This window comes from Juglans microcarpa x Juglans regia, chromosome 5S (genome assembly GCF_004785595.1).
Source record: "Juglans microcarpa x Juglans regia isolate MS1-56 chromosome 5S, Jm3101_v1.0, whole genome shotgun sequence".
Taxonomy (NCBI): Eukaryota; Viridiplantae; Streptophyta; class Magnoliopsida; order Fagales; family Juglandaceae; genus Juglans; species Juglans microcarpa x Juglans regia.
In genome coordinates this window covers 30,700,913-30,772,329 of record NC_054603.1, presented here as the reverse complement: position 1 = coordinate 30,772,329, position 71,417 = coordinate 30,700,913, and the positions used below count along the sequence as shown (strand labels likewise).

The following is a 71,417-nucleotide window of genomic DNA, read 5'->3' as shown; positions in this document are numbered from 1 at the left end:
AATGAAAAAGATTTGTGACGCCTCCAGATTATGCTTGCAATTAGAAGGAGACTGAAGTTTCAAGACATACAAGTTAAGGTCACATACCCCTCGCTCGTGACAATTAACATCCAATGTATCCAGCATGTTTTTAACAATATGCAATAATCGCAGCGAAAAAGTTTATAGCTAAACAAAGTTTGAGTAATTTTAATATGGTACCAAAATAAAACATCTATTAATCCCAAAAATATTTGTTCCAAAAGATCTCTGAATACAAAATAAGGGTTTTAAACCACAAACTCTATTCCAAAAGTACCATAAAAAAGTGTCATAACATAATAAGGGCTCTAAACCCAAAATATCCAAAACTTATTGTTCTTTAACATGCATCCAGAAGACATCCTAATAGCCCTTATTCTTATCTAAGAGCTTCTGGAGGTCTTCAAAGAGTTTTAGTACTTCGTTGATAAAATTCTCAACGGACTCGAGTCGCTCCACAAATTATGGTTCCACAGAGCACTCGAAGCTCTTTGGGACTTCCTTAATTTTTAGGGATTCCTTGCGCTTGTGTTTCCCCACAGCTATCTGCTAGCCCTATCACAACTTCTACTATTCTGAGATAAAATGGTAGTGGAAACTACCACAGTGAGATTTCAAGAAATTTCAACAAGTTAAACATAAAACATATACAAAAATAATATAAGCATGTATAAGGTAAACCATGAGTATGAATGCATGAGCATGGACATGTACTTTGACCAAAAACACACTTTTTGTCCCATATACATTCTTTCTTTTCAAAAACACTGAGCTTATAACCATGTATCAAAGTAAAATAACCATATAACAAAATATCACATTTCTGTTTCTTATAAAAACTTTTAACAAACTAGTTCCATATAATAATGTGGGTGAACACCTCGCGACTGCCTCTAGGAACCGTGGGCTCCCTACTAGTTACCGCTTCACATTGCCGACCCTCTTGACCAGGTATGAGTATGTCAAAGTTCATATGATACGACAGTTCACAATTTGCTTTCACCGAATTTTACAATGTGTTGCACCCACTAGCGTTAGGTGCGACTATTTTGCTCTAAAATCCTTTAAAAAGAACTCATTTGAAGTTTGTTAACTATATTTCATTAACTCAGGAGTTACCGCTCCAATTTAAGCACTCCAGAGTGGACATAAGAGTTCCTCCAGGATATTTCTCCATCCTAGTATTAGGGTCATGACAAAACAATTTTCTTTTAATGCACACCTGAAAACATGTGACGTGACTTGAGACAATTCCATGTAACTTTCATACTACAATATCATGTACTTATGGTATATACAAAAAACGCATCATGTGTATAGCTTGAAAGAATTAGAACATGTCGAAACATATATATGAATATAACATATGAAAGCTCAACAAAGCATATTCCATTTCTCAAAAACTCTGAACATGTCATTTGAACCAACAATTTTAGCAAGCATCATTTGAGCATACCATACACATATAAGGGATGAAGCATAGCATGTAACAAGTAGCAATTCAATAATCAAATTTAAGCAACCAAAATGCAGAGTTTACATGTAAACATAAGTACATTATCCAAGAGTAAATTAGAGACTAACTTACAAATGTTTTGACGTAAAAGAAAATACCAACAATCAAGCAAGCTGAAAGTGTACATTCTAATAGTTAGAGTCCTGAAGAGAAAGATCTAACTTTAGGCATTCCTAACTCGGTTAATAAAACCTAACTCGATTTTAGAAAACATTCACTTTCCTTATCCTTTTTTATACAAGGTTTTGCTTATCCATACAAGAAAAATCCCAAGTAGGCCAAATGACAATTGGGTTGTCATTGAGCTATACCCTTTTGGAAATAAAGCCTTAAGAACTAAATCCATTGAGTTGCAATAACCCTTCTAATCAGAACTCCATGCTCGAATTCTCAAGACAGATGCTTTGAACAAAAACCTTAGTGATGATCGGCTAACACATGGCCTTTAAAAAAGAACTTTCTTTGCCCTTTTGCCTTTGGTTTCTGAAAGAAACGTCTTCATGCATGAACCAACCATACCTTAAGTTTTGGTAATTGAAACTTCCCAACCTTGTGAACATTCCCTTTCTTTGAAAAGTGTTTGAAAAGAGAAGAAGGAAATCTAATTTCTTAAACAAAACAAAAAAGGTTTTCTTCATAAGATCTGAAAAGCTCAAAGAAAAAATTTACTTCTCACAAGAAGAAAAGAAAATCATAATAGTGTTCTTACCTTGCTCTAATTCTAAAATCTTAAGAATATTGAAACAACTAAGTGATAATGATCAGTTTGGATGATAGAGGAACTAACGATTTTCCTTGGAGAATGGCGTGGGAGTAGAGAGAAGAGAGTGTGGAGGACTTAGCTGAAAAGAGATGAATGACCTTTCAGTTTCCCTCTTGCTGAAATGGTTGAGTGCCTTAAATGCCCTCCTATAAATACCTCTCTTATCTACATACTTAGGGAACACTTAAGGCCTCGTTTTTTTTCACAACCATTCTCATCTTATCTAATCATTATAACTTTCTCAAACTTTAAACAAAACAAAATAAAATAAAAATCAACTTTTTCAAATCTCAAAACAAAAATAATATTAAAAAAATATATTCTAACGATATTTTGTTCAATTTTCAACTTTTACCTCAAATCATCTCATCTCATTTTATTTGCAAAAACAAACGAGGCTTAATAGCCTCTTCATGCATGCATGACAAGTGTTCATTTTCACTAAGATTTTCAGAAACCCTAACCCTAAATCTGAAAATCTCATGTGTCTCTTGCTTCTCCCTCTTCTTTTCTCTATTTCCAAAAACCCTAGCCTTTGCATGAGTGCCATGTTGTGTGCCCCTCTCCATTAGCGAAGTCTACCTCTTCCTCTTCCTGATGATTGAAATTCTAGGAACTCACAAGCTTGTCACATGTCATGGCGGAAATACCCTTCTTCTACCTTCATCCATTTGTGATCTAGATAAAATGAACCTAGAGAAAGTGACATGTATGTTGCCAAATGGCATGGGGTTGGCGTGTGCCTCTTACAAAAATTGAAACTCTCATGTCTTCTTCCATCCATAGATTATTTTAGAAGCCATCTTGCATGAAGGACAAGTGGCCTGTGGTTCTTTGGAAAACCGAAACTCCCTCTTCACTTCCCTCATCATTGCTCCTTCTAGAATACTTGAAGTCCAATGTATGTTTACCAAGTGGCATAGCTCTTCTAAAAATCAAAATTCGCTTCCCTATGAATCTAATGATTGTGGCTTATGGAAACTCAAGGGTCTTTCTTCTATTTTAACTCCAAGTGGCGCCTCTCTCATTCTCAAACCCTAATTGAACCCTAAATCCTTATAGGGTCGAAATTAGTTAGGTGTTGGCCTTTCCTTGGACTTAGACACCTATTGCACCATCATAAGACATAATCTATATCAATCTCACACTTCTAACATTCTCAATCTATTGGGCTTAAGTCTATCTAGATCAAAGCATAAATGAAAGCTAAACCTTGAGGACTTGGCTTAGATTGGGATGTCACGAGATTTATTGTATAAGTAATTAGATCTACTTAGTTAAATTCAAGTTCCACTTGATTTGGTAAGTATGATAAGATACAAAATTTTCATCTTATCTTATTATCACAACTTTTTCAAATTCTTACATAAAATATAATAAACAATTCAACTTTTTCAAGTCCCAATTCAACTTTTTCAAATCTCAAAACAATAATAATATTTTAAACTTTCATCTAAAACTAAAAATTCTCATCTCACTATCCAAATCTGCAAAATTTTTATGGACACAAAATTATGATTATTTATTAAAATGCACAATTCTTATAAAACTCAACTTGACTTTTATAAACTTGAATAACTTTATATTTATTTTATTTATAAGATTATTTTCAACTTTATGATGGAGAATACTTAAATATTTAAAAGGATTAGATGAAACACCTTCTTTATACTATCAATGGTTCTAGAGTCCTAAATACAACAATTGATATATAACTATATAAAGATATTTATAAAAACTTAAAAGGTTTTTTGGTTTTTCAAAACTTGGGGATAAAACTATAAGATGCAATATAACTTTTTTTTTTCTTTCAATATAAAATATTGAGATAGTAAAATTCAAAAAATTTATTTAAATATAATGGAAATGAATCCAAGAGCCTAACCATGGACCTTAAATGCGCCTATTAAATAAGACGAAGAATGTTACTTTTCATTCTTGATTTTTTCATCATTAACACATTATATTTTAATTGACTTTATAATTTAATAATGATTTAAACTATAATGTATTTACTAATATAATGTAAGGAGTGCAGCGGAAGAACTGTATCTTCCAACATAAGGAAACTTGTTTTATAAAAAACAACACACTTTCTTTTCTTTATTTCAATATATAGCATTGGAAAGTATATACTATTGATCTAATAAGGAAAGCTTTATGGAAAATAAGTGACAAAAAAGGAAGCAAGTCAATTAATTTGCTGCCATGTCAATTAAGTGCCTAAATGGTGCTAATAAAAAAAATGAAATAACAATAGGATGTCTTGATGGCATCTTCCTGGAGCTTGTTCAAATCTTCCGCTACTTAAAAAATTTTCTAGAAAATTACAACAACCAGTACCGGCTCTATTTTTTTTTTAAACTAGTCGAAATGGATCTTGTTTCAGTTTTCCTTTTTCTAACACCGGACCAGATCGGTTCATATAAATATATATTTTACTTTTTATATTATATACAATATTTTTTATATAATTTTTTATATTATTATGATCTTTATATCTAATATATATAATTATGTATAAAATAATTTGTATTATATGCTAAATTACTAATTAAAATAACATTAAATTTTAAAATCCTATATAAATAACTATATATTATCTCTATAGTCTATAGTATTAGTAGTTATATTAATACAATATCACTATATATTATAATATACTATAATATATCAGTATGGTCTATAAGACAATTATAATATATAGTATAATATACTACAATATATTATCATTATATTATTATATACTATAATATATATATATAGCATATTATATATACTATATATATATAATATACTAGAAAAACCGGATCGAACCGGACCAGAATTGGTAAAACCAAAAGTACCAGTTTAGGAGTGTAACCAGTGCGATATCGATTTTTCAAATCTCAAAATTAATGTATACTGGTTCAGTTATAAAATATGTCCAAAACCGGACCAGTAACACCCCTATTTGTATCCTTCATCAGTTCTCCCTCATTTAAAAGAAAACTATACATCCTCGAGTTATTATCAATATATAACGGTTCATAAGGAGGGTGGTACTCAAATAAGTCAGAAACGTTAAAAGTGGAAGAAATAGACATGTATTGAGGCAGGTCAACCACGTAGGCATTGTGATTAATTTTCTTCTTGATTTGAAAAGGGTCATACTTCTTATTCTTCAATTTGTTGTAAGTGCTTGTAGAGAAACTGTTCCTGCATAGATGGATCATTATTAAAGTCACCATGTTGGAAGGTTTCAGCTTGCTTGTGTTTATCGGCTGCAACTTTGTATCGATTATTAGTGGTCTCTAAATGTTGATGAGCCTCAAAATGGACTTACTTGATTTGTTCAGACATGTATGTGGGGGTCTAAGGTGTGTTTCAGGGGATAAATAATTTCAAATTGAGTTTTCCCCATTGATTGATTGCACATGTTGTTAAAGGGAAACTCTACTTGTGGGAGGTTTATATCTCACTATTTTGGTTTATCCCTTCAGATGCACCAATCATGTTGCCCAATGTGTAGTTGGTCATTTATGTTTGACCATCTGTTTATAGATGGCAAGTACTGTTGTATTTGAGGGATGTGTCGAACTTCTTCCATAGAGTGATCCAAAAGTGGCTGAGGAATTTGACATCACAATTGAGGTGATTTTTTTGGAAATTTTGTGGAGACAAACGACTTCCTTGAAGAAGAGGAGGGCTACGTTTGATAAAGGTGGGTAATGGGTGCTCCGGCAATCAGATGCCAGGGTTCAAGATTTGCCCGCACCTAGAAATCCAAGTGGGAATAGGACCCAACTTGGGCCCCGTGATGTCGTTTTAATATTAGCTTTCATATAAAATGGGAAATCTCCTAGGGCCTAGCCAATCCCCTCCTTGCACCTCTCTCTCTCTCTCTCTCAGTGCCTCTGTTTTAGTATTTTATGGAGTCGCCGTCCTCCCAGCCAGTCATGGTGGTGGTGTCTTTCTCCCTTTCGTTGTCGCCCACAACCGGCATCTCTCTCTCTCTCTGGTTGGTGGTTCACTCTTTGCCATATGGGTTTTGACTTTTTCAACAGTCGTGGGTGAGTGGTGGGCACTTTATATTTACTAGGGTGGGCGGATGGACCAAGGGGTCAATCATCCCCCTAGCAGCCAGACAGGGCCCTACCCACCTAGGGCGCAAACCTTTCTCCCACCCATACAGGGACGAAGGAGCAGGATAGGAGCACCCATCATCCTAGGGGTGTACCATTCCTAACATTTGAAGCGTCTTATGTCTTCTAGCAAGGTATAAAATGTGTCATTTTCAAGAATCGTTCAACAACCACAAAAACATAATCCACACCCCTTTGATTATGTGGGAGACCAAGTACAAAATCCATACTCAAATCTTCCCAAATGTTCTTCAGTATTGGTAAAGGCATATATAGCCTCGTGTTCTGTGCTTGACCCTTCCCAATTTGGCATACTGGGCAACTTTTGCACGAATTTTCCAAGATCACGTTTCACTTGAAAGAAGTAATGCTCCACTACAAGGGATATAGTCTTATCCCACCCAAAGTCACCCCTTAAGCCTCCTCAATGCAGTTCATGTAAGATATACACACACAGTGAAGTCCGTAGAATACAAAATTGGTTGCCCCGAAAGAGCTACCCATCCTGGATGTGAAAGTCGAAAGCTGGTTGTCTTGTTTGACACTTGTTCCACATCTTGGCAAAGTCCTCATCGTCAACATACAAATTTTTGAGTTTTTCAAAATAGATAATTCTGGTGTACAAAGTTGTTATGAGTGTTACATGTCAGTTGAGAGCATCAACTACCTTATTTTACTAACCAGACATGTGCTTGAGTACCAATGTAATTTTTTACATGAATTTGATCCATCTAGCATACATTCGGTTTAAGTGGCTTTGGGTGTTTATAACACAATTCGCGTTGGATCAAGTGATGTTCCTAGTGTTTCAATGACCTAATGACAGCACATGATTTTAGTTCATAGGCGGTCCATTTTTGCATGAGTTTTTTCTCGTTGAAAAACTCAACTAGTCAACCTTCATGGGAGAGTACAACTCTGATGCCAATGACAAAGGCATCACATTCCACCTTGAAGAGTTTCTCGAAGCTAGATAGTGCGATGACGGGTGTGGTGGAAAGTTTCTCTTTGATGACTGCAAAGCTTATATCCTGGTCTTCTCCCTAACAGAACTGTCCATTTTTCATCCATTCTATGAGAGATGCAACAATAGTAATGAAATTTCTATTGAGCCGTTGGTAAAATGACGTTATCACATAAAAGATTCAGACCTGGTTAATGGTGGAGGTCAAGAATCTTAGGTCACATGAATATTTTCTTCATCTACATGAATGCCTACAACACTTACAATGAAACTAATAAATAACAATTTGCTGGTCAGGAAATAGTTTTTTTTTTTTTTTTTAAATTAAGGTACAATTTTATTAGCATGCAGGACTGATAATTCTTCCCTTAAATGATCCAGATGTTTTTTTTCATCTTGGCTATATAGGAGTATGTTATCGAAATAAACAACAACAACAAACCTTCCAATGAAGGCTTGAGAACTTGATGCATAACATGCATAACAGTGCTTGGCGCGTTGGAGAAGCTGAGTGGAGTCACTAACCATTGTCATACTTTAGTTTTGAATGTCATCTTTCACTCCTCCCCAGGCTGGATTCTAATTTGATGATAACTACTTTTCAAACCAAGCTTTGAAAAAACTTAGGAGCCTACAAGCATATCTAACGTATCATTTAACATTAGACTTGAAAATTTATATTTCAGTGTGGTTTTGTTGATGGTGCAAGTACATCTTCCAGCTCCCATATTTCCTTGGCGTCAAAAAGGATGGCACATCGCATGGGCTTATGCTTTCTTTGATTAGTCCCTTGCGAATGAGATCTTCAACTTGGCTTGAAGGGTTTGATGTTCTTCAGGACTCATGCGGTAATGTGGAAGGTTAGGCACGCTCGATCCAGGGACCAAGTCAATGTGGCGTTGGATGTTCTGCATGGGTTGAAGTCCATCCAGTAACTCCTATGATATGAGATCTCCAAATTCGGTCAATAGATGTTGCACTGGCAAAGGTATTTCAGAGGGCTCGACAAATTTTTCACCCTTCACAATTAACGTAAATATCTCTCCAGGCTCGACAACTTTACTCCTTCGTAATTGTAGAACTGAAGCCTTTTTCTCCTACTGGTAATAGTACTATTTTTTGGTTATGCCACCAAAATGAGTAAACACTGTCACGCCCTTTGTAGGTCGCATCTATATCATATTGTCATGGCCTTCCAAGTAACATGTGACAAGCATCCATTCAACCACGTCACAAACTACTTCATTTTTGTAGAATTTGCTAATGGAAAAAGGAACACGGTAAAGGGAAGATACCCCTGTTTCGGCTCCATTCCAAATCCAACCAATCTTGTATGGGTGTGGGTGATTCTTCGTCTTCTATTGTATAATAGACACTATGGTTTTGGATATTATGTTTTCACAGAAGAATATTCATACTTCGGCGCAAGGAGTAGTCGTTGAGTAACATAATTTACAAATTCATCTTCATTCCCACCTACAAACTTGCCCTCCTCTATTGCTTCACTGTCATCTTCCTATCTTCTTTGATCACATAGACATATTTACATGTGGGATATTCATTGGAGTGATGTCCAGGCTAGTTACAACGAAAGCATTTCCTTGTTATCGATTTGCTATAGGGATTATGGTCGATAATTCATTTACTCACAATGGGGGTGGCCATGAGTTTATAAGTTTAGTTACTGCTACTGGTCCTCTATGAACGAATGGAGGAGGGTAATGGTCAATGGTTTGGTTGTGTTGGGAGGATCAGTCCCTCAAGTTGTTGGTATGAAGGTTGATGCTCATGGAGAGCTACGAGACAGCTGCAGTTTGATCTTCATAGCCAAGTTAACAGCTTCCAAGAGTGTCCACACGGTGTGCAGCGTGACTTGGTCCTGTATGGCAACCCGTAGTCCACAAACGTACCTTACAACTTGTTGCCTCTCAGTTTTCGATAAGTTGTTTTAAGAATTTAAACGATAAATTTTCTCGTGTATTCGTTGACAGTCCTAGTAATTCCCTGTTGACAATTCTGGTACTATTGATACAAAATCTGCTCATAGCCTGGATGGAGGAATCTAGCCCTCAATAGATGTTTCATTTTAGGCCAAATATGCACTAGCTGTTTGCATTGTCGCTTTTGATTGATTTGCATTTGTTCCCACCAAGATGATGCACCCCACGTAACTTATAAGCTACCAACTTCACTTGTTGGGCTTTCTAGGATCTGCATGTAATCAAGAAAATTCTCTACGTCTAGTAACAGTCAAGGAAACTCTCAACATGGAGATGGTCATTGAAGCATGGCAAATCAATTTTGATCTAATAGTTGTTATTGTTGTCTAGAACTCTTTTATTACCTCGGTCCCCTCCAATGAGACCTTGTAACTCTTCATCACTAGACAAATTATTGGGTACCTAGTTCCTCTATCGTGGTATAAAACCATGTCCTCCACTTGGATGGTCATGACCCACCCTTCCATTATCTTGATTCCTGTTATCATCCGCATGGACAGTTGTGATGGCTCACTGTATTTTTTGTAGTAGGCACTTAATATTCTCAAAACGTTGTTGATTTTGTTTGCCTTGGGATTGGACAACTGCTCAAAGGGCTTTTACTCCACTCTCTTCATCATGGGAATGGTTGCCTGCATTCTCTTCCCTTGCCATCAAGCCAGACGCAAGCTTACTCTGATGCCAAAATTGGTGTAGGGGAAGGTAAGGAGTGCAGTGAAAGAACTATGTCTTCCAACAGAGAAGGAAAATTATTTTTTTTAAAAAAAAACAACATACTTTCTTTTATTTATTCCAATATATCAATGTCTCTGTTCATAACAATGGAGGCCAACATATAACATTGGAAACTATTGAGCTTAATAAGGAAAGCTTTCTTGAGATGGAAAGTAAAAGACAAGAAGGAAGCAAATCAATTAATTTGTTGTCATGTCAATTAAGCCATGTTGAAGGATGTCTTTCTGGAACCATGTTGGAGCTTGCACAAATCTTCTACTACTTAAAATCTTTTAAAAAATAACCACAATCAGTTGCCACGTTGGTTTGTTTCCTGCATCACTAGAGATGATAAAACACAAGAGTTTATAACATCATTTATCAAATGAGAAATGATATTTGTAATCTTAGAGAGTGCAAGTTCCGTGTATTCATTTTAAAAAAAGTAAATAAATATGTGACTCATGAAAAATTAATTTTTTAATAGTGGACCAAACACTTTTTCAATTAAAATGAGAGCACGGGGCTTAAACATCCTAAAATTGTATCTAACATTACTCTTATCAAATAAGCTACGCTGATATGTGAAAGGAGTCAGACTCGAATATGTTAGGATATGGCTAACAAGCTCAAATATTGCTGCCAATCATCTTATTTTTCCCTTTTTTTTAGAATTAACTATAAAACGATCTTTTTGATTTCATTAACAAGATATATAATCCAAGTAATATTCATCACTTGAAGGAGCACCTTAATTTGTTCATCTATTTATCAAACGAAGTACTTTCTTCAAATTTTACCAAATGATATATATATATATATATATATATATATATATATATATATACTTAGAAACAATGCCTTTATAATTTGTACATTTTGAAATGTAAATGTTGACGGGTTATAAGTCATGGTCAGATTTGGAGAAAGAGAAACAAAAAATGTAAACTCCAAAATCTTTAATATTGTTCGTCCGTGTAGAGTTTTGAGTAGTGTAGACCTCATAAGCTGTGTGTATTTTCCAATTTGAGAATTAAGTTTGGATAAATGATTAGAAAGTATCTCCATCTCCATTGGATAGCCATTGATTTAAGATGTAGGAAAACATGGCTGGATAACTAGGATTGGCAGTTAGTGTACAAAACAAATGATAGTAAATTTTTGCATATTCTACATTTATACTGAAACAAGAAAATGACTTTACACCCTCCTAGATTTAGTTTGTCCAAATTGAAACTTTAACCATTGTAGTTCCTTTCCATTCCAAGATCATCTCATTCCCAACCCGTCCTTGAATACTTACTCTATAGGAATTTTCCCCTTTCACCAGTTCTTTTGCTTCTTCTAGTATCTCTTTGCTCAATCTCCTACCTAGCAACCCAAACCCTTCATTGAGATGGCAGCCTTCCCTTATCTCCTTCCACATTTGGAGCCAAGATAGAGATGAGATATAAGGTGCCACAAAGAGACACTCCATAGCTATTCTTGCTTCTGGAAGATCATGAAGTGAGAAATTCACTTCCAATGATTCTAACATGGCTTGGTAATGCTCCAAACATCCATAAAAAAATGGCCCAAAACTAGAGCAATGTTTTAGTTTTTCACAAGCAACACCATTACCAAAGGTTATAATACCACTGTTACTAGTACTGCAATTGGCAAGCCCAACTATCGATTCCTTAGCCACCCTTAGAAATTCCATCACAAGCCTTCTGCTTCTACTCCTTGCCATATGTGGAAGCCCCACCATGCAATTAAAAACCAACCATTCTCTTCTTCCACTCCTTTTCTTCATTTTCTTTGTCTCACTCACCAAATCCTCAATTCTCATCTCCTGCACTTTCAACTTTAGACCAAGAGCTCTGGCTTGGTTACAGAGCTGCCTTTTGGTTTCCTCAAACCTCCAAGGATCACCATCCTCATCTTCCCATTTAATCGATGTCAACCTTAATGCTTTTTGTTGGCGTGCAATCTCCTCAATCATTGGAGGCCACTGAATCCCTTCTCCCATGTCAAAGTCCACTATGTGTATAGTCTCTGAATCATTTGGCATGGCTTCAAGAATTGCAGAATTTGCTGCAAAGTGAGCAAACCTCCCTTGTGGGAAGCTTTGGTAGAATGCTTGGAACGCAACCTCAAAATTCTTGTAGGACTCTTGTTTAAGATAGTCACCCTGATTGTCAATTTCTTGGGATAAGTAGAATGCAACACGCTCCAAGTTTTTGCCAACTGGGCTAACTTTCTCACTGATGCATCTGAGAATCACCTGTGCAAGCTCTCTTTGATCCTTTTCCAAGGCTTCTCCATAAGCCTTGAGTAAATGGTAAATGCTCAGAAGGTTATTGACTTCCATATCCTCTCTTGGAAAGGTTAGTAATGGTTGAATAGATGATACATCAAGCGATGACTCAGATTTTGTTGATGGGCTAGGACACAAAAAGTCTTCTCCTGGGGAAAATTGTTGCAGACTGAAACTTCCCTCACTTTCTCCTAACAACCCATTCATACATTCAATCTCAGCATCATCATTCAAAATAGACTCTACTTCCCCACACACCATCAAGATGTCTTTCATGGCTAACATGACTTGTTGGGAATCATTACAAAATGGATATTGGACAAAGTTATTAGGGAACAAAGTTGAAGAAAAGGGAGTGAAGAAAATTCAGAGGAATCCTCTGTTGTGGTGAATAGTACTGAAGAGAACTCACAGCCATCAAAAGGGCCATCCATGTTGAGGTCATGGTGTACACCCTGATCAAAAGTGGAATCCATGACATTGTAGAACGGCCATGAGTGCTGAAAAAGATCAGGTTGCATCATTGTTTGATAGTTTCTACAGGGTAGTCAAATTGTGTATGTGAGTTTACTTTTCTGGCAAGCCAAGTACTTATAGACTAATGTATGGACAAATTAACATAAAATAATTAGAGAAATAGAATATAAAACCTACCACCAAACTAGATATGTTTACAATAAGGGATTTACTATGCATCGGTCAGTATTCACTCTCACACTCTATACCTATAGCTTCTTTATAGAGTCCATGTGTGTTTTCATAGGTGGTATGAAGATGTTTTTTATTGGATATAGGGTATGGGGTAGTGAATAATGGCTGATAAAAAAAATATTTTTCTTACAATAATTTATAGGCTTTCACTCTCATCCACTTTCTACAAAAAATATATGTTTTCAATAATTTATTAACCTCTCACTCTCACCCACTTTCTCCAGAGTTCTAATTGAACAAGGTTCCCAGCTGAGTCTTCTTTCTTCATTTCTTGGCAGCTTCTTGGAGGTGGCATGTAAGGTGTAATCTCATTCATATTTTTAATCCAAGACATTAGTTGTATAATCTTTCGTGTCTTTTCAATGTAATCCCCAAAAAAAATATTCTAATACTAAAAGAATGCCTATGCTGAAATTGGTCCTCTTATGTGTAAAAAACATTCCAATAGTAAAAGTCCACGTCTTGACACTGACATTTTGTGATCCTTTCATTCAATGACACCTATATAGCTCGACATCATCTTTTCAAAACCAAATTGACCTCTAGTTAGACGGACGGCTTTGTGGTCAGCATATGGTATTTGCATCATAAAGGTCAAGCAAAAACAATTAGTTACTTGCTTGAAAACTTTTTCCTCAAGTTTCATGTATTAATAGTAATTTAGGTAAGACTATTAGTTTTCACACGTTATGATAATTTATTGATCAAATAAGTTGTACATATTATAAAACAAAGCTTGATTTCATTGAATATGAAACAACCCTATCCTTATGAATAATTACATAGAGTGGTTAAGTTATAAAGGTAGTCGTGAGTACTAAATACTACGTTGGCTACTTATCCTGTTTAGATAGTAAAAGTGTTTTATCTCATCTCATCATTACAATTTTTTCAAATTTTTATATTAAATATAATAAACAATTCAATTTTTTCAAATTACAAAATAATAATAATATTAAAAAATAATATTTTATTCAACTTTCATTTAAAACTATCTCATCTCATCTCACTATCCAAACTGCACCTTATTATGTAAAATTAGAATTCAATCATAAGCGATTTGATAGAGGCTTCAGATTGACTAGTATTTTTTAAGTTATAGGGCATATATATATACGACTAATGCTTAAGGTAAGCTATTTGAGAAAAGAATTTCATGTGGGTGGACTATTTAGGGTATATTTGGACACTTGAAGTATCTTGGAATTGCATAAATAGTAATAAAATGATTTGAGTGAAGATGTTTTATTAGATTTTAAATGTTGAATTGAATTAAATTAAATTTAGATAATAAAATATTATTAAAATATTAATTTTTTAATATTATTATTATTTTGAGATTTAAAAAAATTAAATTATTTATTATATTTTATATTAAAATTTAAAAAAATTATAATGATGAGTTAAGATTAATTGAGATGGATTTTGAAATCCGAACGTATCCGAGTAATCCTGTTTGCAATTATTTTATTACCAACCTAATACCCTTTCGGCCTTTCTTATTCTTCAAATAATGTGATCTCTGCGAGACTTTGGTTTTAATTAATACCTGAATTTTTGTTTTCTTTAATTTTTTTTTTCAATTTATGAACTCAGTTTTGGCCCCTTCTATCAATCATAATCCTTGGTCTCCATTTCTGCCATTTTTTAAATTGGAATATTTTTTGTATTTATATCCTCTTTATTTATGTCTCTATCATCTTAGGCGTAGTTTATTTTTACATATGAGATGAGATAAGATTAGTTGAGATTAAAATTAAAAGTTAAATAAAATATTGATAGAATATATTTTTTTTAATATTAGTTTTGTTTTATAATTTAAAAAAGTTGAATTGTTTATTTTATTTCATATAAAAATTTGAAAAAGTTGTATGATTTGACGAGATGAGATGACTGTTAAGAGGAGTTGTAAAGACAAACGAGACCTTAATTTATGGAAATGAACCGATATATGAGGGATATCATGTATAATTTGTCTTCATCTATGTATTAAGATATATAATTTTGAAAGCAAAGTCTTTGATCCATCTCCTCCATGAATTTAAATAATTTACTAAGCTTAAAACAATTTGGAAGTTTGGAGCTGATCTGCAACTTGAATTTTTATTATTTGTTCATTTTATTTACATTATTATAGCTAGCTACATTACAGGTAATGAGGAATATTTTTCACTCCTAAACTTACAAGTTGAGTCCACAATCAGATAGATTTAACAATATTTTGGCATTGGAATTTCTTAATTTCATGAGTTGAAAATGATTATCATCAGCATGAAGCTGCTCTGAGTTTTCTCTTGCAACATTTGTTTGTTAAGTTTTATTATATTTTGTGTAAAAATTTAAAAAAAAATTATAATGATCAAATGAAATGAATTGAGATGAGTTGGAGACTTTTGTATCGTAGAGGAATGCTACTCATCATTTCAATTTCTTTTAGCTTAAATATGAGTTTCAGAATCCAAAACATTATTTTTTAACTCTAAAAACCATGTTTATGTAACTTAATATTTACTTATAAAAAAATGTATATACATACATACATATATATATACACACACACACTTATACCATATTATATATGTAACAATGTAACTTAATATGTAATAATAAATAATAACATTTTAATAACTTAATATTAACACTCTTGTTTAAGATAAATTTACATCAAGAAAACATAAATAATAAGACTAAAATTTTATATTATATTAATTTATAACTTGTATAATATAAAAAATAAAAAATATATATTTCGATTCCATTCGGTCCAATAAAAATTGAGATTGAATTGGTTGTAATTGATTTCGATTCTCATGAATTGAAACCGACCAAACCGGTCACGGTTCAGTTTGATGGGATTGCCATCCCATTGATCTTTTGATAGAGTTGATCGCCGTAATTTCTACCGCTGGATACTATTTGGTTAATAATGCTATAGGAAATTAACTAAGTTTTATCCAATTAATAATATATATACTCGTCTTGTTAATTCTTGCAGACAAACCACTATGAAAACAAGTTGTTGATGCAAGTTTAGGGATTTTGGTATGCCTATTACCACCCGTTGCCCTGCATATGAAGGTGAGATTTGGAGTCTCCGAGGAGGAAATCTCTTATGTTTAAATTAGGAGAAATAATATTTACAGTTATAGAGGATACAAATATCGATTAATTTATTTGAAAAAAAATATGAATAAATACGGATTCCGCATAAAAATAATTAATTTTTTAATAGTAAATCTTAATATTTTTTAAAATGATTGTGCGGCACTTACATACTTTACGACTGTAGGTAACATTACTTTTAAATTAAATCCTTGTAAATCTCCAAAGAAAGGAAAAACCATACTCTAACCACCCTCTCCCCAGCTCGGGCGGCGCCGCCACACACTAATTTTCTGTTAAACGGATCAATCTCTCGCAACCATTCTGTATACTATATAATTTAGGTATCGTTTGGATTCAAAGATGAGTTGAGATGAGTTGAGATGAGCTGTGAATAGTAGTGAGATTTATGAGTTAAAGTTGATGAATAATAATGAATAGTAATGAGATGAGTTGAAATGAATTGAGATGACTTGCGAATACAAACCAGGCCGTGTTAGATGGGCTCCACGTTACACTGATCTAAACTCACAGGCTGATCATTCATGGTCATTGGGCTTTCTCACAAATTAAAGCCCAATTAATTTTCATTGCCTTCTCTGGTCAACTTGAATAATGTAGTCCGTACGTAGATGGCATTCATTCTTACAAATGATGAAGTGGCCCCGACCCTAGGCGCTTGTATTATTTGAAATTTTCTTTTGAGGGATTTGTATTAATTGAATTTTGAAATAGTGTTGTCACATTCATTTTCATATATAAAATAAAATGTATTTATTTTTTCTTTGAAGGATATATAGACTAATAATGTATTTTTGGTATGGTTAGGACTTAGGAGGTCCATAAATAGTGGGTTGACTCTATTATTCTTCATATGGCCACGCAACCTACGGAGTTTGAAGGATACCTATTAATTTCCAATGAATTAAATACGGATTTTGATTGCAATGAAAATTCAAAAGATGAATGATTGATACGTAGGACTTTTATTATTTAAATGGTTTGGCAACCTTCAATTCTTTCATTCTAGAATCTTATAATATTTTCTCTGTTTTGTTACTTCTTTTTTTTTTTAATTAGTATTCGGCCAGACTCATTTACAGCTTTTTTTTTTTTTTTTTTTTTTTTGATCAGATGCATGTGAGAAATATTAGAAAAGAATGATTTGATTAATTTTCTTGTTTGACATATTGTTTCACTTCCACTATCTCTTGTCCTTTTTCATGTTCAACCCTTTCTCCCCGTTCACCCATATATATTTATACTTTTGAAGAAAGACCAATGTTAGAGTTTAATATGGTTGTGATATGAAGTTTACTTTCTCTTTAGAATTTAAATCAAATTACATTTTGTAAACTTATATCAAACTTCTTTTAGTATATATTACTATGGTTGTTGCAATTATCTTTTTTATAATTTTTTATGATGCAGTTATGTTATTTATAATTCTTAACTATTTATATATAGTTAAGAAAATGTAATTTTTTTTTATGATGTTGTTATGTTATTTATATTTCTTAACTATCTATATATAATTAAGAAAATATAATTTTTTTTATAATGCAGTTATCTTTTTTATGTTTGAAGAAAGAGCAATGTGAAAGACAAATATACTACTAGTATATTTAATACTACTATTCTATTTAGAGTTTCTTCTAGGTGTGGAAGTCATGGTCGAATAAAAAAAATAAAATAATATTCATCTAAATGGATATATATGAGGGTTGTTGACTACAAAAATGCAAGTACGTACTCCCACCGTGGTCTGCTAATTATTTACCAAATCTTTCTGTTTTTAACTATGTACTCCAATGCTTATTTATCAAATCTTTCTATTTTTTTATTATCCTATTTCATTATCGTATGAAATTAGATAATAGATTTACAAGTAGAATATAATAAATAATTTCTAATTATCTAATATCACATCATTTCATAAAATGATAAAAATTGAAAGGATTATGTTACAGTCACCACTCTTAACTCCTCCTGCTGGGAGCTAGCGTTAGTTATAAGATTTTTTTTTTTAACTTTTTCATACAAGTATAATATATATATATATATATATATATATATATATATATATATATTAGGGAACGGCCTCGGGCGCGTTAGTCTTGGAATGCACCTGACATAATGATTTAAATAAAAAAAAAGTGAAAAAGTTAGTAACTTATTTGTCTGAAAAAATAAAATATAAGGTTAAATAAAAAGACAAAAAATAAGATTAAAAAAAATCTAAATTTCAGTAAAGTATGAACATTAGTCTGCATCCATAATGAATTATCTATTTACTTTTTATACAATAATAAAATATTATTAATTTAATATTAAGAACTTTTTGATAAAACATGATCCTTCATTAAATTCTACAAAGAAGTTACACGTCAAATGGTCAAAAGTCCTAAAGACTTTTTGGTAAAATATGATCGGTCATTAAATTTTATAAAAAAGTTATACGTGAAATAGTTAAATATTTTAATGACCTTTTGATAAAATAAGATTTAACAAAAAGAAAAAAATTATTGAAAAAATAATAAAAATTACTATTAGTTAGATAAGTACTTATTATCTATAATAATTATAGAGTAGATATGAGTAGAATTAAGTAATTTAACTGCATACACGCAATAATTACAACTGGCCGGGTCATTATTATTTTCCAGAGTGTCGTACAAACTAAGGATCTGAGCTCTTGCATGCAAAGAGAAAAAAAAAATGTCATTTTCTACAACCAAAGGAGACTAGGAAGAAGATTCGAGCAACAAAATCATTAATCTTGTGGCTCTCATCTCTTAGCAACCGGATCGATGAATTGGTCATTACCGGGAAAAGTCTCCCGAACTTAGAAAATTCAATCCCTCCTCCACTTCGGAACTTGATGTGGCCAGAGCACTTTAAAAGCTACGTAGGATCTATCTCATGGATTTAATGGTGTGATACTGGAAGACAACAGAGTAGAATAGACAGCACTTGTCGCCGTTGGTGGTCTGTAATTTCCAGGGACCAAGTATTTTTTGTGCTGCTTGAACTTTGACTTCTTCAACTCTCCCATCTCCATATCTCACTCGGTGAGAGAATAGTACCTAACGACCAAAATTCTCTCCTTTAAAGTTCTGATAAATTGTTGTTCTTGTGCTTTACGTCTTTGATCAATCCTTACGTCGGCTCTCATTCATACTTCCATGGCTTTATCACTTTGTTTTTTTGCTTTCCTATGTCTGATCTTATTTCCTGATCATGTTGCTCAATCTCAAAACGTTGAATTCGTCTTTTCACGGATTCAAAGGTCAGGAAACAAATCTCACCACAGAGGGAGCCTCTATTATCAAGCCTAATGGTTTACTTTGGCTCACCAATCGATCAAACTTCGCTACAGGCCATGCATTCTATACCAAACCCGTCCCGATCATTAACAGGAGTAGTTCTTCTTCTTCATCCCCAAACGCTTATTCTTTCAGCACATCTTTCGTTTTTTGCATAATCCCCCCAGGCACTGACATTTTGTGATCCTTTCATTCAATGACACCTATATAGCTCGACATCATCTTTTCAAAACCAAATTGACCTCTAGTTAGACGGACGGCTTTGTGGTCAGCATATGGTATTTGCATCATAAAGGTCAAGCAAAAACAGTTAGTTTACTAGCTTGAAAACTTTTTCCTCAAGTTTCATGTATTAATAGTAATTTAGGTAAGATTATTAGTTTTCACACGTTATGATAATTTATTGATCAAATAAGTTGTACATATCATAAAACAAAGCTTGACTTCATTGAATATGAAACAACCCTATCCCTATGAATAATTACAGAGTGGTTAAGTTATAAAGGTAGTCGTGAGTTCTAAATACTACGTTGGCTACTTGTCCCGTTTGGATAGTGAAAGTGTTTCATCTCATCTCATTTAATCTTATCTCATCATTACAACCTTTTCAAATTCTCATACAAAATATAATAAACAATTTTAACTTTTTTAAATCACAAAACAAGAATAATAGTAAAAAATAATATTTTAACAATATTTTATTCAACTTTCATCTAAAATCATCTCATCTCACTATACAAACCAAACCTTATTATGTAAAATTAGATTTCAATCATAAGCGATTCCAAAGAGACTTCAAATTGACTAGTATTTTTTTAGTTATATAACTTAAAAAATACTATATATATGCCCTATATATAGGGCATATATATATGACTAATGCTTAAGGTAAGCTATTTGAGAAAAGAATTTCGTGTGGGTGGACTATTTAGGGTATATTTGGACACTTGAAGTATGTTGGAATTGCATAAATAGTAATGAAATAATTTGAGTGAAAATGTTTTATTAGATTTTGAGAAATGAGAGAGAAAAATTTGAGTAAAAATATTATAAAGTTAAAATAATTATTTGAATATAAATTTTTAATATTATTTTTGTTTTGAAGTTTGTAAAAGTTTTATTTATTTTTGTGTTTTATTTTTAACTTTATAAAAATTGTATTAGTTTTTGTGTTTGGATAATAATTAAATGAAAAAATTGAAACTTTGAAATTGAAAGGTGTTTTGGATTTGAGTGATGTTTAAAAATAAAATCAAGAAAAGTTTTAAAGATTTTGAGAATTTCATATTTCATATTTATATCTAAAACCGTGCCTTGGTGATGGAGTTTTGTAATTTGTACAAGTGCATATAGGAAGCTTCCGAGTTCCAAGGTAAGGGTCATTAGCAATTTGAGTGATTTAGATAATAGATAGGCTGAAGCAGGCCGGTTCCTATTGCAACTTGATGCAAACACTTTTGTCTTTTGATTGCCATCTAATTAATTATGACTAGATTTAGATGTTGAATTGAGTTGAGTTAAATTTAAATGATAAAATATTATTAAAATATTATTATTTTTAATATTATTATTATTATTTTGAGATTTGAAAAAGTTGAATTGTTTATTATATTTTATGTTATAATTTGAAAAAATTATAATGATGAGTTAAGATGAATTGAGATGAGTTTGGAATCCAAACGTAGCCCTAATCATGTTTGCAATATTATTTTATTACCAACCTAATACCCTTTCGGCCTTTCTTATTCTTTAAAGGAAAATGCTTTAGTCATACAAGGAATACATAAAAATAAACCTACAAATTGATGTACCTTGATATGGTATGTTAGATTGTAAAGTTACTTTTATTATAAAGTAGATCTATAGATTCTATAAAGTCACGTCAGTTTATAGATTTATTTTATATAATCTCTTAGTATCATAGCACTTCTCAAATAAAAATAATGTGATCTTGCGAGATTTTGGTTTTAATTAATACCTGAATTTTTGTTTTCATTAATTTTTTTTTTCAATTTATTTATGAACTCAGTTTTGTCCCCTTCTATCAATCATAATCCTTGGTCTCCATTTCTGCCAGTTTTTAAATTGGATTTTTTTTTGTATTTTTAACCTCTTTAATTTATGTCTTTATCATCTTAGGCGTAGTTTGCTTTTACAGATAAGTTGGTATGAGATTAGTTGAAATTAAAATTAAAAGTTAAATAAAATATTGTTAAAATAGAAAATTTTAATATTATTTTTATTTTAAAATTTAAAAAAGTTGAATTTTATATTTTATTTTGTGTGAAAATTTAAGAAAGTTGTATTATTTGATGAGATGAGATGAGATGACTGTTGAGAAGAGTTGTAAAAGCAAACGAGACCTTAATTTATGACAATGAACCGATATATGAGGGATATCATGTATAATTTGTCTTCATCTATGTATTAAGATATATAATTTTGAAAGCAAAGTCTTTGATCCATCTCCTCCATGAATTTAAATAATTTACTAAGCTTAAAACAATTTGGAAGTTTGGAGCTGATCTGCAACTTGAATTTTTATTAATTTTTCATTTTATTTACATTATTATAGCTACCTACATTACAGGTAATGAGGAATATTTTTCACTGATCCTAAACTTACAAGTTGAGTCCACAATCAGATAGATTTAACAATATTTTTGGCATTGGAATTGCTTAATTTCATGAGTTGAAAATGATTATCATCAGCATGGACCCCTCTAAGTTTTCTCTTGCAACATTTTTTTGTTAAGTTTAATTATATTTTGTGTGAAAATTTAAAAAAATTATAATGATTAAATTAAATGAATTGAGATAAATTGGAGACTTTTGTATCGAAGAGGAATGTTACTCATCATTTTAATTCTATCATCCTCTCATCATCTTATGATGTGACATTAAATAATTAGAGATTATTTATTATATTTCATTTGTGAATCTATCATTTAATGCCACATCAGTTTATAAAAATATTTTTAATGCATGAGATGTGAGTATGTGATTCTTCTCTCGGTTTCTCCTAGTGGGTGGCTGAGGTGAAGTGGGGGGACCACACCTTTTGCAACGGAAAGGTGGTGGGAAGAGGTTACGTACGTTCAAGGTGAGTGGTTACGTAGCTGAGCAAAAGGAACGCACGGTGGAGTACGGAGGAGCAATTCGCACCGAGCTGGTGGTTTGGGAGAAGAAAGAGGAAGTTGCAGGTGTGAAAGGGAGGAAAAGGTTTCAACAATGAATGATTTGGAGGAACAGTGGGGGAAGTTTTGTTTGACAGAGGAAGAAGGGGAAGCTATAGCCATTGACGATGCTGTCGATGAGGTAATAGGTTTTAAAGGAGACTATAGCTTGGTAGGGAAGATTTGCCTAGATAGGAACATCGGCAGAATGGTTCTGGAGGACACAATGAAGAAAGTATGGAGAGTCAGCAAGCCTGCTAAGTTCGTTGAACTAGGAGGTAACATGTTTATCATAACCTTTGCTAACCAAGTAGATAAGCAACACGTATGGAGTGGGAGACCTTGGCTCTTTGACTCTCATCTTTTAGCCTTGAAGCTATTTGATGAATATACACCCCTGCAAAGAATGAGGTTTGATAAGGAAAGTTTTTGGGTCCAAATGTATGATATGCCCCTTGCATGCATGAATGAAGAACATGGCAAACAGATAGGGGGAACAATAGGTAAAGTAGAAGAGATGGACACAAAAGAAGGTGGGGTTGGATGGGGTAAGTTTCTAAGGGTACGCATCAACATTGAGCTCATGAAACCCCTGGCCAGAGGTAGAACAATCAAAAGGTGAAAAGCTTTGGATCCCAGTTAAATATGAAAAGCTGCCCAGGTTCTGCTTTGAGTGTGGTTGCCTAATTCATGGCCCACAGGGATGCACTGGGAAGGTGGGTGAAAAGTTGCAATATGGAGTATGGTTAAGGGCTGATACAAAAATGGGGTCCAAGTTGAAAATAAGAGCTAATGGTTTTGAAAGCAAGTGGGGAGAAGTGAATGAGGGAGAATAAGGGGGTGTAAGGGATGACCAGCATGAGGCAGAGGGTGAGGAAACAAAAAGGGGTGAGGTTGAGCAAAACATTGAGAGGGAGGAAAATACACCTGGGTTAAGGGGAGGGGATGAAAGTAATGAAGTAGAGAGTAGCTGTGCTAATGGTACATCAAAAAAAAAAGAATGGAAGGGGTATATGGTTGGTTGGTGGAAGCAAGTGGAGAGGAAAGGTGTTTGGAGGTAGAGGAGACTGTGCAAACAGTCACTATTGGCGAGGGTCAAGGCTTGCTTAATAGAAAGACTAAGGGAGGGGGGAAAAGGAGAGCAAGAGAGAAAATGGAGGATACAAAGCAGGGTGGTGGGTATGTTACTAGAGAGGAAAAAAGAAGAGGTGATGGGAGGTGAAAAAGTGCAAAAAAAGATCAAGCTAGGGAGTTTGAACAGTGAAGGTTCAGTGGATTTAATAATTATTGGTGGAGGCTGGTCACCAGCCCCGCCACTCTCAATGAAAATATTAAGCTGAAACTGCCGAAAGCTTGGGAACCCTCGGACAGTTCAAGATCTCTACCTTTTGGTGGAGGAGAAGAAACCCGATATAGTTTTCTTAATGGAAACTAGATTAAAAGCAATTAAGTATGAACGTTTTAAGAAGAGACTTAAGTTTGAAGGGTGTTTTGTGGTAGAACCTGTGGGTCAAAAAGGAGGTTTAACACTTTTATGGAGTAGCAGGGTCCATTTAGAAATTTTGAATTACACACAAAGGCACATAAATGCATGGATATCAAATGAGGTGGATTGCTCGAGGTGGCTGTTAACTTGTTATTATGGCCATCCTGAGACTCACAAAAGAGCTGAAGCTTGGGAGCTACTGTCATCCTTAAAGCCAACATGTTTTCAAGGATGGTGTGTATTGGGAGATTTCAATAAGATCTTAACTCATGATGAGAAGATAGGGGGCAGACCCAGACAAGAGAAACTCATGGATAATTTCAGGAAAGTATTGGAGAAGGGGAACTTGTCAAACTTAAAGTGGGTGGGCAGCAAGTTTACATGGAGCAACAGACATGAGGATGCTTCATTCACGAAAGAAAGGCTTGACAAGGTAGTAGCAAATCCATCTTGGGTCCAGTTGTTCAAGGAATATTGGGTGGAAGTGTTAGCAGGTAGGAGCTCAGATCATAGGCCAATCCTGCTGACTATGAAAAAAAAGGGACAAATTCACAAGGAAGGTTGGTAGAATATTTAGATATGAAGCTAGTTGGAATAAGGAGGAGGGTTTTGAGGAAATCATCCAAGAGGCATGGAGGATTAATGAAGGAAGGAGAGGTTCACAAATCCCAATAACAGATCAACTTGAAAGGTGTAGAGGGGCACTTCTAGGATGGAGTAAGCAGTTCAAACAAGACAGGAATCAAGAAATAAAGTTAAAAACTGAGGTACTGAAAAGGCTGCAAGATGAAGAGAGTTGTCTTAATTCAGCTGAAATAAAGAAGTTGAGAAGGAAGTTGGAACTTTGCTCGAAAATGAGGATATCAAGTGGAAACAAATGGCTAAAAGAAATTGGTATGCTAAGGGGGACAAAAACACAAAGTATTTTCACGCTTGTGCAAACCAAAGGAGGCAAAAGAACACAATTAAACTGATTGAAGATGGGCAAGGGAGAAGCTGCAAAGACCAGGAAGGCATTGAGGGAGCTTTCAAAGGATATTTTGAGAGCTTGTTCAGTTCAACTCAGCCTAGTTCAGAAGAGATGGAAGATTGTTTAAAACACTTAGAACCTCGAGTTACAAGGTAGGAAAATGACAAACTACTCAGACCATTTAGCAAGGAGGAGATTGAAGAAGCCATTAAGAGCATGTCACCTCTAAAGTCACCAGGCCCTGATGGTTTTGGAGCTTGCTTCTACCAAAACCATTGGGTTACAATTGGAGATGATGTGTGTGCAGCTGTTCTTGACCATCTCAATGGTATAATTCCTTTCCAACCTATCAATTTCACTTTTATTGCTCTAATTCCTAAGAAGAAGGACCCAAAAGTTGTAACTGAGTATAGGCCCATCAGTCTTTGTAACGTTTTTTATAAAATCATTTCCAAAGTGTTAGTTAACATATTCAAAGGAGTTATGTCAGAGATCATCTCAAGCAATCAAAGTGCCTTCATTCCTAGCAGAATTATCACTGACAATATAATGATTGCCTACGAGGTTTTGCATACCATGAAGGTGGGGAAGAAGGGTAAGAAAGGAAGCATGGCCATTAAGCTTGACATGTCAAAAGCTTATGATAGGATAGCGTGGCCTTTTGTGAAAGTAGTAATGAAAAAACTTGGCTTATGTGATGCTTGGATAGAGCTAGTCATGAGCTGTATAACTTCAGTTTCTTACTCTGTGTTAGTCAATGGAAAGCTAGGGTAAAAAATTTTTCCTTCGAGGGGCTTGAGACAAGGGGATCCCTTATCCCCTTATTTATTCATATTATGTGCAGAAGGGTTAAGTTATTTGCTTAATCACTCAGATTTGAGTGGGAATACTAAAGGGGTTATTGTGGTGAGAGGAGGAAGTAGAGTAAATCATTTGCTATTTGCAGATGACTGCATTTTATTTGGGAGGGCTTGTGTGGAGGAATGGAAGAGGTTGCAAGAGTTGTTGTTGAGGTATGAAAGAGCTTCTGGTCAATTCCTGAATAAAGAGAAGACACCAGTCTTTTTTAGCTCAAATACTCCTATGGCAGACAGAGATCTTATTCTAAAAGAAGGGGGGTCTTTGGTCGAAGGCAGTTATGAAAAATACCTTGGTTTACCAACCATAGTTGGTAAATCAAAGTATAACACTTTTAGAGGTCTCAAGGAGAGGGTGTGGCAGAAGATCAACAGCTGGAAAAATTATTTTCTGTCAGGGCAGGGAAGGAGGTGTTGATCAAGGCAGTTCTTCAAGCAATTCCCTCTTACACAATGAGTGTGTTTAAGCTTCCCAAAAAGCTTTGCAAGGAGATCAATATTATGCTGTCCAAATTCTGGTGGGGTAATGGGATACATTAGAGGAGCTGGGAAAAAATAGGGATAGCTAAGGGCAAGGGAGGTTTGGGGTTTAGAGATTTGGCTAGTTTCAATTTAGCACTCCTTGCTAAACAAGCATGGAGATTGTTGCAAAGCCCTCAATCTTTGGTTGCCAATATTTTCAAAGAAAAATATCATAAGAACACCTCTATCATAGAAGCTAAATTGGGCAATGCTCATTCTCTGATATGGAGGAGTGTTTGGAACTCATTGGGATTACTAAAGGAGGGGCTGAGGTGGAAAGTTGGGGATGGTGTGAAAATCAACATTTGGGATAAAAAATGGTTGTTATCCCCCTCAACCTATTGTGTTCAATCCCCCATCTCGATACTAGATGCAAATTCAAAAGTCAGAGATCTGATTGATGAGGATTCAAAGGATTGGAATGAAGGCCTTATCGGGTCTATTTTTAATAAAGAAGAAGCTGCTCATATTTGTAGTATCCCCTTGAGCACTAGAGGTGTAGAGGACAAATTGATATGGGGTCCCTCGAGAAAAGGTGTATTCTCAGTCAAAAGTGCATACTTTCTGGAAGAAAATAGAAAGAAGGCTGTGGTGGGTGAGTCTTCAAGGGAGGGTGAGATGGATAGCAGGTGGAAGTCCATATGGAAATTGAAAGTTCATGGTAAGGTGAAGCATTTTTTGTGGAAGGCAGGAAACAACCTTCTTGCAACTAGAGAAAACCTATTTACAAAAAAAGTTATCAAGAACCCCTTATGCCCCATCTGTTTGAAAGAAGAGGAGACTGTCATGCATGTTCTCTAGCTTTGCCCAGCAGCTAGTGATGTGTGGGCTGAGTCTCACAAAGCAACTCAGAAATGGGGTATTATGGAAACAGATCTGCTTAAGCTGTGGAAGGGTTTGGAAAGGAAGTTTAACAAAATTGAGCTAGAGGAAGTTGTAGTCATAATGAGGGGATTGTGGATGAGAAGGAACAATTTTATTTTTGACAACAAATTTCTGAACCCGAGCAGCATTATCAGATCTGCAAGAGAATCCTTGGAAGAATACCACTTAGCAGAGGAGGGACTAGCAGTTTCAAGTAGAGGAGGGGTCAGTCGAGCAGAAGTCATCCAGAAATGGTCACCACCAGGAGCAAACAACTTTAAAGTTAACTGGGATGCAGCTTGTAATATCAAACAAAGGAAAATGGGAATAGGAGTCATTATCAGAGATGAAAATGGGGCAACTACAACAACATATTGTGGATTCAAAGGCAACGTGGACCAACCAGTAATAGCAGAAGGGTTTGCTCTTAGAAAAGCTATGGAACTTTGCAGAGACTTGGGACTCAATAAAGTGACATTTGAAGGAGATGCTCAAAACATTTAAGAGCAGTTTATAGTCCAGATGAAGATGTATCAAGCTTGGGCAGTATTATTGAAGATTCAAAGTCTTTTTTATCTGAGTGGTCCAATTGGGCAGTTCAATACACACACAGAAATACAAACACAGTAGCACACAATTTAGCTAAGTTAGCTTTAAAATCAAATGTAGAGGAAGTATGGATAGAAGAGGTACCAACTTGTATTTCTTCCTGTTTACAGAAAGACATGGAAGGTTTTGTAGACAATGTTCTATGCTGAATGAATGAATGAGGCACCATTTAAAAAAAAAAATGCCACATCATAAAATGATGATAAAATAAATAATAAATAAACTTTTCCTGTATCAAAACCGTACCTTAGTTTAGGCCACAGAATGGGATCTTGCGCCATTTTTAATATACTTATGCATCTCTCTCTCTTTATATAAATATATATACACACAAATAATCTTCACAACCTCCTAACACTCCACACTCCACATTTTTTTTTAAGTTTTTTAATTTTTTTAATTTTTTTAAATATTTATTATATGAATAATGAATAGTAAATTTAAAAAAAATAAACTCAAAAAAAATTTTAAAAAAAATATTAAAAAATTAAAAAAAATGTAGAGTATGAAGTAAGGTAGAAGTTGTGTAGTAAAACTCATATATATACACCCATATACACTCCATCGGCATGATGGGAAAGACATTAGGCAGTCCATTGAAAAACATACTACTTAGGTACGTAGGTCTCTTTATGATTAATTATCTGCATAATTTTAATTGCCTAGGCCCCACAAAATGGGATCCAGCTCTAATATGGAAAATAAAAATAATTTGTATAAGTTTTAAATAGATAAGTCTCATATAAATTTTTGTAATAAAATAAATTTTATCTTAAAAAAGTGTAAAAATAAATTATTATTTATTAATAAAATCTATTATTTTAAAAAATTGTATAAAATTTATTTATTTAAAACTTGTATCTAATATTACTCGATTAAAAATCATGCCCTCATATATTTGATATTCACTTTTAAAAGCTTTTATTACCGGTTAAACTGTTCAGTTGATTATCAGTAAATTGGTTTCATTCGATTATGTTTTTTATATGCTGTCAAATCGGTTTAACCCGGTTTTGAAATTCTGAAAATTAAAATCAACAGGATTCGGAAATTTCGATTTTTCGGCTCAATTCGGTTTTATATGTATGATTCGGTTTTAGACTTTTTGTTGAGTTAGTTTTTGTGACTTAAATGAATAATTTCTTTTAGCTTAAATATGAGTTTTAGAATCCAAAACATTATTGTTTAGCTCTAAAAACCATGTTTATGTAACTTAATATTTACTTATAAAAAAATGTATATATATACACACACTTATACCATATTATAGACTAATAATGTATTTTTGGTATGGTTTGGACTTAGGAGGTCCATAAATAGTGGGTTGACTCTATTATTCTTCATATGGCCACGCAACCTACGGAGTTTGAAGGATACCTATTAATTTCCAATGAATTAAATACGGATTTTGATTGCAATGAAAATTCAAAAGATGAATGATTGATACGTAGGACTTTTATTATTTAAATGGTTTGGCAACCTTCAATTCTTTCATTCTAGAATCTTATAATATTTTCTCTGTTTTGTTACTTCTTTTTTTTTTTTTTAATTAGTATTCGGCCAGACTCATTTACAGCTATTTTTTTTTTTTTTTTTTGATCAGATGCATGTGAGAAATATTAGAAAAAAATGATTTGATTAATTTTCTTGTTTGACATATTGTTTCACTTCCACTATCTCTTGTCCTTTTTCATGTTCAACCCTTTCTCCCCGTTCACCCATATATATTTATACTTTTGAAGAAAGACCAATGTTCAATTCTTTTGCATATGAAGTTTAATATGGTTGTGATATGAAGTTTACCTTCTCTTTAAAATTTAAATCAAACTACATTTTGTAAACTTATATCAAACTTCTTTTGCGTATATATTACTATGGTTGTTGCAATTATCTTTTTTATAATTTCTTATGATGCAGTTATGTTATTTATAATTCTTAACTATTTATATATAGTTAAGAAAATATAATTTTTTTTATAATGCAGTTATCTTTTTTATGTTTGAAGAAAGACCAATGTGAAAGACAAATATACTACTAGTATATTTAATACTACTATTCTATTTAGAGTTTCTTCTAGGTGTGGAAGTCATGGTCGAATAATAAAAATAAAATAATATTCATCTAAATGGATATATATGAGGGTTGTTGACTACAAAAATGCAAGTACGTACTCCCACCGTGGTCTGCTAATTATTTACCAAATCTTTCTGTTTTTAACTATGTACTCCAATGCTTATTTATCAAATCTTTCTATTTTTTTATTATTCTATTTCATTATCGTATGAAATTAGATAATAGATTTACAAGTAGAATATAATAAATAATTTCTAATTATCTAATATTACATCATTTCATAAAATGATAAAAATTGAAAGGATTATGTTACAGTCACTACTCTTAACTCCTCCTGCTAGGAGCTAGCGTTAGTTATAAGAATTTTTTTTTTAACTTTTTCATACAAGTATAATATATATATATACGCGTTAGTCCTGGGATGTACCTGACATAATGATTTAAATAAAAAAAAAAAAGTAAAAAAGTTAGTAACTTATTTGTCTGAAAAAATAAAATATAAGGTTAAATAAAAAGACAAAAAATAAGATTAAAAAAAATCTAAATTTCAGTAAAGTATGAACATTAGTCTGCATCCATAATGAATTATCTATTTACTCTTTATATAATAATAAAATATTATTAATTTAATATTAAGAACCTTTTGGTAAAACATGATTCTTCATTAAATTCTACAAAGAAGTTACACGTCAAATGGTCAAAGGTCCTAAAGACTTTTTGGTAAAATATGATCAGTCATTAAATTTTATAAGGAAGTTATACGTTAAATAGTTAAAGATTTTAATGACCTTTTGATAAAACAAGATTTAACGAAAAAATAAAAAAAAAATTATTGAAAAAATAATAAAAATTACTATTAGTTAGATAAGTACTTATTATCTATAATAATTATAGAGTAGATATGAGTAGAATTAAGTAATTTAACTGCATACACGCAATAATTACAACTGGCCGGGTCATTATTATTTTCCAGAGTGTCGTACAAACTAAGGATCTGAGCTCTTGCATGCAAAGAGAAAAAAAAAATGTCATTTTCTACAACCAAAGGAAACTGGGAAGAAGATTCGAGCGACAAAATCATTAATCTTGTGGCTCTCATCTCTTAGCAACCGGATCGATGAATTGGTCATTACCGGGCAAAGTCTCCCGAACTTAGAAAATTCAATCCCTCCTCCACTACGGAACTTGATGTGGCCAGAGCACTTTAAGAGCTACGTAGGATCCATCTCATGGATTTAATGGTGTGATACTGGAAGACAACAGAGTAGAATAGACAGCACTTGTCGCCGTTGGTGGTCTGTAATTTCCAGGGACCAAGTATTTTTTGTGCTGCTTGAACTTTGACTTCTTCAACTCTCCCATCTCCATATCTCACTCGGTGAGAGAATAGTACCTAACGACCAAAATTCTCTCCTTTAAAGTTCTGATAAATTGTTGTTCTTGTGCTTTACGTCTTTGATCAATCCTTACGTCGGCTCTCATTCATACTTCCATGGCTTTATCACTTTGTTTTTTCGCTTTCCTATGTCTGATCTTATTTCCTGATCATGTTGCTCAATCTCAAAACGTTGAATTCGTCTTTCATGGATTCGAAGGTCAGGAAACAAATCTCACCACACGGGGAGCCTCTATTATCGAGCCTACTGGTTTACTTCGGATCACCAATCGATCAAACTTCGCTACAGGCCATGCATTCTATACCAAACCCGTCCCGATCATTAACAGGAGTAGTTCTTCTTCTTCATCCCCAAACGCTTATTCTTTCAGCACATCTTTCGTTTTTTGCATAATCCCCCCAGGCTCCGGCAGAGGTGGTCATGGTTTTGCTTTCATTTTGTCTCCCTCCAAGCAACTTCCTGGAGCTCAGGATGAGCATTACCTTGGAATTTTCAATGAATCCAACGATGGAAATTCTTCCAATCATATATTTGCTGTTGAATTTGATACGGTTAAAGGGTATAACGAGCCTTCCGATTCTGAAGGAAACCATGTGGGGATCAACATCAATGGCATGTTAAATTCCGAGGCAACTAGACCAGCTGCTTATAGTGAGAAGGGCAATGAACAAAACGAAAGAGATATTAAATTGGAGAGCGGTGATCCTATTCTTGCCTGGATAGAATATGATGGCCAGGCAAAAGTTGTGAATGTAACAATATCTCCAGCAACGAAAGCGAAACCGAGCAAACCCCTCATTACTCTTGAAAAAGATCTGACTTCGATTCTTTTGGATAGCATGTATGTTGGTTTCTCCGCATCAACGGGCGATAAATCAAGCTCTCATTACATCTTGGGATGGAGTTTTTCGACGAAAGGAGTTGCTCCTCCACTAAATCTTTCACAACTTCCGGAGCCACCTCCAAAGGAGAAAAGTGATCCATCATCTTTCAAACCCCAAGTTACTGCAGTGATTGCCACTTTATCTGTTTTAACGATTATTTTGTTGGGAAGCCTGTTTGTTCTCACCTTGTACAAAAGAGGGGCGCATGCGCGGCATGAGATTCTCGAGGATTGGGAGTTGGATTGCCCTCACAGGTTCAAATACAGGGATCTTTATGCAGCGACCAAGGGTTTCGAAGAGAGTGAGGTTATTGGAGTTGGAGGCTTCGGTGCAGTCTACAAAGGTATTTTACCTGCGACTGGAAGCGAAGTTGCAGTAAAGAAGATAGTGCGTACCTCAACCCGTGGAATGAGAGAATTTGCAGCTGAGATTGAGAGCTTGGGGAGGTTGAGACACAAGAACTTGGTCAATCTCCAAGGTTGGTGCAAGCATAAAAACGATCTGCTTATAGTCTACGACTATATTCCAAACGGTAGCCTCGATTCACTCATTTACAAACCCAAAAACAACTTTGTTTTGAGTTGGGAAAAAAGATTCAGCATCCTGAAAGGCATAGCTTCTGGATTACTATATCTGCACGAGGAATGGGAGCAAGTGGTAATCCACCGAGACGTGAAGTCCAGCAACGTGTTGATAGATGGTGAAATGAATCCTCGGCTAGGCGACTTTGGCCTTGCCAGGCTATATGATCATGACAAGTTGTCACACACCACCAATGTCGTCGGCACGATCGGATATATCGCGCCAGAATTGGCTCGTTCCGGCAAGGTATCCACAAGTTCCGATGTGTTTGCATATGGGGTTTTGCTCCTTGAAGTGGCCACCGGGAGAAGACCAGTAGAGTCGAGCAATTTCATTTTGGTGGACTGGGTAATGGAAAGCTATCAAATGCGTCAAATTCTGGACCCAGTTGATCCAGGGTTGAACACCATTTACGTGGTTGAAGAGGTAGAGTTGGTTTTGGAATTGGGTTTACTTTGTTCCCATCCCAGGCCAGGAGCTAGGCCTACCATGAGACAAGTTACACGGTATCTCAGTGGGGATGAACCGCTTCCCACCATTAATGATGACTGGAGTTCTCTCGATTCTCATGGCTTCAGTGAAATGAACTCGAGAATGTTAGAAGGCATTTCTATCACAAATTCCTATCTTTCGTCAAGTACCAATGGGGGCATCTCTACCAGTTCCATAAACCGTGGAAGATAGTAATTACTACTTAGTCAGCAGGCCATGCAGGAGGGTCTTCTTTGTTTTTTGTTAATAGTCCTGTACTAATTTTTCTTTTCATTTTTTAGGCATGCATACCCAGCTTGTATATATATGGGCTAGTTTCAAATACATACCAATTAATTATGAAAGTCATCATTCTCTTTGGCAAAGAAATTGTTTTTAGAGTTCTTAATGATCTCATTCTGCTACTTTTTATGTTGCATGATAAGTTGAGAGTGTTTTGAATCCGTTTGGATTGATAAACTATTTTAATTTATCTCATCTCATCTCATTTTATTATTACAATTTTTTTAAATTTTCACACAAAACCCAACAAGTAATTCAATTTTTTTAAATCTCAATTCAAAATTTTTAAATTCTAAAATAATAATAATATTAAAAAATTATATTTTAATAATATTTTATTCAACTTTTAACTTTTATCTAAAATTATCTCATCTCACGGTCCAAACGCAGGAGCTAAATTCTTCTTCAAAACGTTAAGCGTACATGTTTAGGCAGAGAGAGGTACTTGAGAAGCAAGTGTATTAATTTATTGTACATGCAATTGGTTTTCATTTAATTGTTATTGCAACAAAAAAAAAAAAATGACGTTCGTATGTGAACTCTGATGGAAACTGGGAATGTGGTTTCTGTTTGGATCAAGTCTACAACAGAGAGCACGAGAAACTTGATTTCTGCTGCAATGTCAAATGTTTAACTATTTTATGAATTCATAGAAATTATTAATTGGTACTTAAAGTGTACATACATATACGCGCGAAATCTCTAGTTGACTTAGCTTTTCCATCAGTGGCCGGAGTCAAAGGATCAGTTGGCAAGATGATTATATTCATAAGATTTGGGAGAAAATCAAGTAATAAAAGAATCCTTAGAATACTTGTCTCTGGACATCGTTGATCAAATGTACGTAGAATCAATCATTTATTGATTGTGAATCCTCACATTTTTCCTATACGGAGAGTGTTGGATGGAGATTTTTAGCCTATTTATTTTTTACGTTAATGTCATGATTGATGTAGAAGAGTTATTTTATTCTCAGATCGGTATGTAGAATACACAATACGCATCACTTACATGGTAAGATTTGATTTACATGTAAGACATATTCAAATTTTAAAATTTATCCTCAAAATCAAATAATTATACCATATAAATACTTTACTAAGTATGTTATCTACATTGCCTTGATAACATATTTTTTCGATGGAGTTATATAAATAAGTTTCTAAGGGTTACTTCCTTCTATCAAGAAAACATAACCGTACATTAATTCTTATGTTTCTTAATAACCAATTATCTTTATTTTTAATTATCCAAAAGTTTAATATTAATAAAATCTCTTTTAAATAATATAATACATATAATATATTTACAAAATGTGTGGCACGTAAGACACTTTAAGTCTCCTATAAGGAGACATGCTCTTTCATTCTCCGCTTGGCTTACGTGACAATCATCTAAAATCATATAGGGAACTAAAACCGAACTCACAATTAAAATTACTGAAACTATAACCTTTAGAAGAAATATATAATACATGAATCATGGTAATTATGTTATTATATTAACATTTCCTTCCATGTATTACAATGTATTACTCTCCTTAAATAAATTTTATATGTGATATATCTCTTTGTGAACGACTTCCTATAAGTTATTCTAGGTCCATACGTCATAGATTAGTAGCAAATAGTTATCTGCACAAATAAAAAATGTTGATCTTGACATCAACAAGTACGGTATAAAATAATCAAATCAAACAAGAATGAGCCAATTAACCCCATGCTCTCTATATGTTTAGACATATTTTTATTACGAGCCCTTTTGTCATGGAATCTACAATCATAAAGGATGTACTTGTATGCTCGATTGATACTTATTGTTCCTTAACTCTCTCTAATAGCAAGATATTTTATATCAATATGTTTGCTTTTACTCCCACGTTTGTTATTCTCGGACCGGTCCGTCCATGGAGAGATTTTTGGACTAGACCAAAAATTTCGGTCCACCTATTTTCCAGATTGATTACTCCTATAGACTGGACTAGATATTATCTATGGTTTCGGTTAGTACATTCAGTCCATTTCACTAAATTCGGGTCTGGACCAATGCAAAATGGGCTGAACATAACAAAAAAAAAAAAAAAAAAAAAAAAAAAGAAGAAGAAGCTCAAAATCACTTCTAATGTTTATTTTCGGCCTAACTAACAAGAAAAATCCCAAATTTTTTCCAATTTTGAATATCAACTATTTAACTTTATTTACACATTTTGTTTTGGAAAATAGCCTAAAGAAAAGTTGAAAACATTATCAAAATTATATATATCCATCAATGAGAATTAGCAATCAATATAATAATTTTAAAAACAAAAAAAAAAAGAGAAGAAGAAATTGAAAAATACATATCATCCAAACTTCAGATAAAAGAAAAAAATAGAAAATGAAACGCAAAAAATATACATAAAAGTATTATATATATAATATTTTTTAAAAACTATATATAAACTTCAGTCGGTCCGCTTTGGTCCAAAAAAATAGCACCCCAGGACTGGATCAAAAACCAAAATTTTAAGGTTATATGGACCGAAACCAACCAATATACTCATCGGTTTGGTTGGTCAGGATTGGGCCCATTCGGTCCTGATTTTCCGGTCCAAACCAATAAATTTACACTCCTATGTTGGTGTCTTCCCAACATTCTAACAACATATACAATATTAGGTCTTATACAAACATGCGCATGCTTTAAGCTACCATGAGCATATGCTATGGAATGTTTCTACTCCTTTCTTTGCCAAAGTATTTTTTGAACATTGATTTAAACTAAATTTCTTATCCTTTAATATGAGTGTTGCATTGGGTCTACATTTATTCATTCTAAATTTCTCCAATATCTTTTCAATGTAGGCTTTATGGGAAGGTCTAAAGATTTTTCCAAACTCGTCTCGATGAATATATATGCTTCAGACATAAGAGGATTCAATTAAAACCCTTCATTTCAAAGTTTCAAAATAGAAACTTTTAATGTCATTTAATAGACCCAAATCATTAATTGCGTGCAAAATATCTTCAAGCTATAGGACTAAGAAAATAAACTTTCACTAAATTTATGGTATATGCTATTATCCACAATATTCTCTGTAAAATCAAATGAAGTAATAACATAATGAAATTTCAAGTACCATTGATAGGGTTCTTGTTTCATCCCATAAATTGATTTCTTTGGTTTGCAAACTAAATGATCACACTTAATAGAATAAAACCCTTCAAGTCGCTTCATATATACCTCTTCTTTAATTGTCCTATTCAAAAACGTTGTTTTACATCCATTTGATATAACTGTAAATCAAAGTAAACTACTATGGCCATGATCACTCTAAAACTTAGAAACAGGAGATAAAGTATCATGGTAGTGAATACATCCTCTTTCTGTGAATCATTTATCTACAAGTCTAACTTTATATCTATCAATATTATGATTTGAGTCTTTTCTGGTTTTATAAACTCTTTTACAGTCAATGGTTTTAGCCATGGATTCCATTTCTTCTATCATAGGATCGTGCCAAAATTTTGAGTTTTCCCCACTCATGGATGTGAAATGAAATGGGATCGTCTTTAGGTTATACATCAAAGTCGGGTTCTAATAGGTATACAAAGTAATCATCAGAAATAGCAGACTTCCTTGTGCTTGAGGATCTTCTTAATACTATAGTTTCATCTATATTATGTAGATGTTGGATTGTATAGTCAAAGTTGGTATGTTCCTTTTGAGTTGGTGGTGGTTCTTGAATTGATTGTTCTTCAAGGGTATCATATCGATTTCCTTGAATGACAATAATTTCATTTTAATTCGCGAATGTAATATTTGAATTCTATGTTTCCTCTCATTCTATCTTTCAAGGAACATTACTCCCACTTATTTTAAAACTTTTTATAAATTTTGCGTTTATGGCTTCCACAACTCTAGGTGTATGTGAAGGACAATAAGACTTGTAACCCTTAGAACTTTCTGCATAGCCAATGAAATAACCATTAATTGTCCTTGGATCCAATTTCTTTAGCTGCAGATTGTAGGCCCTAACTTTAACTTGACAACCCCATATGCACATGTCTTAAACTATGTCTCCATCATTTTTATAATTCAAATAAGATTTTGAGAACTAGGGGTGAGTTCGGTCCGGTCCAGTTCTAGGAGGTTTTGTGGACCGGACTGGACCTATTCGGTCCAAGATTTTCCCACCCTGGACTAGACCAAACAGCCTAAGGACTGGTCTTGTCCGGTCAGTCCAACCAATTTTTTAAAATCGATTAATGAAAAAATTTATTTAAAATACTAAATTAAAATTAAGTGACTTATTAAATGAAAATTACTTATTAAATTGTACAGTTATTAATATATACTAGTATTATATATTATAGTTATACATTAAAGAATATAATAATACATTGATCTAAATATATATAGTTATAGACTTAGTACCAATAGTATAACTAATAACTACACTAGTAGTATTACTAATATACTATATGTTAGTGATTAATGTGTAATACATTACTAATATTATATTAAATAATACTCTATGTAGTTTAATACTAACATATTAAGTTAATTATACTAATACTATTATAAATTTATACATATACTATAATTTATACTATAACTCTTATAATATGTTAATATATTAATATATACTAGTACTATATATTATAGTTATACATTAAAGAATATAATACTTATGTAATATTGTGATATATTAATAATTAATTATATACAATTATTTATATAAATAATATATATAAATAATAAAATATATTTATATTTTTTTTAATTTTCATTCGGTCCGGTCCGGGATGAAAAACCCTTGGACCGGGGACTTCATTCGATCCTATATAATTTGGACCGGACCAATTCGGTTTGGTCCAAAACTGGCAAGTCCGGTCGGTTTCTCCAATCTGGATCGGCTGAATCTCACCTCTATTGGGAACAACCTTAGATGAAACTCTATTTAAGATATACATTGCATTTTTTAATGCCTCACTCCACAAAAATAGAGAACAATTACAATTATTGAGCATACTTCTTACCATATCCATAAAAGGTACGGTTTCCCCTTTCTATAACACCATTTTCATGAGGTGAACATGATATTAATGTTTATTGAGCAATTATACCTTATTCCTTGAGAAAATTAGCAAATGGACAAGTCATTTCTTTGACTATGTGTCTACCATCATATTCTTCACCCATGTACACCTTATGATCTTTATTTCTTTTCTAATTATCTCTCTACTTACTTTTTATATATTCTAAAAGCATCAAGTATTTTAGATTTATAAAAAATGAGGTAAAAATACATAAATTGTAAATAGTTATCAATAAATGAGATAAAATATCTCTAACCATTCAAACAAGGGATACTAAATTTATGATATCCCATTCTAATAAGTGATAAGGGTAGATGATGTATAAGATCTCATATTACTTGGGAAGGAGAAGTTCTTATTTTTTATAATGTTCCAATGTGGTTCCAATTGTGTTATGGACTAGTCCTTTTGGAGTATAGGCCATGTGGTTTTGGCTTTCTATTGAGGCGTTACAAAATGGTCCACATATGTTAATGTGTATGATCCCAAGAGTTTTCTCAATACTCTTGGCACCTTTATTGGTCTTATTGGTTTGTTTGTCCTTTTTGTAGTCCACACAAGTTGCATAGTCCGAGAAGTCCAAAGTCATTAAGACTCCATCATTAACTAGTATTTTAATTCTCTATAGAGATGTCTCAATCACCTATGCCATAATATAGAGGAGGACTCATCAATAATATTTACATTTAGTATCAATATCATCATGCAGAGTTAATAGGCTATTTTAAAAAATAGAATCTAAATTTAATTTATATAAACTTTTAATCAATGTCCTAGAGCCTACAAATGTGAAGTTTTTAAATACATAAGCATTTAAAACTCACAAAGTTAAATTCAAATCCTAAAGGTACTAATCTCTATATAGTGACCAAATTTCTAGAAAATATAGGTATATAAAATGTGTTTCCAACGTCCTAAATATAAACATTATTTAAAACAAGTCTAAAAGTTCCTACAGCTTCAGCATGCGAACACATCCCATTTCTTAAGTAGATGCATTCACTTGCCATTGGTTTCCTTAAGTTGAGAAACCATTACATGATATTGAGAACATGAATTGAGGTGATTAAATCAATCCACCATGTATTATGATGAGGGTCTACAAAGTTGGGCTCATAGCACATAAGACTTTTTTTTTTTTTTTTTAGGAGCACACAAGAGAATTAAGATTACCTTTCTTCTCAAGCCATGATTTATACTTTATGCAATCATTTTTTTTTGTACACATTTTTCCTGCAAAAGAAGCATATATCGTTGTCTATGTAGCATTTGAAGGGCGCTTTTCCATCATCCTTGCAATTTTTTTAATCGAAACTTTTGCCCTTCTTCCATTTTCCCTTCTTTGAGTAACAAAATGAGTACTCTCAATATTTTTATGTCTTAATCTCTCTTCTTGTAAACACATGGTCAAAAGTTCGTTAATGAACCATTTTTCATTATGTTTGTTGTAAGAAATCTTAAATCGGGCCGATTTACCAGTTTTTATTTTTAGCCCTATATATGCATAATGATTGATACCTAGCAATTGTGTTTACATTGTAGAACTACTGATTAGTGATTTTAAAACAAATCAACTAGATTCTTAGTCATGAGCTTCTCTTGAGAATCTTTATCATTTGATCATCAAAAATTTTGATTCAAGCTTTTGGTGATCAAGTGATTGATTTGAGGTTCATTATCTTTTATAATGATCAATTTGATGGTGCGTATAAATTAAATCAAAACATTAATGTTCATTTAAACTATTTTTTGGAATGAGAAATTTTCCTAAAATGCAACTAGTTTCTAATATGTTTTCCGAGCATAAATGCAATATTGCTCTTTAAAATTATTTCCCACAAAAATAAATGGTTCTATTGTGGTGGATCTTGTGTGCATCATTTTGGTTATTACTGAAAATGTAATAAATCCATCAGTAGTCCAAAGTATTTGTGACTTTATAGCTATTGATGAAAATAATCTTATTTTTTTGCTACCGAATAAATCATTTGCAACAATATAGGGCGATGCAAAAAAGTCCATTTACAACAAGTTAGTGCTTTTGCGACGGGTATATGTGATGGAAATGAGAAGGTATTTGCATCGCTATTTAGTTTTTACAACAATATAGAGCGATGCAAATAATAGTCCATTTATGGAAAGCCAATGCTTTTGCGAAGGAATATATGTGATAGAAATGAGAAGCCATTTGCATCACTATTTAGTTTTTGCGACAATATATATCGACAAAAAAGTAGTCCATTTATGACAAGCAAGTGCTAAAATAAGCTTATTTTCGGCACTATTTTGTTTTTGCAACACTGGACTCTAGTCTCTAATAGCGCATTTTCCTACCATTTAGAATGTCTTTTACGTCAAAGTTGTCCTCCTTTAGCATTGACAAATATCGTTGCAAAGAAATTTTTTTGCATTGATATTACATTTCGATGTGAAAAACTTTTTGCAACTCAGTATTACCAATGATCTTGTGTCAATTTTCAAGCGATACTAAAACACAATTGTGATGTTTATAATGCTTTTTTTGACCATTTTAGGCAATGCAAAAAGCTATTTTTCTTGTAGTGCCACTGATGTGAGGTTATTGTCATAGGCCACATGAGGGCGAGTGTTGACTGTCACCCCAATTTTTCTAAATATGGGTGGTGATTCTATTGACGTCACAATGGTAACTTAAATAATAATAAGGAAAATTAACTAAAACCATGTGTCATTACATTCATGCCTTTAATTTATTAGCCATGGCCGAACTTGTTTTGAATTTGGTTTTACGTTCAGTGACAGTTGGTATTATTTTAGGCTTGTTTTTACGTTCAGTTGATGTTACGTTGGGTTTGATTTTACGGTGAGTTTGTGTTTACGTTTGGTTAACATCATTTGGGCCCTGAGTAATACAGCTATCTTTGTCAAGTGGTATTTCGTGTGACGTGGTACGTAGGTTTAATTAATATGGTATGTTGATTAAAAGTGTTTTAGCATTTTTTTTATTTATTTTTATCAAGCATGTATGAAGTGCTATTGCTTAGAAATTTTTTTTTGCATATAAATGTTAAAACATCTCAAAGTAAATTAGAAAATCATGCAATCTAATTAAACTTGTACGTAAGTAGTCATGGCATATTTATTGATGATTATCTTTGAAACTAATTGATGGGAGTTATAGTATTGTTACGTTAAATGATATATGGATTCTATGTGAATGTTAGTACAGTACTGTTACTAAATTATTTTTGGAATTATAACTACATCGAAGGACTTTGAGAAGGTGTAGACCCCTTCAATGAGAAATGTATGAGGATGATAACTACACTAAAGGACATTGAAAAAGTGCAGACCCTAAACAAACGATTAAAGGGGAAGGATAATTATACCGAAGAACATTGAGAAGGTATAGATATCAAATGATGAGAAGGTAATGGGAAAGATAGCTACCCTTGAAAGGGCAGTTCTCGATGGATAAATTTTTGGAAGTGCATCTTTACGTTATATAAGATTTTCAATTTATTCTCAAATTCAACAGAAAACCCTTCATTTTGTAAAACCAAGACACGATCTTCCAAAAATTTCACAAAATTCTAAATCATTTAAATTTTTGCATTATCAATCTAAAAAAATGGAACTGCTGAACCATTTTTTGTCATCAAGTATAACATCATTTGGATTAGAAATATATATATTTTAAATTCAAAACCTCAACTTATAGGTGAAATAATTTATAGAAAATATGAACATATACAACTTATTAGTATAAACTTATTAACCAAAGAAAAGAGATAGAGGCTTCGTTCCAGTTGAAGAAATCTTGAAAGGGAAAATAATATTTTGAGTGAAGAGAGAGGATAAAACTCGAAACTGAGTTGGGTGCATTGGAAAGCTTCGAGGTTGTGGGTATTTATAGGAAAAATACGATTAATTTAGAAAGGAAATCGATGGTTGAAACTAATGGAGCTACGTTACGAACGACAACAACGTAAAAAAAAAAAAAAAAAAAATCAGAATGGTTGTAATGTGTGAGATGTATCAATTTTATGGGGATTTAAGAAAGAGAGAGAAACGTGGGTGGTGCTTCTGGAATAAGGGAGGGATGGTTGTAACGTGTAGGAACGAAAATAGAGGACAAAAAAGGGTCATGTGCGTAAGGTGCTATACGTTTCAGGAATGAAAATAATAAGCCCTCCGTTTCACTTAGGTGTATCAGCCAAATGTTTTATTTTTTAAACATGGGCCTAAGAAGAACTATTGGGATAGACTATTAATCTATGAGCTTGAGACTTTTCTATAAAAAACATTATTGGGTTAAGTATTATCCCGATAGACCTCACTTTCTTGATATAGATGTGGACAGACAAGGCCTTCTCCAAGTATTGTCTTCATGTGGTGCAAGTACAACAGACCAACCCTAGTGGAGGATGGGGAGACAAAAGGTAGGTGATACCATCAAGAGTATACGCTCTCATGCCAAGAGAAGTGGACGCGGATGCCCCATAGACTCAAGAGGCAGATGTCGCCACATGTACCAAGTCCCGACCTCAACTAGCTAGTTGGTAATTTTAGGGGTGGAGAGTAAGAAGGGAGTTGTTTGGTCATTTCAAGGCGATTTATAGTGTTTCAATACTGTGTGAGTGCTTTATTTTAATCGGGTGCATTCTAGTCATTTGTATCCACAACGTTCGTTAGAATAAGTGGCCTTTAGGTAGAACCAATGCAACAGGAGATTTATGTTGCACTACCAAACAGAGAAATGATATCTTGCACCAAGGTGGTTGCAGATTATCACTTAGAAATAGACAATTATCATGGAGGTGGATCTAAGAGTGTTTGACCTAATGGGATTCGATGTTATCCGAGGCATGGATTGGTTATTTATGTTTTGCGAGTATAGATTATCGATAAAAGATGGTAGGGGTGGGTGGCGGGGCTTTACCCCTCGTCATCTTGTCCCCGTCCGCCCTGCCCCCGCTTGGGCGGCATGGTCAACCTCACCTGCCCATGTTGAGGCAGGACAGGCAAGGGTGAGGGCAGGGGTTGGGCTGGGTCCACCCCCCACGCGCAGGTTGGGCCTAAGCCCTGGGCAAATCCTACACACACACACACACATTTATATTAAAAAAAAGATTTAGTTACCAAAACAACAGCGTTTTGGTAACAATTTTTTTAAAAAAAGGAATGCCAAAACGATGTCATTTTTTTTTTGGGTGAGATGGGGGGGGGGGGGTTCTCCTTCCCCACGTAATCACTTCTCCCTCTCCCCTCTCTCTCTCTCTCTCTCTCTCTCTCTCTCTCTCTCCTTATTTCTCTATGCACTATTTTGAGCTCCTCTTTCTCTCTCATAGTCGCCGTAGCTGCGTGGCCCACGTCTTCATCTTCTCTCTTCCCCCTCGCTCTCTCTTTCCTCTCTGGCGGCGCAGATCCGCGAATCCTCATATCCTTAAATTTCTAGTTGTTTTTGGTCTAATTTGGTTGCTAGTTTTGGTTTTTGATGTGTATTATTGTGGATTTGAGATGGTTTTGTAAATTTTTTGTGAATTTGATTTTCTTTTTTGTGTATTTTGTTTTTGGCTGGAACAACTCACAACCGTGAGTGGCGGTGGACCGGGGATTCCATTCTCGCCTTGGCACACAAACGAGGGCCCCAACCTCACATCACGAGGGTGGATTTCAAGGTTGCAAACCCTACCCCCACCCATGCGGGGGCGGTGGCCGGGTAGTACCCCTAAAAGACGGTAACATTTTGAGTGCTTGGAATGGAAGATAGACTATTCCGCGATAGTAAGTTACGTTCAATTTCAGGGATAATTACGACACTACAAGCCAAGAACGAGTTGACGAGTGGCATTGAAGCCTATTTAATACACTTACAGTGCTAGAAAAGAAGGAGCCTAAGGAGGTACAAGGTATACCAGTAGTAAGTGAGTTCCCAGAAGTTTTTGGAGAATTGCTATGATTACCGCTTCCTAGGGAAGTTGCATTTTTTATTGAGTTGAAACCTAAGATAGTTCCAGTACGTAAGCCACCTTATAAGATAGCTCCAACAGAGTTGAAAGAGCTAAAGAATCATTTGCAGGAATTATAGATGAAGGGATTTATTAGGCCAAGTATATCACATTGGGGAGAACTAGTGCTATTTGTTAGGAAGTAGGATGAGACCCTTAGAATGTGCATCGATTATTTAAAGCTGAATAAGATGACTATAAAGATAACTACCCTCTACCAAGGATAGATGACTTGTTTGACCAATTTCAATGAACAATGGTGTTTTTTAAGATTGATCTTAGATCTGGTAATTACCAACTATGAATTAGGGAAGGTAACATACCAAAAACGAGCAATGACCATTTTGAGTTTATGGTGATGTCATTTGAGTTAACTAATGCCCCAATAACATTTATGGATATCATGAATAAGGTATTTAGACCATTCTTTGATATGTTTGTAGTGGAGTTTATAGATGATATTCTAATATATTCCGAGAATGTCGAGGATCATGAAAGTCACCTAAGGCTGATATTAGGGAAGCTTAAGGAACATCAATTGTTTGCCAAACTCAACAAGTGTGAGTCTTGACGAGAGGAAGTCAAGTTCCTTGGTCGTGATATTTAGGGAAGTAGTCATAATGGACCTGAGTATGATTGAAATAGTGTATTGGCAACATCCTGCCATGGTATACAATATTAGGAGTTTCTTGGGACTAGTTGGTTACTATAGGAGATTTTTGGAAGGATTCTCCAAATTATCTAGTTCTCTCATAACGTTGACTAGGAAGAATGCCAAGTTTATTTGGACCGAAAAGTGTGAACAGAGTTTTGAGGAATCGAAGAGAAGGTTAACCACAACCCATGTGTTAGCATTACCAAATCCTCACAAGCTATTTGCGGCAGTTTATAGTGATGCATCGAAGTATGGCTAGGATGTGTCTTGATACAAGAATGAAGGATAGTAACTTATGCATCTAAGTAATTAAAGGACCACGAGAAGAATTACCCCACTGGAGCTAACAACAATAGTGTTTGCATTGAAAATTTGACGACATTGCCTATATGGCAAAGTGTGTGAGGTATACATGGATCATAAGAATTTGAGGCATCTCTCCACCCAGAAGAACCTCAACAGGAGACAACGAAGGTGGCTAGAGACTATAAGCAACTATTGATGCGAGATCATGTATGACCTGTGAAAAACCAATTTAGTCCCTGAACAAATGATACTGTGTAATATTATTTAGGAAGTGACAGTGATATATGGATATTTGTGTTAATGAATGAACCTATTTATTGTTTAGGTCTCTTGTATGAATAGTATTTAGTCTCTGACTAAACATTTACTTATTCCACTGCAGTATAAATGAATAGCAACTGACATGTGAACTTCTTTGCGAACATTGCACGCCTATTCCTAATCTAAACCCTGGGTGTTGCCGACCATCTGGCACCACTTATCCTCATCAAGACCTTTATTGGGGAACAAGGCACCACACAATATGTATAATATTTGCTTATATATATATATATATTATAATAAGACTAATATTCCACAAATATTTAAGAAGAAGAGAACCCACACCTAAGGGTATAGAAAATCTTTTATATCATTAGCGAAACTCGAAGCTTGATGTCACCCTCGGAGAAGATGAGCGTTGACCAGTCTAAGCAAGGCCCTGTGGAAAGGGACATTGAGTTGGTAATCGTGGAGGATGGGGGTTGTCGATGGAGAAGACAATAGCAACTGGAGAGAAGCCTTAGACGTCGTCGTCTTTGGCAATCGTGGGGACGTTGCATTCGTTGATGGAGAACACTTGAGAATTTCAGAAAGAACACAGACGAAGACGAAGATTTGGGAATTTCAGAAAGAACACAGACGAAGAGAAAGAACACAGCAAAACCGAAACGGTGTTGTTTTTTATTAATGCCACGTCGAACGCGATGCCGCGGGGGTTTCCCAGGCTGGTTGCATCCATCATTTTCGTTGCACGCCTATTCCTAATCTAAACTCTGGGTGTTGCCGACCGACTGGCACCATGTATCCTCATCAAGACCATTATTGGGGAACAAAGGCGCCACACAATATGCATAATATTTGCTTATATATATAAATATTTTATAATAAGACTAATGTTCCTCAAATATTTAAGAAGAAGAGAACCCGTACCTAAGGGTATAAAAAATCTCCTTTTCACTATCTTATTCCAATCAAGTCACATTTGTTTTATAATTGAGAAAAGATATTTGCAACAATGAATTGTGCAACCGCAAAGTAATCGCTTTGAAAAAAGTGAATAAGACATATGATCCACATGAAAAAACTTAATTTTTTAATAGTAGACCCCACTCTTTTTTAAAGTGATTACACGGCATTTACGCACTTCATGATTGTATGTAGAATTACTCTTAATAATTACCTCTATGTAAGGCCAAGTAATTACTATAATGATTTAATTGTATTATGAAATGCCATTATGCAATCATACAATCAAATATATTAAAATATTATTCTGTCTTAAGATATGTTGTGGCCATTCTCAATTCTCAATAATATTTATACTCTATTATGACATTTTTTTAATTAATAAAATCACCATATGAGACTCATCCAATGATGATATTACATCAACAAATAATAAAATATCAAGATAACTCAAAATAAATTTACATTGCAGACAAACTAGTCATAATTAATCCGCCTGGTTAGCCAAACACATTTATCTTTTATTTTTTTTAACAGTTTATAAAACAAATGCATCGTTTGATTTTAAACAAGACTCAATGGCCCAATGGTTAGGCGCCGGCTTCAAGTATATATGTGGCTCATGGGAATTTCAGATGCTGCTAGAGACGCAACTGGATATGACAACCAGCGAAAAACTCACCTCTAATTATCCCCCAGTCGAGTGATCTGTAATTTGAATCTGTATCCTACTTTAGGTTAAAAAAAGGAAAATGTTTTCTTTATTTTTTTTCACATTTTTCTTTTCAGAAAATTATTTTATGGCAGATCTTTTATCTCCCAATGACAGAAAGTACTGTCAATTTATGAGTTCAGAAATATATATATATATATATATATGTTTTTTTTTTTTATTAATAAAACCATGAACGTAAACCTAATTCTTAACCATCAATAAATCAAAAACTTTTGATTTACAAAGTCGAAACAAACAAAATATTTTAGATATATATATATAAAGGAGTTTATATATTTTTTAATCACACAGATGAACTCAAACAACGACAACTTACATTTATATATATATATATATACAATCGTAGAATGTATAAGCGTCGTGCAGTCGTTTTGAAAAAGAGTAAGGTCCACTATTAAAAAATTAATTTTTTTAATATGAGTCCCGTATTTTATTGATCACTTTTTTCAAATAATTGCGTGGCGCTTGTACACTTACGACTACAACTATTATTTCTCATAAAAATAACTATTAGAACACTCACCTCTGGCTATCATTGATCAAGTATTCGTAAAGAGTGCGGCTGATGACTCTCCACACACTCCACATGCAATTTTTTTTTTTTTTTTTTTTTTTTAAACGCAAGACACAATAGGCTGCAATAAATATTTTTCCATTCGTAAAATCTATAATTTATTAATTGTAAATCCTCACGCAATTGTTCTCTATGCAAGGTGTTAGATAGAGGCTTATAGCCTATATATATTCTAATTTTTATGTTGATGTTGTGATTGACGGAGAATCGCAGACTTGTATATAAATAGGCCATGATCCTTGTTTACATATTGTTTCTAAGCGTTATTTCCTACAATTAATTAAGGAATGTAACTGTTGATCATTAATTCTAACATTTTCTAATGAGCAGTTATTTTTATTTCTAATTATCCAAAATTAAATACTAATAAAAACTCTTTTCAAATAATATAATATATATAATATATTTACAAAAAGTGTGACAAGTAAGCCACTCCTACAACGAGACGTGCTCTCTTTTAGATCAACCCAGAATTGTATTGATGTATATATAACATTACACAAGTACAGACTTTGTGAAAGAATTCGATTAATGCAACTTCACTTTCAAGTTGACAAATAATAACTCATGTGCTTACACTACAAGAAAATTGCTTATTTACTGCAAGCTATTTCCTGTAAAAATAATTATTTTCTATTAAAATGAGTCTATTTTTATCCCAAATGGTCATTTTCATCGCAAATAATCTGTCTCAAATGAACTTTTTTTTTTTTTTGTAGTGACAATCTAATGATCAATTCGATTGTCATATACTGTTGACATATATAATGCTATAAAATGGAAATAGATTTCATTATATATTGCTATTCCAGAACCAACATGAATCCGAATATATAAATATATATATATATGTATGTATATATATATATATGTATGTATCAGACAATATATATCCTTGGAAGTCTCTGTAAGCCTAAGTACTTATGCAATCTTGCCTTACCATTTGAACTGATATCTTAAAAAAGAAGAAAATTTCTCATTAGTCTCAAGTACGACGTTTATCTACGTTACTAATTAAAGCATTAGCTGATGAACAATGATGTTTCTTTTGTTTTGCCCTAGATTGAGGTTGTACATTTACAGATTCTTGCCGGGTAGGGTTCTTTATGCTACAAAGTTTATGCTTCATGCGCCAGGAGAAGAGACTTTCTAGGCCACAACCCTTCGGTGAAGCACATGATTGGCTTACTACGTTAGACCCACAAGCTTCAGGGTAATCGGACGATTTAGGAAGCCTCTTGTTGAAACTCTTGGAGATGGTTAAAGCAGATGATGTAGCCAATGTCGTGGCATCACGAAGAAAGCGCTTGATCATGTAATTTGGAGACTCCTTACCGCTCGACTCTGCAAACTTTAGCTTTAAACCATCCAATTCATGATCTTTCTCGGCTTTTGTCACAATGTCTATTGCCTCTGACAAGGAGAGCACGTCCATAGCATCTGAGAAAGCAGCATCATCGCCACCATTATTGCCATCACAACTATCATCAAAATCAGCAAGTACTGCATGATCATCAACATCATTGTGAGGATAATCATCGTTTGTTGCTTCTGCTGATTGATGCTGCCAAAGACATGGTGGGAGCCTCAGACGAGGAGTATTCTCATTCTCATCATGGATGTCATCTCTCTCCAAGTTTCTGGGCTTGCCTGGAGCTTGCTCCCAAGAAAATGGAACCCTATCACTTGCAAAACCTTGTGAACTTCTGCAGGACAGTTCTTCACCCGCATAGCCGCCGGTACGCCTTGTCGACAAAAGCGGTGCATCAAAGTTGAACTTTCTGCAAGAACATTTCGAATTCCTAGCTTCTTCGCCAAGTTCTCCTCGCTCCATACAGACTATCTGTCAATGGAGACCACAGAAAGAAATGAGAGAGAACGTGAGCTTTAATCGAGTGATAAGGGAGGAAATGCTAGAGGCAGTTGGGGAAAATTATAACAGAGTAGTTGGAAATATATGGGTTTCTCGTGCAGGACATTAAGCCTGGTGTTTTACTTTAAAATGGTCACAGGAGAGGTGGAAAGGGCTCGTGTGTGGTATTGAGGAAAGTTGAGGCACGTAGAAAAAAGTGGTGCACGAACTTTAAAAAATAATAAAGTTTCATTTTTAAGAAAATAATTTTTCAGATAAATCTAAAATTTAATCACTTTACAGAATGAATACACAAGACTCAAAGACTTTTATGACTGCAAATTTGATCGTAATTAATAATTATGTTGTGCTCCGCACGGTTCTTACACTTTCAGATTACTTTTTTGTTTCCATCAGATTGTCTTTCTCTTCTTATCTGACTGTCTTTTTCTCCTCTTCAGACCATCAGTGCCACTCCAATTTCGCTTTCGTTCGGTGATCAATCCCTTCGACTGTTCCTTTGCTTGGTCGCCCTCCACTCCGTCCCTTCGAGCGGTTCAGCCTCTCAAACTTTGTCATTCTCTCAATCTATCACTATCTATAGCGTGGCAACCCGTAGAGGCTGGCGGGCCCGTAGAACGAGTCCAGCGGCAGCATAATCTTGAAGCATAGCGGTTGTACTTGTGACCAAGAAGCTCCTGAAGAGCACTGGAAAGGCACCGTGGATCGCCGGCACGGCCTTCCTGATCCTGGTAATTGATTCCAGCATTGTGCTCTGTTTTCAGAAAGATAAAAATATTTTGGAGATTGGAGTCGTTATATTTGTAGATGGGTTTTGTCCAACCGTAAAATAAATACTTTGTCCCCTGTAATTTCTAACGTTCTAAAAGGACTATACCAATATCCAGTGTGGTCCGCCCCCTCAGGCGCCATGGACGATGTCAGAGCAAGCTCGGCTTGGGTCACCAGTCACGACTCCCACGTGCTCGTTGACTCCATGTCAATGCTGCGTCTTTGGGGGAGGTTTAGGTGGTTCTGTACTTCTTGCTGGGATTGAGAGAATCGTGGAGAATATTGGCCCTATTCCAAAGTGAATTGGGATTACCAGGGATTCACTATTTCGACAATGTCCTCCGCTCACGGTTCAGTACCCGTTTGTGTTCGGTGCCTTAAAGTTTTGATTTTGGCTTGGTATTTTTACTTATCTTTCACGGGCTAATTATTTCTTTTCACGGTACTAATTATTAGTGTTGTTGTTTTTATTGCATTATAGTGAAATAGGTTTAGAGATCCAAGGAACTTGATGGCAAGCTGTTTTCAAAAGATTTTCCTTTTTTCAACCTGCTCTTTAATTGAATGAGATCTAGAATCAAAGCATTGCAGCCAGCAACGGCAACTTCTCTGATCTTGCTTTTGTGATCAAATTTTACCGAGCAAATGTTTGTAAAATCTTACTTGGCCTCTCTATTTTTGCTGGCCGCCTGTAGTCTATACACCCATTTTACCCTTCTATTGAAGTATTTTTTGTTTTTTATCAGTAAATAAGTGTTTTATTAAAAATAGGGATAGCAAAGTACACGGAACATATACAAGAGTGACACCTACGCATGAGTGTCTAAAGATACAAGGAACTCATGTACGCTCATGCCATTAAAGTCTATTACAATCGACTAATGGAAGTCTTTTTTTCCAGCTCAAAATTGTTAAAAATTAGATGTTTGACCACTAGAATGTAATACATTACATTCAAGGCCTCCTTTTTTAAAAGAAATTATGTCTGGTGTGCTATTGATATTTTGCATTTTTGTTGGTTATTGATGCAGATTCCATAACTGAGTTTGAGTGATTAGCAGCCAAAAGGTTGAAATAGTGAAAAATCCGACGTTGAGGTTGGCGGCCCTTAATTCTTTCTCTTATGTCAAAACAAATGTTGAAGTCTTTGCTGTTTTGCTGTTCTTAAAATAAATGTAATTGATTTGGATAAGTAAGCATTTGATGTTTGTTTTAGAATATGAATTTTTTACTCAACCCCTTGTGCTTTTGATAGTTGCTGGAAGATTCTTTCCCTATGTTTCTTTGTTCTTTAGGGAGATTAATAGAGTATCTTATATATTGCCTTTGTGTATATTGAGGGTCTCGATTTTGTGGAAAATTATTTCAAGGTCCTGAATTGGAAAGCAAATTGCCTATTAGAGATATGGCTGCTTATTCAATAAATGTGTTTTGAAAAGTTCGTTCCTTGATTTATTCAAATGTTTACCAAACAACACATTTAGTTGGCTCAAGTTATTTTTGGATTTTGTTTGTAATGTGCATAGCAAATTTTCTGGTTATATTTTGATGAAGTTTTTGGATTCTGCAGAACTCAAGGCTGTATTTCATAGGAACCTGGATCGATACTGTGAGTGTTTTTCCAGCTTGTATAATGGGTTTAAGCCCCACAACTTCCAATATTGAAGCCTCTGCTCAAAAGACTGCCGTTGTTTATGTTGACATGGTAATCTCCATGCCCTACTGTCAACAATGAACAAACAAAAACAATCTTAACATTCAGACAAAGAAGATATCATATCAAACCTCAAGGGGGTTAACAGCCGAGAAAATATCATGTTTGAGACTTAGGCCCGGTTTGGATTCACAATCTATCTCAACTCATCTCATTACTATTTATAAACTTTAACTCACAAATCTCACTACTATTCACAACCCATCTCACTACTATTTACAACTCATTTCAACTCATCTTCAAATCCAAACGAGGCTTTAGTTTTGCGTTCTTATAGAACTGCTTTTGTTTTTCTAACAGATCAAACAGGCAGCTGTTAGTTAAAAATTGCAACGGCCAGACAGAAAAATCCTGGAAATCTTTTGGATTCTCTTTCACAACATAACAGATGAGAGATGATAGATAGGTCATTGTTGCTCAGACCTTATGCCACATATCGCACAATGATAAAAGTGGTCCATTCATGGATTGAATTGCTTTTATGTAAATCAAGCCAATGTCGAACTCGTTTAAAAATGGTTCTCCTGTCATTTCGACTTAATTTTTGAAAACTACTGGAAAATAAACTTCTCTGAAAGTTGAATCAATGGCGATTCACCGGTTTTGGTTCGTCTGGTTGGGGTGGCCGGTCAAGTTTCCTTCTACCCGCACAAGTTACCCATTTTCAGATCGTATTTAATGGGTGACTTTGGCGGTGGAAATGGAAGATCTATCAGTTATACGACAACAGAAATAATTGGATATCCATCCATTAAAAGGGCGCATATGCTCTTATAATAAAGGGGCCTAATCCAAAATTCGTGAAAGCACATGATGTTTTCTTAAATAAAAATGCGCAAGGGACCAATCTCAACTTTTTTTTTTTTTTTTTTTTTTTGTAATTTTTTTAAGAGGGTGGTGCGCAAGGGAGCATTTAGAGAACCGGACTATATGCTATCGGTTCTTCAGGAACCAATCGTTGTTAATTTTTTACTGTGTCATTGTTCTTGCAGTGCTTTGAATTCCTTTTGCTTAAACCAAACTTCAAATCCAGTGCAGTGTCCATTCGCTAGTTGTCAATAAGTTTTGCATGGTAATCCTTCAATTAAGGTTTACTAAATGTAGAGGGAAAAAATTGGAAAGTAGAAAATATTGAATGAAAAGAATGCAGAGCAAGGTCTGAATGCAATCTCATTGGAAGTTTTGCAAGAAAATACACCCCTTTCGGTTCATGACAATCACATGGAAAAACTGTCAAGTTCATACAACGATTGAGACAGCGATCTGAAAAAGTTATGGCACATTGTAACTCTGCCAAAAAGAAAAAAAATGATGTATGCCTCTAAACAAGACAATCTTAAACCACAAGTTGCCATTTCATGTACATGTTTCGCAACCATTGTGGCTAATTTCACAACCGCCTCAACCACAAGTAGTATAGTCAGTAGCAGCAGCTAGCCCAGTTGACATATTTACATAGTATCTTGCCCCTCTACTTTCCCTTTCTTTTCAAAACAAAATTCTCCTTCTCTACCAATGGCCAGGCCAAGTCTGGTATTCAAAAGTTTCTAGAGACTAATCCAAAAAACAAGGATCTTGTGCTGACACTGTAGTGGCCATGTATTAGAGAAGAGCCAGCGGCAGCACTAGGATTGTCCCCATAAATATTGAATAAAATTAACACAAATAGGGATTTCTGATCTTCACTTTTGTTGTTCATTAATTCACTCCCTTGGTTTCTTATAGAGCTCAAGAGTATCAGCATGGCTAGGATCAAGACAGAGAGCTGCTTCACAATCCCGAGTGGTGGAGATATAATCCCCCATTGATTCATGAAATGCTGCTCGAAGATGTAGCAGCTGCACGTCCAGCTTGAAAGCTATGGCCCTGGTAAGCTCTGCTATGGCTTCGTTTTCTTTGTGGTCATCCATTAAAACTGTAGGGCGTAATTCCCATGTTAGTAGTTCAAAAAATGGTCCACAAACCCAAATTTGTGTAAATGTGAAGATGATAACAGGTGATAATAAGACGAGTTGCTTGGAATATCAAAGTATGAAGTAGAGTGCAGGAAAGTTAACTATCCACCACCTTCAACTATAAGTCTGGTCACTTTTGTTACACACTGAGTATGAGTGCTGTCTTTCCTCTCTCTATTTGTAAGTATCACCAATATCCTGGCAGAATCCTACCCCAAATAGGAGATGACAAATATAGACCAGTTCTGTTGTCTACTTCAGAAGATATACTTGCAGTTTGGTGAATATAATATAACATAAGAAATCCTACTTAACTAGAGCAGTTCGAGCTTTTCATCTCGACTGCAAAACAAATCTGCAACAATGAGAACTAGCATTTGCTTGAAATAACTACCAGACCATGGTATTCCTTTAAATCTTTTGAAAACAAAAATCAAATGTACTTTTGATGTCAATCAGAGCCATGATTGAATTGAAAAGTAAGGTCCATGCAGTGTCCAAGTCGATGACCTCAATTTCAAATGATGCAAGTGAAAACAAAAAAAGAAGAAGAAGATGACGTAAGTGGTTTGAAACCCAACCAGCCATGCAACACTGTGGCTCAATAACAGCAAACTAATGCCTGAGCCAACTAGTTAATACATATACATGTATAATTTACAAGGCAATGCGCCATCTAAAAAACACGGAATATAGTTGTGAAACCCCAAAGATAACAGTGAATGGTTTACCAACATATAACTATACAGTATACTCAACAGATAGTGCACCAGGAAGTTGTTCTGGCTCCAACAGTTATAGAAGTAACATTGGACGTGTGATGGAGATGAAATATGAGGCAAGTAATTGGTTATTTGGATAAACATATGTGCTAGAAAACATATGTTTTCTAGCTGCAATCTGTGCAATTATCTATGTATATATGAAGGATTGGTAGACACGAAGTTACAAAAGGAGGTATGCTGGAAATAATTTCAATACTTTAAGCCAGTATAACAAAGAAAGAAGGCCCTTCTAGTCTACCTCCACAAGGTGTACTGCTCATTTGAGCAACAGAACATACGTTTGTCCAGAAGACCATCTTTTCATCCCAAAGAAAGGGGAGACCCAGCAGTTATTATTACCATTATTATTTTCCAAGTAAAAACTGAAAAAAAAAAAAAAAAAAATCGGCATACTAGGTACCTATGCCTTTCTTTGAGAAACAAACTAAAATTTCTTTTACGAGTAAATACATTTACCATATGACAAACATTTCAGAGATTTTTCATGACCAAAGATAGTAGCTTGAGCACTAAGCTAACTTCCATTATTTCGAGTCAAACACTAAATTGGTGTACTCATAAGCTTAAAATAACTAAAAACATCATTATGAAACTTACCCGCTGCCCTATATCTGTAAGGGTATGTCCTCAGGGGATCTAACTGTGTTGCCATAATAAGATCACTTTTTGCCATGTCACGGTCACAGTATTCCGAACGTTTCTCATAAGCCGATGCGTTGTTCTGGGCCTTCTCTATGAGCCTTGTCATCTCATCATACGCAGCTTTGCGTTGATTTTTAAGATGATATACACGTGCCAAACCCTGATGTGCTCGTGTATGCTTGATATTGAGTGCACTCGTGTAGCAGTCAGCAGCAAGATCCAGCTTATCACAGTCTACATAGACACTTCCTAGATTATTCAATGCCTGCAGAATACCAGACTCACCCAAATTTAATACATTAATTTGTTGCAAAAGGAAATATAATATAATTACTAAAATATGACACTTACTTGTCCCTTCCGAAGGCCATCTGAGGGGCATCTAAGAGCTTCCTCCAGAAGCTGGATCACATACATTGAAGACTCAAGATTGAGACTAGAGTCTGCTAAAGCATATGCTTTAAGGAAGAAAGCTTCAAATGATCTCTGTATGGAAATGGATTCCTCGGCCCTAGCTAATGCTTCTTCACGATGGCCAGTATCATACAAAATCCACCCTTCATAAACAAGACGTTCATGCTCAGAAGTGGAGTAATTTCTAGCCAACCGGAGGCTACGCATAGCTGCCTTTTGGCAATTTAACCTATAGTTTTCGGGAAAAAAAAAAAAAAAAAAAACTTGTCAATCATACAAATAAAACAACCCAGTTCACCTATAATTAAAATAACTCTATCAGGTGAATAAATCCATCATTTGTGACCGGACACCTGACGAATATTGCATAATTAACATCATCACATCAAGAAACTAATAGATACCACAACTCATTCTTAATGTTGACTAACATTATATTATAATTTATAACTCATAGTAGCTTGTGGGTCCAAATCAATTCTAAATGTTCTAAATTTCTAAAACGCAAAGAAATTGGGATAAATTTTCATCAATTACTGGAGCTTATCAAGGTGAATTCTGATGCGAAAATCATTCACCAAACCATCAAAGACAAAATTCTCTGTCAGCAAATACTTTTTCATTTATGCACATACTAATAAATCATTTTCCTTTAATGATCACAAGTTTGATGGCTAGTTCACTTCAGTGATGATGTCAGTTACACCATATTCACTGTAATGAATACAGTAGAATAAAGCTCATTAAATTGACTCGAACTAAAATACAACTAGGTTTAGAAGAAGCCTTAAGAGTCCCAATCGACAACCAGTGGGGACAGATAAATCTCCTCTTTAATCAATTTTGAAACCAAAATCTCCGGGCATGGCAACATGTTATTGTCAGCGAGTAGAGCTCCGCAGCAAATGAATGGATTTAATAAAGCACAAAGTTAATGATTGAACAAAACATCATAAAATGAGTTAACTACTCAGAGCTCAAGCAAGACATTAAGGTGGCTAGATAGAACTATTAAATGACAACACTGTTAAGCAGCGATCTACCATTGTTTTGGAATACTTTATTCGTCTCTAACAAGGGTTTCCGCCGCCATAAGTGAGGCTTTTCATCAATAAAGTCACAGAGCTTTAAAAATTATCATTTTTTTTAATTCATACCGCAACAGAAGAAGTGACTGCCGAAAGCGTAGGAGACTCTTCCCTGGGTCATTTGCCAACATATGGTGTACAACAGCTAGAGATCCAATATCATCAACAGAGGACCATCGATCATACAATTGCATCCAACAATCAGCCTGACTCCACTGCTGAACATGAGGGCGGAGGAGCTCAACTAAGTAGTCGCCATGCATTTTCCCATGAAACATCATATAATTTGGGTCCAACGTCAATAGTGCCCGGACGTCTCTTAGAGCTCCTTCGTAATCTTCTAGAACAATGGAAAACCATGCACGCAGTTCAAGGCAGTCGGGTGAAACTTTGAATCCAATTATTTTATTAAGTTCTGATATTGCCGCCCCAAGCTGGTTCTCCTCCACTAGTGAAACAGCTCGGTACTTGTATGGATAAGAGAGAGTTGGATCCAAATCAGTTGCAGTTTTCAAATCCATCATCTTCTCCTTCCCACAACAATACATAGATCGCTCCTGATACATCCAGCCAGCTGGGGTATAATCTGAAATGAGAGAATTCATCTGCTTGTACGCTGAATACTTATGCCCACGCTTAAACTTGGCCCTTGCAATGCCCACTAATGAATAAACATGGCCCACCTCAACTGCAGCCTCGAACCAATGCTGTGCATCTTTATATTCTTTCCTCTCAAGCATGACAACACCCAACTGGTGAGATGCAAGTTGCTTCTGCCAACCTTCAACTGCACACTCCTGCAACCTCTCCAGCAGCATCACTGTAGTGTTTGATTTCATGTCTTCATCCAAGGCAATCTGGCTCAAGAAATAGTACAAAGCAAAAGAAGCATGCCCAGCCATAGCCAATCTTTCCCTAGCCTCTGAACTACAAAAAATTCTCATCACATTGGGAGTGTGGATGGAACTTGGGAGCTCTCTCAAGAACACCTGCAAGCAAGCTGCCACTAGAAGATATGCAGTTTCCTCCAACCCATACTCAATTAGTAACATTGCGTCCTCCATGTCACAGATCAGAGATGCTAAATGAGCATCACAAGCGGACTTCATCTCCTCGCAACAAAACTTGTTTGCCAAAGAGAGTAGCTCCAACACGGTATGTGGATCAAAAGAACCTACTCTTTTTATCCTGCTAAATATCACCGCAGCTCTCATTCCCTCTGCAGAAATCCCATTCTGTGAAAAGTTTATTTTCTCCCTTCGTGACTCCTTGAAGCCACCATACAACATTGCTTTAAACGGTCTTGAAAGTGATGCAATATTGTACCGTACACACCTAACTTCTTCATCCCCAATGCAAAAAGACATATCACCATCCTCCTCTGAAGTCGAACATTCCTCATGCCCCATTAAGATTTCATCATCAACTTCCTCCCTAGGGGTCCGAGAACATGAACAAGAATCATATATTGATTCAGGGTCGTACCCGGATACCAAACTAGCCTTAGGACACTCAAGATTCCGTCCACAACAATCCATTGCTGAATATCCAATAAGCTCATCCTCCCTCCGCTCAAACCGCAACCATGCGGCGAGGACAACTTTCATATGCACATCAACAGCATGCTGTCTAGCGGACCTAAGGCTCCGCCGGAACAATTTGGGATCGGATAGCCCCCGGAAAATCACACATTGTTCAAGATACACCTTATATTTCTCAAACTGCGAACAATTCTCAATCCTGCGATACACATCAGCTAAGGTTTCGGCGAAATCAACAGATTTAAGGCACGGTTCAATCCGGGGCTCAAGGAGATCGGTCTTGGGGAGTCCGTGCGGTAGAAGATTCTCAGGTACAACATTCGGGGCTGTGTTATGAGGAGCTTGGAAACCCCGATTCAATTTGGATCGAATCGAATTGACCCTGAGATGATCCTGGAGGTGGTTTAAAAGCTTGTCGCCCACGCCACCGCCGCCACCACCAGCAGTGTTAGGCCCGGATGGGTTAAAAGCGTAGACCTGAGTGCCTTTACACCCATCCATGATCTTCAAACTACGCATTGTGGTGAATAGATTGTGCTGCATGTGTGCTGTAGTATAACAATAAATCTAGCTCTTTGAATACAAAAACTCTCCGAAAAACCAAATGGCTTTATAGCTGAAAAAAAACAAAAGAAAAATCGTAAAATTAGGACAAATGAGGAAATGGGTAGAGAAGGAAAGGAATGAATTACCTTCTACACAAGACAAACACCGCCGCTTGGGGAATGGGGATTGAAGGAAAAAAAAATGGTAGATTTTCTGGGATTTGTTTTATCTTGTTTTCCTTTTCCCCCAAAAAATGGAGAGAATTGGGAAGTATAGGGGTAGAATTTTCTATTGGGTTGAAAGGGGAATGATCTTGATCACGTTGGTCGCCAACCAGACATAAGGGTGGAGGTGACCGTTTCAACGGCCACCCTCTCTCTCTCTCTCTCTCTCTCTCTCTCTCTCTCTATCTGTGTATATATGGTTTTTCTCTCACACACAAAACACAGACACGAACAAAAACACACACTCTCTGTATTTATTTATTTTTTCCTTTTCCCTCGCTGTACGTGCTTTAGGTGCGTTTCTAAATTTCTATCTTTGGTAAAAGATCGAGGATGTCTGCGTCTGTCATCTGCGTATGTTTGGAACAACTCCTGTAGAAGAGGAAGCCCGCTAAAGTCGGGCTCTCTCACAGACTCACGCCAATGTCCTCCAATAGTCCAAAGATCTCCCTCACAAGCCCCACCCCCCAATCCCATTATTTATTTATTTATTATTCCTTTCTATCTCTTTCAAATTAATTTCCAATCCCTAATCTTCCGGAGATATCAGGCACGAAGAGTGCCCTCCATCCTTCCCACCAAGCACGTGGAATAAAGAAGAACCAACAACCTTAGGTGTGGCTTTTGCCTCATGTATCATTCATACTTGTCCTTTCATTTGATTGAAAACAAGAGTTGCTCTACTCCTTTTAATCTCTCTTTTACTTTAATAAACGTGTATTTTTTTTATAAGATTTGCGAATCTAACACAAATAGATCATAATTAACATATTAGAATGGAAGAATTTGATTTATTTAATTAGATGGATCAGTTAAGATTGACTGTCATTCATCTTGAATTCGATTTGAGATAATGCAGACGACATGATTTAAAGCGATAACTTTTATGAACCTAAAATGAAATCAATGGGTTTAAGTTCTAAAGATTTGACTTGTTTAATTAAACAGATTTAAGAATTAATTATGTATGACATGAATTCAAATTGACACAATTGAACCTTACATGACCATATAAATTAGCAGCCCTAATCTAAAGTTACAAATTTGAACTGCACCTCAAAAGATAATTAAAGATTCGAAGATTAGATTGTTATATATCTACTCTATTATAATTGTTGATGTAAAAGTTTGTTGGCTAGGATTAGATGACTATGACCTATTTGAATTATTGGATGAATGTAATTTGTCTTTATCTTTATTTATGAATATTTAAATTCAAAGATAAATAAATTAATAGATAAAGGTTTGTCTTTATCTTTATCTATGAATATTTGAATTCTAAGATAAGTAGTTAAATAGATCAAGGTTCAAAAGACTTTTGATCAAGATTGAATGTTCGAAAAGATAGGAGATATCAAGTGATCTGGATAGAAGATTCAAAAAGAAGATACCAAACAGAAAGAATTCGAACTATCAAGAAGTTATCCAGAACAGAAGCTGAACAGAAATTAGTTACTGCAGAAAAGAATTATCGCGACATGTCAGCAATCCGTCAAGAGATGTCTTCACGACAGATTCTATCCGTCAACAGAATCCTATTGAAACTGGAACTCTTTTCAGATTGTTTATTTAAAGGATCCTACTGGTTATGATCCACAGAGATTCAGATCTACATATTTTCTAGAGCACTTTTTAGTGCATTATTTTGGTGAGAAAATTCCTTAGTGAATTTTCATATTTGTGATATCTCTTTGAGTGTGATCGTGCTTCGAGCGTAGATGATCGTATGATTGGACTTCAGCCCCTAGAGTTTTAGGAGGAAAGACAATATTTGAAAATCGCCAGAAGTTCTGGCTGCTACTGCGGTAAAAGACAAACGAGGCATTTGTCTGGGTAAGTAAGAGAGTCAAGTTGCAAAGGTTTTGTAATTGATGAGTGCTTGTAATTGATTTTCAAATAATAAGATTGATTTTTCTGGATTTAGCTGCCCCGTAGGATTTTACCTTTAAAGAGTTCTTTAAAGGGTTTCCCTTCGATACCAATTTTAGTGTTATACAATTTATTTATTTTATGTTATTATTTAATTATTAAATTAATTGCATGCTTAAATATTAACCAATTTGTTGAGTGAATTGGTAGATATTTCCGCTATATTACAGGGGTACTTGGGTAATTTCAATCGACATCAGATCGTGGTTCACTCATCTGAGTGTGATCCGTTTCCCTGTTGACTATGTCGCTATATGTCCCGCCACACTTTGATGGGAAAAACTATGCATATTAGAAAGTTCGTATGAGGGCTTTTCTCAAATCGTTGGATGAACGAGTGTGGTATTCCGTTGAAAAATGATGGACTAAACCAACAACAAGTATTGATACTTGGACAAAAGATGAGATCAGCAACTGTAATTGGAATAGCAAGGAACTGAATGCTATATTCATGGCTGTATCTCTGGAAGAATTTAAGAGAATCTCCATGTGTGAGATTGCTGAAGAAGCAAGGGACATCTTGGAGATTACACACAAAGGAACAAAAATTGTGAAAAACTTAAAATTACAATTGCTTACTTTAAAATTTGAAGAGATTAAGATGATGGAAGATAAAAGTTTTAATGATTTTTATGCTAAATTTAACATTTTAATTCTAGGTTTAATCTCGGTAAGAAGGTGGAAGATTCAAGGGTCGTGAGAAAGATTTTGACGTCTCTACCTGAAAGATTTCGGCCTAAGGTTACTGTCATTGAGGAAAGTAAGGATTTCGATGCAATAAGGGTTGAAGAGCTGGTTGGTTCCTTACAAACGTATGAATCCTCACTTCCTCAAACAAAAAAAGGTAAGTCCATTGCTTTAAAAACAATAAAAGAGGATCAAAATGATTTTTTTTATGAAGAAAATTTTAACAATGAGGATATAGATCTCATTGCAAGAAAATTCAAAAAATTCTTATTTAACAAGAAAGCTAGTTGAAAACAAAAGCAAGGTAAAAAAATTTTTGCAAAGAAAAATTATTCTGAAAATTGGAATAAAGAAAAATTTGATAATAAAAATAAAGTAAAGTGTTATGAATATTCGGGTTATGGTCACATAAGAATTGAATGTCCAAATTTCAAGAAAAGTAAGGAAAAAACGTTGAATGTCACACTTAGTGATAGTTCAGGTTCTGAAAGTTCAAGCTTATCATCTGATGATGAAAAATCTTTTATGGCTTTTCCTTCTATTGTGAATGATTTTCCTGATATTGCACTAACAAAATCTGAAAGTGGTTGTGATTACAGTGATTCAGATGTATCACTTGTTGATGCTGACCAAGAACTAAGTTTACAGGAAGCATACAATGATGTGTGTGAAGAAGTGGTCAAATTAAAGAAACTTAACAAGAAGCTGTACAATAAATTTACTACTGTGGAGAATGAGAAGAACAATCTCTCTAAGACATTAAAAATTTCTGATGTTGAAATATCAATATTAAAAGATCAAAAGATTGCACTTGAAAAAGAATTGGAAAAGTTTCAGGAGTGTAAGCAGAAAACAGAAACACAGAAATTAGAAGAGATATTGAGTTCTAAAAAATCTAGTTATGATCGCACGGGTTTAGGGTATATGACTTTCCAAGGTATGGAACTTAAAGGCTCGTCATCCGTTGGCACTTCATCAAAAAGTATCATGTTTGTTAAATGAAGTCAAGATGAGGAAGTTCCAAAGAATGCCGTGTCTAAAACTCATGTTCCGAGAGCCTCACATGATAGATCAATGACAAGGAAGCCCAACCAAGGTAAGTCTGAAGGTAAGTTTATTCCTACTTGTCATCATTGTGGTATTCTTGGCCATATAAGACCATATTGCGTTAACTTGAATAAAGTGAAGAAAAATAGAGGTGAAAGAAAGTTAAAAAGGAAGGGAAAGACTCTAGAAAATCAAGTTGATGAGATGAGTCAACAAATTACCTTTATAACTTTAAAGCTTGATAAACTAGCAGAATTTTACTTTCACAATAAAGAAAAGATCATACAAAGTGGTATTAATGAAAATAATAGGCCAAAATTTAAAGTAAAGTGGGTGATCAAAGAAGATGCCATGTCACATTAATTGATAGGACCACTTGCATGTTCTTACATTCTTGCATTTTATTTTATTAGTCTAGGACATGCATTTTATTTTTCTGTTTTTAAGTTATGTTTCTGTTTTCAATTTTTTTTAATAAGAAAAATAATATAAAAAAATTTTCTGGTGTGTTTCTAATTTTTTTTTTTTTTGGGAAGTACATGCTTGATATATCAAAGTTTTGAGTACATGTGTTCTCACAAAATAAATTTTTGAACTTATGCATTTCTTTACTTTGTGCAGTTCACTTTGTACATACTAACCCTTTGAGTTATTTTGACAAAGTTCATTTACAAAGGACTGTGAGAAACTTATGTGTATGCACCTTATAATTAAGTTCCATATTTATTATTGAGATGCTCACCATAGAGGGAGTTTATGCCTTGAATTGACTAATACTAGTTGAACCTAATACAATAATAGAGAGATCTTCCCTTGCCAAACACAAATAGTTGATCCATATAGAAAAAGTCGGTGTTACATCATTATGAAAAAAGACAAACACCATACACGGATCTATCCCTTAAGTCCTTATAGAAAGAATCGTGGCTCAAATCATTGTGGAAAAAGATGAGCAACAAAAATGGACATAAAAAGAAAGGTTGTGCAAACTAGTGTTTGGAGGAGATACTCATATATCTAGGCTCTAGCATAAAGTTTGACTTTTGAGATGAGTGACAATCTCTTGAGAGTATCTATAAGAAGAAAATACGCATGAATAAATTTATCAAAAAAATATTGAAGAAAAAAAAATAAAGAGTTAATTTTCTATATAAGTTTGCTCACTCACATGAACTTTGACATTGATGATCTTATGAGGAGTGAACATCCATAGTGATTTTTGCAAATAAGAGAATGTACTCTAGTGAACATCCATAGTGATTGTTGCAAATAAGAGAATGTACTCTATTGATGATCTAAGATGCATCTAGGCATGTTACTTGCTTCACTATTTATGTATAAAAAAAATGATTATTTTTTTCTATTTTTTTTACTTCTCATTTTTATGTAAAATAAACAAAGTGATAAAAATATAAAATATAGTTTTTGGTTGGGTAAGTGTTGGATGTTGGTTTAAGTCTGAGACTTAGTTTTTGATATATTGACATAAGTCCCAGTCGTGGGTCTCTTTTTTTTGTTTCTAAGTCCCAGTGGGACTCTAAGGCACAAAGCACGTGCACAGTCCTTAGTTACTTAAGTGACTTAAGTCACACGCCCAGCCCCCGAGTTGATTTCTCTAAATCTTCCGATACACAGCTCACGACACTCTCTATACCCAAGCCGTAACCTTCCTCATCTCTTCCATATCTTCTACGATTTACTTGGGAGAAATACTTGGGTCCCAATTTCTTAACTAAAGGCTCTCCATCACGAATTCACGGTAAAATTTTGACTTTATTCAAATCACTCTCTCCTTCCAGTTCTAGGTTTCGGCACATCAATATCTGAAAATTGGGATTTTGATTGTTGATTTATGATGTTGAGGCTGCGATTTTGATTGGGCAGAGTGGGCATTGACATAGTTGATCGTATGAGAGTATTTTATTCATGTATTAAGAATGATTTTGGTGGGTTGTTGCGTTCTACCTCTCGGTTCTTAACTAATGCCCACCAAGTGTTTGTTTTTATGTCTCAACCAAGCTACTTCATTCATTTTGTCATGATTTTACTTGCATTCATGCTCATACATCAGATGCATTTAATCCATGAAAAGTTGAGACACATGGGAGTTATGAGTCTTGTCAGATTAGTGACAAAAAGGGGGAGATATATTGGAAGATTGATTTACTTCGGGTATTATGTAATTCGTATTGGGAGTTTTAGGGGAAGTTTGAATAAGTGTGTTGTTGAGGGAGAGTTGAATGAATTTTTATTGTTCTGATTAATAAAGTTTAATATTGAGGGGGAGAACTAAAATATGGATATAATTCAACTCCAAGACTAGAACATGCTTAGATTTTAAATCTTGTAAAATTTAATCTTAGTCATTGTTCTGTCATTATTTTTGCCTGGAATCGCTACTCGGTCTCTTGATCTACTATTTGTGTTGTTGACAGGTTTTAAATTACATTCATCAAGTTGGTTTTGTCACCAATCCGCCAAAGGGGGAGATTGTTGATGTAAAAGTTTGTTGGCTAGGATTAGATGACTAGGACCTATTTGAATTATTAGATGAATGTAATTTGTCTTTATCTTTATCTATGAATATTTAAATTAAAAGATAAATAGATTAATAGATAAATGTTTGTCTTTATCTTTATCTATGAATATTTGAATTCTAAAATAAGTGATTAAATAGATAAAAAATTTAAAAGACTTTTGATCAAGATTGAATGTTCGAAAAGATAGAATATATCAAGTGATATTGATAGAAGATTAAAAAAGAAGATATCAAGTAGAAAGAATTTGAACTATCAAGAAGTTATCTAGAACAGAAGCTGAACAGAAATTAGTTATTGCAGAGAAGAGTTATCGTGACATGTCAATAATCCGTCAAGAGACGTCTTCGCGACAGATTCTATCCGTCATCAGAATCCTACTGAAACTAGAACTCTTTTCAGATTGTTTATTTAAAGGATCCTACTAATTAGGATCCACAGAGATTCAGATCTACATATTTTCTAAAGCACTTTCTATTGCATTATTTTGGTGAGAAAATTCCTTAGTGAATTTTCATATTTGTGATTTCTCTTTTAGTGTGATCGTGCTTCGAGCGTAGAGGATCGTGTGATTGGACTTCAGCCCCTAAAGTTTTAGGAGGAAAGACAATATTTGAATATTGCCAGAGGTTCTGGCTGCTACTGCGATAGAAGACAACGGGTCATTTGTCTGGGCAAGTAAGAGAGTCAAGTTGCAAATGTTTTGTAATTGATGAGTACTTATAATTAATTTTCAAATACTAAGATTGACTTTCCTGGTTTGGCTGTCCCGTAGGGTTTTATCTTTAAAGAGTTCTTTAAAGGGTTTCCCTTTGATACCAATCTTAGTGTTATGCAATTTATTTATTTTATGTTATTATTAAATTATTAAATTAATTGCATGCTTGAATACTAACCAATTTGTTGAGTGAATTGGTAGATATTTCTGCTATATTACAAGGGTACTTGAATAATTTCAATAATAAGTGTCTATCTAACTGTATGTAGTAATTTTTTCTTGTTTCCTGTTAAGTCTCAGTTAAGTCTCCGTTTGTGGCCATTTTTTTTTTTTGCATAGTATGGAAAATAGACGGCACAAACAACTCTCCAAAACCAAACTCATTTTCTTCTGTCTCTTCATCTTCTCTTTTGCTCTTTGTCTTCGTGAATCATATCTGCAAGATTGATTTTTTTTTTCATGTCGTTGAAGAGAGAACTAGGGAGGGAGAGCCAACAATGAGAGAGAGAGGATTTGTGTTCTAAAAGTGAAACTAAGAAAAGACGTGTCACTGAAAGGAGCAAGAGATCGGCTAAGGCATGAATATGGCCACAATTACAAAACTAGTGAAAATTTTGTGGGGTCGCTCGGAGAAATCCATGACAACTTCCACCATGTTCTCCTACTACTACTCATCGACGATCAAACCCGCTTCTCACTCCTCGGTTTTCCAACCATCCCTCCGCTCTATCAGCTCTTCATCCTTTCATCTTCAACCCAAATCTTGGAACTTCATTTCCCTCAACGAATCTTCTTCGATCCCCAGAAATTCAATCTCCATTAATACATGAAATCTCTGCGTCGTTTCTTCCCCTAAATAGGACAATGGATCGCAAGAATCTTCCTTTCAGGTGGGATCGAGTTTTCTCACTCTGTTTAATTATGCTATTTGGTTGAATTTATATCCTTAGCCTAGAAGGATATAACCATCGGTGCATATGTGCGGGTAAAGGTACCAACATAGGAAGCATGCCAAGCTATCATTCAAATGCTATAGCAACCATCCCCTCCAAATTTGTTTATAACTTCTAGCTAAAAAAGTCGTTTGAATGATTAAATATATCATTCAAACGGTTTCTACCTTTCATTGGGCACAATTTTGTGTATATGTTCCCACCATGACTATTATTCGAATGATTATGTCAACATTTGAACGTGAATTACAATACTGCTCAAATGTGTATAGAAACGATTGAACCATATAACAACCACACGCCAGATTTATTTATAACTTCTTACCAAAAAATTCGTTCGAATGATTAAATATCATGTTCAAACGGTTTCGACCTTTCCTCCAACACAATTGTCTATACTTTCCCATCACGACTATTATTTGAACAATTATGTAAACATTTGAACTTGAATTCGAATACTGATTGAACGTGTTTGTGAACATTCAAACGGGTTTTTTTTTAGATGTTATATTTCATCCCAGAAAGTCTAGTTTGATCAAATATTTTTGTCTATTCAAACACGTAAAAAATCACTTCCATATTTTGAGATGCAATTTAGAGATGAAATCTAATTCATCCCTAAAAGATTTCTTCTCTAAAGATCAAATTCCTTGTAGTGTATAGCCTAAACGTGACTAAAATGTAGGATTAAGACCAACATTTTTCATTATAATATCTTAATTGTATATGTGAACCTCGTATGCATTAGTTAATTAGCTGTTATTGTCGTCGAGTACACTATTGTTTCATCTAAAATTGTGTTCTTATTTAAAAGTTTGACTTGTACTTTGATAATTTAATTTTAAATCAAAGATGATTCAAGGTTGATGAAGAGTGTCGAATTTTACATAATATGATAAAAGTGAGATATGAGTATGGTTTGTAGCGTTATTCATTTTCATAGGAAATTCTATAAATTATACTATCATTCTAATCTTACCCTACTATGATGAGATGTTATTATCCATCAACCTTTGAATTTTCTTTAAAAGATGAAAAGGGTCAAGTCTTAAATAATAAGATGAAAAGTGAGATAAAATGTGGTTTATAACATTACTCATTTCCATAAATTTGGAATAGAAGATTTCTCTTTTTGTCTCTCACACACATATACACCGCATAAACACAATGTTTTCTTGATTCGGCATCCGATGGGAATGTACCTTTTTTCCCACATCTATATACATACGCACATATGTAAGAAATTAAGGAGAAAATGAGAGTATTACCTTGAGGATAAATTAAGATAATGAAAAGATTTTGTTTGATTTTGTGTGTGTGTGTGTGACTATGGCCAATTCATGGGAATGTAGGGCAAGAACTCCACCATATGTAGGAAATAAAACTAAAGCAATTTAAAATAGAAGAAATATTAAACAGAATACAGAAATATTACTAATGAATAGTTTCCTTTGAATTTTACTCAAATTTTCAAAGAAAGATTTTGGTTAATTATTTTGATGACACCACTGAATATATTGAATTTGGCCCTCTGGCATGTGTGGACATTGCCCAAGACTCGCAGGTCTTGGGCTGGGTCCCAAAGGAACAAGCTTGTTTACTTGGTCAGGGCAAATGATGCAAGAAAATTGAAACCCTAATTTGAATTCTCGTATCCTCATTAATTTAGTGACTAAGAGTAATATTGGTATCTATTTAAATATATAAAAGCCATGTTCAAGATGTTTGAGTTGGCTTTCATTCCGTATTTTATGATTATGCATTAAATATCGACCAAACAAAGTGAGGTGTTTTTTTTTTTTTTTTTTTTTTTGAACTAAAACAAAGTGAGATGTGGCACACCAAATTTCGAAACTATCCAAATATCGCACGCCTCTATTATACATATGAAGAGTTGCCTATATGCTCCTTTTTTGTTCACATTAAGTCTTTCCCCCATGCACGAAACAACAGCCCCTCCATTTCCTCAACCATAAATCATCACTCCCTAGTTATTCATCATGTTAGCATTGTAGCCCAACCTTGAGCTCGTAACGGAGCCATCGTAACCCACCGTGCAGCCTCCCAGCCACTGCCACGGATAAGCCCAGCCTAAAACAGAACCAAGTGTCATGTCCCATGGTGCCACCGAACCAGACCACCACTGGTAGCCCACACTGCCGTAAGAGCCGCCCAAAAAACCACCGCCACCACCCTTGCCCCTTCACAACACCCTACACGTCGGAAAACACCACCCTCAACCTCATGAAAGGCCCCTGTTTCCTGCTAAAAAAACAGAGCAAGTTATGTGCTATCAGCCCCGATACTTTCCCGCACAATTGTTCACCATCCTCATGCACTTCACCGGCAACAGAGGACGCCGGAAAGCAAGACTCCACTATTGGATTGCAACCCCCACCGCTCAGTCGTCAGTCTCCTCTCGGTAAGGCCACGCCGAACCTTCTCTCATGGTGCTCTCTGTTCACTCTCTCTCTCAGCACCTACTTTGCTGCCACACTTACCACCGTTGACCTCAGTCCATCTCCCTGCGCCGTCGCACATTTATTTTTCTCTCGGTATGGAGCTCACCTCTTTGCTTGCACGTAAATTCTGCTACATCAGTTCCTTTCTCACCTTTCGTTTGTCTTAGTTGTTAGCCAAAGCGTTAAGACACAGTTGGGAAAACTAAAATATATATTGGGAGACATAAGATATATGTTCTTACATATACTGTGATGAGCATGACCAAATTATTTTTTATAAGTAAATGTAGAAAATGAAACTCATCCTCTATTTCTGTGGGTAAAAAACAGAGACTTCCACTTGCAGTTGTTTTTGGGTAAAAGCTGATTACAATTATCTTGGTGGCATTCATACAATAAAAATCAGGAATGAAAGGGTGAAAAGAGAGAGTTGCACCAAGTGAGCACTGCTTATATGCCACGTACAAATTGGTCATTACATGAAGATGCAACCGTTATCAAAAAATAAACTGAAGAGGCAACTGACGAAACCGAAGTGGCAAATACGACGCGGGTTCTCTTTCTTTCACTCTTTTGATCATAGATATTTTGGGAAGTTACTTTTTTTTGTTTCACTTTCTTCTCCTCTCACTCTCTCTCAAGTCAATGCTACTTCGACCATGACGCCAAGCAATTGTATATTTCTGCATTAAACTATTTTTCAGGTGTGGAGGTGCTGTGACCCATCTCAAGAATTTTGGTTTCAAATCCTGTAGTGGTTAGTGATTTTTTATTTCCCAGAATGATATTTTTGTTTTCCTGCAAATGCATTGGTATTGACATAACAGTTGATAGGGGATTGTATTACTATGGCTCCGGCGATTACCGGCGATTTTGTGTAACCGTTTTGAGCTGCTTCATGTCCCAGGAGCGGTTTCTTCTCTCTATTGCATGAGAGTGTCTTTCTCTCTTCATGAGAGTTCGATTACCAGTTTGCGTCTGGTTCAGTTGTTCAATAGTGATTAAATCGTTCTAGTACTTTGGCCATCATTCTTCATGGCAATGGTGGAGGATATTTTTGAAAAATGGAAGGACATGTCATTATCGACTTCTGAGAAAACAATTGTCAACTTATCTGATCGGTTGGACTTTTATAAGGCTTTTTCTACGGATCAATGTCTCCTCTTCAAGCTTCTCACTGGGAAGTTCTTTAATATAGAGGCTTTTAAGACAATGATGCTTAAGTTAT

General features: G+C 34.6%; 4 protein-coding genes and 1 long non-coding RNA gene across 9 annotated transcripts; 2 read left to right on the top strand and 3 right to left on the bottom strand.

Moving 5' to 3' along the window:
* Positions 1 to 11,191: 11,191 nt before the first annotated feature.
* Positions 11,192 to 12,939, bottom strand: LOC121267324 (protein NODULATION SIGNALING PATHWAY 2-like). The gene is given in 2 exon segments (XM_041171182.1): positions 11,192 to 12,677; positions 12,680 to 12,939. Coding segments are annotated over 2 exon segments (1,605 nt in total). The 5' UTR covers positions 12,926 to 12,939; the 3' UTR covers positions 11,192 to 11,318.
* A 6,236-nt stretch (positions 12,940 to 19,175) lies between these two features.
* LOC121268521 (lectin-domain containing receptor kinase VI.3-like) lies at positions 19,176 to 33,817 on the top strand. 3 transcript variants are annotated; one of them, XM_041172836.1, is made up of 2 exons: positions 19,176 to 19,707; positions 31,897 to 33,800. In XM_041172836.1, exons 1-2 carry the CDS (start codon positions 19,455 to 19,457, stop codon positions 33,642 to 33,644), a joined length of 2,001 nt encoding a protein of 666 aa, XP_041028770.1. In that variant the 5' UTR covers positions 19,176 to 19,454; the 3' UTR covers positions 33,645 to 33,800. The 3 variants fall into 3 exon arrangements, 2 of the variants coding, with proteins under 2 accessions (XP_041028770.1, XP_041028769.1); XR_005941182.1 differs by lacking the exon at positions 19,176 to 19,707 and having other exon boundaries at positions 31,324 to 33,739; positions 33,778 to 33,817; XM_041172835.1 differs by lacking the exon at positions 19,176 to 19,707 and having other exon boundaries at positions 31,324 to 33,800.
* Positions 33,818 to 49,288: 15,471 nt separating this feature from the next.
* LOC121267304 lies at positions 49,289 to 50,137 on the bottom strand. Its single transcript, XM_041171149.1, has one exon. It carries the CDS (start codon positions 50,135 to 50,137, stop codon positions 49,289 to 49,291), a length of 849 nt encoding a protein of 282 aa, XP_041027083.1.
* Positions 50,138 to 50,475: 338 nt separating this feature from the next.
* On the top strand, positions 50,476 to 53,274 carry LOC121267315. 2 transcript variants are annotated; one of them, XR_005940970.1, is made up of 5 exons: positions 50,476 to 50,907; positions 51,064 to 51,346; positions 51,979 to 52,044; positions 52,518 to 52,652; positions 52,962 to 53,274. It is a non-coding gene; the product is annotated as an uncharacterized LOC121267315 (long non-coding RNA). The 2 variants fall into 2 exon arrangements; XR_005940969.1 differs by lacking the exon at positions 52,962 to 53,274 and having other exon boundaries at positions 52,518 to 52,769.
* Positions 53,275 to 53,850: 576 nt separating this feature from the next.
* Positions 53,851 to 60,279, bottom strand: LOC121267887 (ethylene-overproduction protein 1). Of its 2 annotated transcripts, XM_041171992.1 has the most exons (5): positions 59,779 to 60,279; positions 57,615 to 59,634; positions 56,395 to 56,686; positions 55,999 to 56,308; positions 53,851 to 54,576 (listed from the first exon to the last, which is right to left on the bottom strand). In XM_041171992.1, the coding sequence occupies exons 2-5, from the start codon at positions 59,627 to 59,629 to the stop codon at positions 54,365 to 54,367; spliced, it is 2,829 nt and encodes a 942-aa protein (XP_041027926.1). In that variant the 5' UTR covers positions 59,630 to 59,634; positions 59,779 to 60,279; the 3' UTR covers positions 53,851 to 54,364. The 2 variants fall into 2 exon arrangements, with proteins under 2 accessions (XP_041027926.1, XP_041027925.1); XM_041171991.1 differs by having other exon boundaries at positions 57,615 to 60,279.
* Between the last annotated feature and the right edge of the window lie 11,138 nt (positions 60,280 to 71,417).

Coding starts and splice junctions, on each gene's coding strand:
- LOC121268521 (XM_041172835.1), top strand. CDS start 31,590: ATGGCTTTATCACTTTGTTTTTTCGCTTTCCTATGTCTGATCTTATTT.
- LOC121267304 (XM_041171149.1), bottom strand. CDS start 50,137: ATGGAGCGAGGAGAACTTGGCGAAGAAGCTAGGAATTCGAAATGTTCT.
- LOC121267887 (XM_041171991.1), bottom strand. CDS start 59,629: ATGCAGCACAATCTATTCACCACAATGCGTAGTTTGAAGATCATGGAT. Junction 56,309..56,394: donor ATGGCCTTCGGAAGGGACAA/GTAAGTGTCATA, acceptor GGTATTCTGCAG/GCATTGAATAATCTAGGAAG. Junction 54,577..55,998: donor TTACAGATATAGGGCAGCGG/GTAAGTTTCATA, acceptor TACGCCCTACAG/TTTTAATGGATGACCACAAA.